The sequence below is a fragment of the Tamandua tetradactyla genome, chromosome X (assembly GCF_023851605.1).
Source record: "Tamandua tetradactyla isolate mTamTet1 chromosome X, mTamTet1.pri, whole genome shotgun sequence".
In the NCBI taxonomy this organism is placed as follows: Eukaryota; Metazoa; Chordata; class Mammalia; order Pilosa; family Myrmecophagidae; genus Tamandua; species Tamandua tetradactyla.
Window position 1 is genome coordinate 142,702,730 of NC_135353.1, and position 72,089 is coordinate 142,774,818.

General features: G+C 40.6%; 2 pseudogenes; both read left to right on the forward strand.

Annotated features, from left to right (window-relative positions):
- The first annotated feature begins 22,584 nt into the window (after window positions 1-22,584).
- LOC143672106 (tripartite motif-containing protein 14-like) lies at window positions 22,585-39,263 on the forward strand (annotated as a pseudogene).
- Window positions 39,264-55,480: 16,217 nt separating this feature from the next.
- LOC143670764 (ferritin heavy chain pseudogene) lies at window positions 55,481-56,352 on the forward strand (annotated as a pseudogene).
- The last annotated feature ends 15,737 nt before the right edge of the window (window positions 56,353-72,089 follow it).

Genomic DNA, 72,089 nt, shown 5'->3' on the forward strand with positions numbered 1-72,089 from the left:
TCTGTTCAAGTCCCTACTTTCAAATTTTTGACTATATACCTTGAAGTGAGAGTGTTTGGTATGCTGGTTTGAAACTGTAATGTACCCCAGAAAAGCCATGTTCTTCTAATCAAATCTTGAGGGTGCAGACCTATTGTGGGTGGGACTTTTGATTAGGCTGTTTCCATGGAGATGTGACCCAACCAATTGTGGGTGGGACCATTTGATTAGGTTGTTTCCATGAAGACCACCAGTCCATTCAAAGTGGGTCTTAATTAGTTTACTGGAGTCCTTAAAAGAGCTGACACAGAGTTCAGAGGCAGAGATGGTTGGAGAGCCGACACAGAAATCAGAGACATGAAACCAGACACAGTCATTTGGAGACGCTAAGCTAAGAAATGAAGTCCAGAGTTTGCCCCAGAGATGCTAAGAAAGGACCCACAGATGCTGAGAGAGACAAAGCCACTAGAATCAGAAACTTACACCAATGAACCAGGAGCAAGGGCAAGCAGATGCCATCCACATGCCTTCCCAGCTCACAGAAGTGATATGGATGCTGGCTGCCTTTCCTCTGAAAAAGTATCCTCTTGTTGGTGCCTTAATCTGGATATTTTCAGGGCCATGGAACTGTAAACTTGTAACTTAATAAATCCCCTTTATAAAATATACCAAATCCATTTTTGGTATATTTGCATTCTGGCAGCTTTAGGAAACCAAAACAGTTGGGTTATATTTTAACTCTAGGTTTTGCTTTTTGAGGACCTGCCAAATTGTTTTCCACAGATGTATGATTTTACATTCCCACCAGCAATGTACAAGGGTTCCTGTTTTCCCACAGCTTCTCCAACACTTGTTCTTTTCTTTTTTTAATAGTAGCCATTCTAGTGGGTGTGAAATACTTTCTCGCTATGGTTTTGATTTGCATTTCCCTAATGGCTAATGATGTGTCTTTTATATCTTCTTTTGAGAAATGTTTATGCCAATCCTTTCCCCATTCCTTAACTGGGTTGTTCACTTTTTTTATTGTTGAGTTATAGGAGTTCTTTATATATTCTGAATATTAAAACTTTATCAGATATGTTTTTTAAATATTTTCTCCCATTCTGTAGGTTGTATTTTCATTTTCTTGATAAAATGTCCTTTGATACAAGTTTTCAATTTGATATAATATAATTTATCTATTTTTTCTTTTGTTGCTCACACTTTTAGTATGAAGTCTAAGAATACATTTTCTAATACAAGTTCCTAAAGATATTTCTGTTTTATTCTGAAAATTTTATAGTTTTAGATCTGCCCTTATGTTTTTACCTAACCTCTTATACTGGTATGACAAGGTTCAGTCCTTGGACATCTTCTCTTTTACATGTACACTTGCTACCTTGGTGATCTTATTCAGTCTTGGGACTATACATTCCTTCTATATGATGAGTCTGGACTTTGTATCCTTAGCCAGGACTTTACCCAGGACTATAGACTTGTAGATTCAGCTGCTTCCTCAGCATCTCTACCTGGAGGTCTAATAGACTTCTCTAAATTATCATTTTTAGACTGGGCTCCTAAACTACTCACTGCCACCATCTCCTCACAACAACCTAAAACGTTCTCTCTCCCAGCTTTCAGTGACTCAGTAGCAACTTCATCCTTCCAGATGTTCAGGCCAATAACTCTGAAGTCACTCTTGACATCTCTTCTTTCACACTAACATCCATTCTGTTAGCAGATTCTACTGGCCTTACTGTTAGAATATATCTAGTTAGCCTTACTGTTAGAATATATCTAGAATCAAAACAACTTTTCCCATGTGTACTTCCACTGCTCTGGCATAAGAGACTATAATTTATCTCTTGAATCATTACAATAGTCTTTAGTCTCCCAACTTGCCTCCTTTCTCCCTTCAGTTTATCCTCAACACAGCAGTCAGGTTGATCATATTAAGGCATATTCATATGTAGACTCAGGTAGGGCTGTCAGGATGAGCACACCCTCACTTATTCTTCAGTGTTCTCATGGACTTTAGAACTTTGGCCTAAAAAGGGTGACTTCAGGTCAGTAGAGGGAGGAATCCCAGTCTCTGATAGATATCAAGGTGATGACTACAAATGAGGACTGATGGAAGTACCCGGTCCCAGCTGTCAGCCTTTGCAGGCCCCAGACAACCGTGGCTGAATGTGGCTCACCCTGAGGTCCCAGGAAGGGGAGTGAATATCTTGATTTGAGGGGATCAGCTGCAGAGCAGTGAGAATTGTTCAGGTGTTAAGAGGAAGACCCTGAATGAGGAATAAGGACTTTGGCTTTTACTCTGAGATGGAGAGCTATTGGTGGGTATGGTAGTTAGATTCAGGTGTCAACTTGGCCAGTACCTAGTTCTACTGCTGTGGACATGAGTCAATGGTACGTGAACCTCATCTGTTGCTAATTACATCTGCAGTTGGCTAGGAGGCGTGCCTGCTGCAAGGAATGAAGTATGATTTAATTGGCTGGTGCTTAAATGAGAGAGCTCAGTATAGCACAGCCCAAGCAGCTCAGCATATCTCATCTCAGCACTTGCAGCTCAGCCCAGGCCTTTGGAGATGCAGAAAGAAATCACCCCGGGGAAAGCTGTTGGAACCCAGAGGCCTGGAGAGAAGGCCAGCAGAGATGACCCTGTGCCTTCCCGCATAAGAAAGAACCTCAGTTGAAAGTTAGCTGCCTTTCCTCTGAAGAACTAAATAAATCCCCTTTTACTGAAAGCCAATCCATTTCTGGTGTGTTGCATTCTGGCAGCTAGCAAACTACAACAGTGGGTTTTAGGTCAGCTTCAACCAAAGTCCTTCTAGAGGCCCACAAGATCCTACACAATTTGACCTGTACCTCTCCGACTTCATCCCTGTTATCCTTCTCTTCCACTGTGCTCTAGCCATCTCACTTTCACCTTACTGTTTCTCAAACATGCCAGCCAACCCTGACCTCAAGGCTTTCATGCTTGTTGTTCTCTGTGCCCAGGGTATTCTTTCTGCCTGCTTTGCTGGCTTCATCACCTCCTTGAAGTCTTTCCTCAAAATTCACCTTCTTAGTAAAACCTACCATAACCAATGTTTAGAATTGCAATCTTCAAATTTTACCTTTTGCCTCCCCTGCTTTGTTTGTCTACATTATTCTCAGCTGACATTCTATGATTCTATACTTATATATATTTTTTATTATCTATGTCTCCCAACTAGAATGTAAACTTTGTAAGGGCAGAGATTTGGGTAAGTTTGGGGTCAATTGAATGCAAATTTGGGTCAGTTTAATATGAAATCCCAGAGCAACTAGAACTCCTAACTCACAGAATGTGCTCAGAGTGAATGAATGAACTACGCGGGGGACAAAGTACAGAGAAAAGTGACACTTAAGTAATTCATATACTAGCTTTTTTGTCCTGGGCCTTAGTCATGTCCTTTTTTATGAGGTGGTGTTCAGAGACTAGAATGAGAGAGACAGCCCAGGGACATTCCAGCAGAGAGTCAGAGAAATGAATGCTTAGGAAATAAAATCCTAAAAGAAATAAATAAGGGAACTGGAATTTCACACAAAAGCAGGGCGGGGGGGAACTCTGAGAAGTGACTTAACATCTTACATTGAAGATGATGACTAGCTGTTCTCTGGCTCTACAAGGAAAGAACCAAAGAAAAGAAGTTTAAATAATAACTTGAACAATTTGAAATGATATACAAGGAAGAATCAATAACAACCACTCTGATTAAACATCGGATACAGTAGACTCACAGTGGCTTCATCTTGTTTGGAAGTTTTTATAGGAGAACAGATTGCCCTTTAAGTCTTGTCCCATTTGATAGCAATATCAGCAGGGTAAAAGGTAAAAGAAGAATCTGAAATGCTTTGTAAAAAGCCTTTCCTTCCCCTGACCCTGTGGCTTATCTTTCACTGCCTTATTTGGCACAAGATTAGTAGTCTTGTCTAAGCCTGGACTTTTTCATAACCCCAAGTTACACAATAATTAGCACCCATGTGGCCCATTCTGACATTTGGCTCTGACACAGGTCAAAGCCTGCACAGTAAAGTGATATTAAATTTTTCCTTGAGTCTATCCTCAACACTCCACCTTCCTGCCATGTTTCTTTTTAAACTCTATGGCATCCTAAAACCTGACCTATTCATATATGTGTAACATATAAATGCCAGTAAAAATTTTTAACTGAGAATTAGGTATTTGCTTCTTTATATTATAATGGCTTTTATAACTCTCAAAATACAACAGTCTAAGTAATAGTGTCAAATACCCATGAAATAAACATCTACTTCAGGTCAGACACTTAGGATATGATGTTTAAAAAGGATCAGTATGTGCTCTCTTGTAACACAGTCTACTAAAGAAAACCAGTGACAAATATTGGTCACAGGTTATGATATAAATTTCACACAATCTAAACTGGAGGGTGTACCCAAGCAAATACAGCAGGATCAGGACAAATTTCATACAGAAGTTTTCTACACTGCATCAAACAATTCCATCTGCAAGCACTGTGTTAATATTTTTTCATGTGTTTTGTTTGGGAAAGGTCTTTTCAGTTAATTTGATCTTCAGAGTAAATTAATGTTCCCTGCAGTGTATGATGGTCATGAAGATTCTATATGGAATTGGCAGCCAGATGTCAAATACAGTAACATGCAGCCCAAGGATTATAATTGCCAATAAAATATTCCACATTTCTGGCCACATTTAGCCAAGATTATTTAACAGACAAGCATTACTACAAGCAGCCTGAATCCATCAACATCCTCATCTGAATACCAACCAAATAGCACTGCTGTACAATGAAACATGTAGAGTAGGTCCTAATTAATCTTTGGTTGGATTTCATTCTTACATAAATGAATCAAGAAATTAACCACCTAATATATTCATGTATTTGACAGATTTGAACAACACACCTCCCCTCATCAAAAAGACAGTATATTTGGAGCTTTCTACAAAACCTAGATTTCCAAACTATAAAAAAAGAAAAGAAATGAAAGTCATATTAATAGCAAGAATTGTTATGCTAATTGTGAGTTATTTGTGCTCTGTATTATTTTTTGCTTTCTACTGAATAGTCATTATCTTACTCTAAGTTTCTCTTTCAAATCATCTGGTAAATACAAAATGAAGTAGCTGAATAGCGATATGCTTCAACATTTGCATTCTGAAGTGTCAAATTAAAGTGACCATGCTGAAGTCCTTCCCAGCTCCAAAACAACTAGTTACAAAAGTTTCTTTAGAAAATGATGCAGTCAGGAACAGCTAAGTTGTACTGCAGTAACAAACAGATCCCAAAATCTCAGTGGTTAACCCCAACAAGGATTTATTTCTAGTCCACATCACAGATCAGGAACCAGGCACCTTCCAGTTTTCAACTCCAGCAGTTCAGAGTCCTTGAGAGTATGTAGAAGCCTCCCCGTAGAAGGGACAGATCATTTCTGTTCATATTCCCATCAGCCAGAATTTTGTCACATTGTCCCAACCTAACTACAAGGAAGGCTGCGATATATAGGCTAGGAAGTATAGTCTTTATGGTTTCCAGGAAAAGGAAACATATTAGTGAACATCTAGCTAGTCTTAGGGGGAAAGAACTTAAAACACCTTTTTATTTTTTTAACCAAAAAAAAAAGTTATGTATGAGGGCAGGCTATGGTGGCTCAGCAGGCAAAATTCTTCTCGCCTGCCATGCCAGAGACATGGGTTCGATTCCCAGTGTCTGCCCATGCAAAAAAAAAAAACCCACGTTATATAATGGTGATTAGTCAATACACCCAAAACGTAGCTGAAGAACAGTGCTAATAGAGTAACACTGCAACGATTTAAGTATCACTTATCTGGCCATCTTGTCTACCAGGAGTAGAGTTTTAAACTCACTAATATTCACAACAGAGGTTCTGCATTCCATCTGGACATTCATCTTTCATTTAGCAAACATTTATTCTATCTGTCTGGCAGGCCCTGGGCTAGGCACTGAAAAACCAAAGATCTAATTTTTGCTCTCAGTGGCAATACTGAGATTGGATCTTGCCAGGCCAAGATAAGAACCAGGGCATTTTCAGGAACTACAGGTAGAACAATGTGTCTAGAATAGAGTGGGCAAGACAGATGCAGGAAGGGCCAAGGTCTGAGAAATAGGAGCAGAGGGGGATCTCAAAAGCTTCTGTTTGCCATGCTAACATTGTGGTCCTTAAACAGAAATGAACTGAGGGGATTTAAGTACAGGAGTAACAACCAGATGGGTGCTTTGGAAAGATAACTTTCAGACTGGCTGCTGCATGGAATATGGACAAACAGGATATGAGGAGAAGGCTGTGGCCACTACACAGCTGCACTGTTTTGCCATCAAGGGTATTTTAATGTAGCCACTTTGACATGGATATTTTGACATGGGGTCATTTTGAGGCGGTATAAAAAGCTAATCATTACACATTCTCCTTCCATTTTCAAAATGAAAATCGCATTGCTGTTTTTTCCTTCTCATTATATGCTCATTGTAAAACATTCAGACAACACAAAGAGGTATAAAAGAAAAGTAAAAATCACCCATACTCCAGTGCCCAGCGAAAACCACTGTTAAGATATTCAGTGTGTAGATTTCTGTAGCTTTCCCCATGTTCACTTTTGCTAACAAAAGTGTGGTAATACCATAAATGCAGGTGTAACTTGCTTTCTTTGTTTAGCAATGCATTCTGAACATTTTTCAAAAGCAATAAGAATATTTACATATCATAATTTTTAGTATCAAAGAGTAATCCAGAGTATGGATGGTCCATGAGGCAGTTTAGAGAGTGGTTGAGAGTGTAAGCTCTACATTCAGATAGTATGGATTCAGATCCTGGCCCTTATACAGAGGTTGGCAAACTTTTTCTATAAAGGGCCAGAAAATACACATTTTAGCCTTAGTGGGCCATTCAATCCCTTTGCAAGCTACTCAACTCATTTGTGGTAGCACCAAAGTAGACATAGACAATATGTAATAGAGTGGACATGGCTGAGTTCCAATCATAGCTTACTTAAAAAAAAAAAAAAAAGATGGTGAGGATCCAAGAGGGCTGATTAGGAAGAGGCTAGGATCACTAATCTCCCAGAAAAAAATAACCAGGGAACAGGTAGAAACTGTCCAGAGCAAAGGTTCTGGAGCTCTAGAGATTGCGGGGAGTGCTGTGCAACACCCAGGAGAGTGCAGGATAAAGAGACAGAGGAGCTACAGTGAGAGATCATGAATGAACCCCTCAGCCCTGGCTCCCAGCGCCCATTTCCCACTCTTGGGGAAGAAAGCTTCAAGACTGCAAATCCTTGGCTGGTAAACTGTAGCAGACTGAAAGGGCAGCAGGGGTCCATTCTCCCCAGAACAAGGTGGGACATAGTCTAGCACTGTTCCAGCCTGTGGGTGGTGAATTTGGACTGCGGAGACTGTCAGTTTCAACTCAGCTGACCCAGTTCAGCTATCCCATTGACTAGAGCCAACACCTAAGAATAGCATGGCTTCTGAGGGCTGAGGGGATTTGGCTACCAAAGAGCACCATCTGCAGGCTGGGTAGGCCAGGAAAGCAGACCCTTGGGAAGAGGAATTAAAGGCTTTTAGGGCATCTATACCTGACCCTCTCCACAGGGACCTGTGGAAATGGTGTGTGCCCCTTTGTGGTCCCTTGCCTATCCGTGGTTGGGCAATGCTCACGAACCAAGTGTCAAAGAAGAGCATTAGCATAAACCCAATCAACAACAAAAGCTTTGATAAGAAGAGAATCCCGCCTTCACAGTCAACTCACTAGGATAATCTGATGCTCAGACATCAGCAAACAATAGAAACATTAAGAAATAGGAAGATATGGCCCAGTCAAAGGAGCAAATCAAAAAGTCAGGGGAGATACAGAATCTTGAACAAATAAAGATGTTCAAACAAATCTAAACAAACTCAACAAAATGGTTAAAGAGATAAAGGATATTGATAAGACACTGGTTGACCATAAGGAAGAATTTGAAAACATACAAAGAAATATAACATGGGAATGAATGGCACAGAAGATGAAATTTAAAATACACTAAAAGCACACAACAGCAGATTTGAAGAGGTAGAAGAAACAATCAGCAAGCACGAAACAAAGCATCTGACTTCAAACAGATAAAAGGACAGACAGAAAAGAATGGAAAAAAATGAGCATGGGCTCTGGAAACTGATTGACAACAGGAAGTGCATGAACATTCGAGTCATGGGTATCCAAGAAAGAGAACAGAAGGGAAAAGAGGTGGGAGAAACATTTTTAAAAATAGTGACTGAGAATTTCCCAACTCTTGAGAAAGGCATTGATAACCATGTCCAAGAAGCACAACATACTCCAAACCAAATAAATCTGAATAGACCTACTCCAAGACATATACTAATCAGAATGTCAAATGCCAAAGATAGAGAATTCTGAAAGCAGTAAGAGAAAAGCAATTCATTACATACAAGAGAGGTGTGATAAGACTAAGTGCCAATTTCTTATTAGAAACCATGGAGGCAAGAAGACAGTGATAAGATATATTTAAGATACATAAATAGAAAAACTTCTAGCCTAGAATTCTATATCCAGTAAAAGTGTACTTCACAAATGAGAGTGAGTTTGAGACATTCATGAATAAGAAGCTGTGAGGTTCATTAACAAGAAACATACCCTACAAGAAATACTAAGGGGATTCTGGCATGCTGAAAGGAAAAGACAGGAGAAAGAGGCTTAGAGGAGAGTGTAGAAATGAAGATTATTAGTAAAGGTAAATAGAAGGGTAAGAAGAGAAACAGACATAAGATACAACAAAAAAAGCCAAAGGGGGTGGGGAACGGTTGAAGTATTTACTGTATTACTGAACTCCCCAAACAATAGAAACAGACTGGCAGAATGGATGAAAAAAAAAAAAAAGAGTCCTGTGTATGCTGTCTACACTCATCTCAGACCCAAGGATACAAATAGGTTGAAAGTGAAAGGCTGGAAAAAAATATTCCACACAACAATAGCCAAAAAGAAAAAAAAAGCAGCTGGGGTAGCTATGCTAATACTGGACAAAATAGACTTTAAATGCAAAGTTGTTATTAAGAGACAAGTATGGACATTACATATTAATAAAAGGGGCAAACCACCAAGAAAAAAATAAGTCATAAATATATATGTACCTAACCAGGGTGTCCCAAAATACATGAGGCAAACACTAGCAAAACTGAAGAGAGAAATAGACATATGTACAATAAAAGTTGGAGACTTCAATACAACACTCACGTCCACAGATGGAACATCTACACAGAGGATCAATAAAAAAAGTGAGTACTCAAATAATATGATAAATGAAGTAGACCTAACACATACAGAACAGTACACCCCAAGTCAGTAGGATATAAATCTTCTCAAGTGTTCACGGATCATTCTCCAGGATAGACCACATGTTGGGTCACAAAACAGATCTTAATAAATGTTAAAAGATCAAAATTATACAAAGCAATCTTCTGATCACAATAGAATAAAGCTGGAAGTCAACAACAGGCAGAGGACTAGAAAACGCAAAAATGTATGGACATTAGCCAACACATTCTTCGTCAAACAGTGAGTCAAAGAAGAAATTGCAAAAGAAGTCAGTAAATATCTCAAGATATTGAGAATATGAGAAGACAACATATCAAAACTTATGGGATGCAATGAAGGTACTGAGAAGGAAATTTGTAGCCATAAATGCCTACATTCAAAAGGAGGAAGGAGCTAAAATCAAAGAACTAATTACACACCTGGAGGAGCTAAAAGAAAAAAGAACCAATCCCAAAGCAAGCAGAAGGAAATAAATAAATAAAATTCAGAATAAAAACAACAGAAAGAATCAAAACCAAAAGTTGATTCTTTGAGAGCAACAAAATTGATAAATCCTTAGATAGACTAACAAAGAAAAAAATGGAAAACATTCAACTAAATAAAATCAGAAATCTGATACCTCAGAAATTTAAAAGAACCTAAGAGGATATTATGAAAAACTATAGACAACTTAGATGGACAATTTTCTAGAAATACACAAACTACTTTGACTCCAGAAGAAACAGAACTCAACAAAACCAATCACTAGTAAAGAGACTGAAACAGACATCAAAACCTCCCAACAGAAAACAGCCCAGGACCAGATGGCTTCAGAAGTGAATTCTACCAATCATTCCAAGAAGAATTAATATCAATCCTCCTGAAAGTCTTCCAAATAATTGAAGAGGAGGGAATGCTACATAATTCATTCCATGAAGCCAACACCACTCTAATACCAAAACCCGAAAAAGATATTGCAAGAAAGGAAAATTACAGACTAATTCTTTAATGAATAAGATGCAAAAATCCTGAACAAAATACTTGCAACAAAATACTTGAATCCAACTAAACACTAAAGGAATTATGCACACTATGATCGGGGGGGGAGGTGTCTGCATCTCAGGTATGAAAGTGTGGTTCAGCACAAGGAAATCAATTAATGCAATATACCACATTAACAAGTTGAAAGGGAAAAGCCACATAATCATCTCAATTGACACAGAAAAGGCACTTAACACATTATACTATCCTTTTTGATAAAAACACTTTGAAAGATAGAAACAGAAAGAAACTTTCTCAACACAATAAAGGGCATATATGAAAAATGCACAACTAACATTGTATTCAGTGGTGAAAAACTGAAAGCTCTCCTGTTGAGATTTTAACAAGACAAGAATGCTATTCAGTATTGTGTTACTTGGCATTGTGCTAAAAGTTCTAGCTGGAGCAATAAGGCAAGAAAAAGAAAGAAAAGGCATCTGTGCTGGTTTAAAACTGTGTATCCCAGAAAAGCCATGTTCTTTAACCCTGTTTTGATATTGCTGGGTGGGATCTTTCTCATTAGGTGGTTTCCATGGAGATGTGTCTCCACCCGTTCAAGATGGGGTTGCTTACTGGAGTCTTTTAAGTAGGAATCATTTTGGAAAGAGCCAAAAGAGTCCACACAGCCAGAGACCTCTGGAGATACAGAAGGAAAACGCCCCCGGGGAAGCCTTATGAAGTGAGAGATATGGAGAGAAAGCTAGCAGACGTCACCATGTGCCTTCCCAGCTGATAGAGGTGTTCTGGACCCATTGGCATTTCTTGAGCCAAGGTATCTCTCTCTGGATACCTTAGTTTGGACCTTTTTATGGCCTTAGAACTGTAAATTTGTAATGTAATAAATTCCCTTTTAAAAACCCATTCCATAAAAAAGTATTTGTAAAGTCCCCTTCGGGGAATGGTGAGAAAGGGGGAAAATTCAGCTTCCCCAAGTTGAATTCTTGATATTCTCACAAGCAGTGCAGACAACCAAAGCTATAGGCAGAGCCCCCAATCTTCTTGGGGTTTGTTCATATGAAACTTAACCCCACAAAGGATAGGGCAAGCCTACTTAAAATTAGGCCTAAGAGTCACCCCCAAGAGAACCTCTTTTGTTGCTCAGATGTGGCCTCTCTCTCCAGCCAACACAACAAGCAAACTCACTGGCCTCCCTCTGTCTACGTGGGACGTGACTCCCAGGGGTGTGGACCTTCCTGGAAATGTGGGACATAAATCCTAGAATGAGCTGGGACTCAGCATAAAGGGATTGAGAAAACCTTCTCAGCCAAAAGGGGGAAGAGTAAAACGAGACAAAATAAAGTGTCAATGGCTGAGTGATTCTAAACAGAGTTGAGAGGTTATCCTGGAGGTTATTCTTACGCATTAAATAGATATCACCTTGTTAGCCAAGACATGATAGAGAGGCTGGAGGGAACTGCCTGAAAATGTAGAGCCGTGTTCCAGTAGCCACATTTCTTGAAGGTGATTGTATAATGATACAGCTTTCACAATGTGACTGTGTGATTGTGAAAACTTTGTGTCTAATGCTCCTTTTATCTATCTTATCAACAGACGAGTAAAACATATAGAATAAAAATAAATAATGGAACAAATGTTAAAATAAATTTAGATTGAAATGCTAGTGATCAATGAAAGGGAGGGGTAAGGGGTACGGTATGTATGAATTTTTTTCTGCTGTCTTTTTATTTCTTTTTCTGAATTGATGCAAATGCTCTAAGAAATGATCATGATGATGAATAAGCAACTATGTGATGATATTGTGAATTACTGATTATATATGTAGAATGGAATGATCATATGTTAAGAATGTTTGTGTTTCTTTGTTGTCATTTTTTTATTTAAAAATTAATAAAAAAATTAAAATAAAAACCATTCCATTTCTTGTATATTGCATTCAAGCATCTTTAGTAAACCAAAAGAACATCCAAATCAGAAAGAGAAAAATAAAGCTTTCATTCTTTGCAGATGATATGATCCTACACCTAGAAAGTTCTGAAAAATCCACAACAAAGCTACTGGAGCTGATAAACAAGTTCAGAAAAAGTGGCATGATACAACAATAACATGCAAAAATCAGTAGTGCTTCTATACACTAGCAATGAGCCATCTAAGGAGGAAGTTAAAAAAAAATTCCATTTACAATAGCAACTAAAAGTATCAAATATCTTAGAATAATTTTAACCAGGGATGTAAACAATCTATATTCAGAAAACTACAAAACGTTGTTAAAAGAAATCAAGAAAGACCTAAATAACTGGAAGGACATTCCATATTCATGGATTAGAAGGTTATATATTGTTCAGATGTCAATTCTACCCAAATTGTCTTACATATTCAGTGAAATCCCAGTCAAAATCCCACCAGCCTACTTTTCAGAATTAGAAAAGCCAATTATCAAATGTATTTGGAATGACAAGGGGCCCTGAACAACCAAAAACTTCTTGAAAAAGAACAAAATTGGAGGACTCTCACTTCCTAACTTTGAAGCATATTACAAAGCTACATGGTAAAAACAGCATGGTATTTGCTTAAAGATTGACACATTGACCAACAGAAGTGAATTGAGAATTCAGAAATAGATCCTCACATCTATGGTCAATTGATTTTTAACAAGGCTGCTAAGTCCACCCAACTGAGTCAGAACAATCTCTTCAACAAATGGTGCTGGGAGAACTGGATATCCATATCCAAAAGAATGAAAGAAGACCCTAGCTCACAACTTACACAAAATTAGCTCAAAATAGATCCAATACCTAAATATGAAAGTAAGAACCATAAAACTACTAGAAGAAATTGTAGGGATATTCTTCAAGATTTTGTGGTAGGAGGTCTTTCTTAGACCTTACACCCAAAGTACAAGCAATGAAAGGAAAAATAGATAAATAGGACCTCCTCAAAACTGAATACTTCTGTGCTTCAAAGGAATTTGTCAAGAGGGTGAAAAGGCAGCCTACTCAATAGGAGAAAATACTTAGAAACCACATATCACATAAGGGTCAACATCCAGGATATATAAAGAAATCCTACAGCTAAAAAGTCATACAAACCAATTTAAAAATGGGCAAGAGACTTGAATTGATGTTTTTTTTTTTCAAAGAGGAAATACAAATCACTGAAAAGCACATGAAAAGATGTTCAACATCACTAGCTTTTAGGGCAATGCAAACGAAAACCACAGTGAGATATAATTTCATACCTATCAGAATGGCCACTATTAAACAAATAAAAATATACACGTGTTAAAGAGGATGTGGAGAAATAGGAACACTTATTCACTATTGGTGAGAATGTAAAATGGTGCAACCGCTGTGGAAGACAGTATGGTTCCTCCTCAGGAAACTAAATATAGAACTGTCATGTGACTTGGCAATCCCGCTACTCTCAGTATATACACAGAAGAATGATTGGCAGGGATAATGCAAACAGACATTTGTATACTGATGTTCATAGCAGCATTAGTCATAATTACCAAAAGATAGAAGCAACCCATCAACCGATCTACAGAATATAGATCACCAGAAGTTAGAATGAGGGCAGAGAATGGGGAGCTGATGTTTAATTTGCAGAATGTGTAACAAGGTTGATTGGAAATGTTTGGAAAAGGATAGAGATGATGGTAGCACACTATAGTGAGTACAGTTAACAGTGATGATATGTGGTTGAGATTGTGGCTGAAAGGGAAAATGTAGGGTCATGAATGTTAACAGAGGGAAAGCCAGAGGATGAGAAATGTGGGGCTGTATAGCATAGTGAACCCTCTTGTGGACAATGAGTGTGATCAACAGTACAAATATAAGAATGTTCTTCCATGAATTAGAACAAGTGTACAATACTATTGCAAGGTGTTAATATTAGGGTGTTTTATGGGTAAAAAATACACCTAAAGCAAACTATGGACTGTAATGAATAGTAATATATGAATATTCTTCCATTAACTGCAAAAATTATGCTAACTGAAAGAAACCAGACACAAAGTAGTAGATACTGTTTGGCTCCATTTATATAAAACATAAATATAAATAAATTTATAGAGATGGTAAAAAGTGTTTTCTCTGACATAAATAGGTTGGTGGCTATAGATTATATAGATTAGGGCTAGAGAAGGATAGAGGGATTGAGAAGTGACCGCTAAGGGGTATAGGCTTTTTCTTTTTGGAGTAATGAAAATGTTCTCAAAATGACTGTGGAGATGAATCTAAAATTCTGTGAATATACACAAAGCCACTAATTGTGCACTTTGAATAGATTTTATGGTATCTGAATATATCTCAATAAAACAGCTTAAAATGATATAGTCATACACATACCATGGATAGATCTTTGCGTTATTTCCTTAGAACAAAATGCCACACGTAGGACTGCTGATTAGTATAGCCTGTCCATTCGATATTGCTATACATATTGATGAATGGCCTTTCAGAAAGGTAGTGATGTGCAATGACTGTTCCTCCCCACTTATTTTCAATTGTTATACTGATAGCATGTCTTGGTGTGCCCAAGGTAATTCTATGTCCTCAACTTTGGGGTGTAAGTTCACATTTGTAGTACTTTGTAGTACTTAGAGATAACTAAATAGCATTTAATGGGCCCTAATTAAGAAACAACACCTTCAGAAGTAGTGACTTAAAATATTAATGAAAAGAGATTTTTTTTTTTATTAAGAGGTGTTGCAGAGAGACAACTGGCTAGGCACATTGTACATGCTCCACCACCCGTGCTCAAACAAGGTCTGAGATTCCAGCCCAGGGGTCTAACTCCACTGAAGCACTCCAGCTCTATACTCCTGTTGATCTTGCCAGCTCAACAGTACCCTGCTACTTGGAATCATCTACAAAACCAGCCAGTCATGATATCAGGAATACAGAAGCATCTACCTCAGATTAAGCCTTTCATACTCTTTGTTGTTGTTGTTTTTAACATGGACAGGCACCGGGAACTGAACCCGGGTCTCCAGTACAGCAGGCGAGAATTCTGCCACTGAGCCACCGAGCCACCATCGCACTGTCCCTTTCATACTCTTTTGTACTTGATTCTTAATAAATGAGTGTTTGAAAAAAAATTGAAGAATTTGGCCTCCCAGCAAGGCTGAGAGGGCAGATATTTATAGCCATAACCTAGTCTTAAATATGCTCACCAAAGGACCTTGCCATTTGCTGAACTGCCAAATTGGCTTAGGTCTGTTTGCAACACCTTTCTTAACCCTGCTAATCTGAAAGGGAGGAAATTATGCCTAATTATTTTAAAGTGTCTTTTATTAATAGTTAGGTTGAGTATTTTCATGTACGGCTGCTGTTCTTTCTTCTTTTGCAAATTACTTCTACGTACTCTCTGACTATTTTTCTACTGTGGAATTAATATTTTTCTTACTGGTTTGTAGGAGATATTGTTATATTATGAATGTTAGTCTTCTGTCATAGGAGTTGTAAATTTTTTTCCCATTTGTCAAGTGTTTACATTGTTGATAGGGTTTTGTTCTGAATTAAAAAAAGGTTACAAATATTTTTCTTTATGATTTCTGCCTTTGGCGTCATACTTAGAAAGATTTCCCTACAAGACTATATAAATAATCACCAAAATTTTCATTTAAGGATAAGAATGTCTGTTTTATATATTCCCGGAAAAAGTGTAATAGCTGAAGGTTTAATGGTTTGTAAAAAGTACTCAAAGGTCTGAAATTGCCTTTCTAATGGGACAATAAAGTAGCAAAAATGTTTTTTTTTGTAATTTCTGAAATTTTGTCTCATTGCTTTATGGCATTTCCTTGTCCTTCTGAATAACAAATACAAAATAGAAGGGAAGGCAAGTTTGGAAGGCAGGGTGGGGCAGAGGGCACAGGCTACAGATATATAATCTTAACCTTCACTGATAAGACACACACCTACACCACCCTTTTTATCAGAAATTGGTGACCCAAAGAAGTAGGCATTGCCACGAATCCACTCTGACCTGGGCAACAACAGATACATCTAGTTTCCAGAAGCATCTGTGGCAGAGTTCCTAGCAGTCGTGTCAATGCCCAGTGTGCTGGTTTGAAATTGTTATATATCCCAGAAAAGCCATGCTTCTTTCCTAATCCAGTCTTGTGGGGGCAAACATATTGTTCAGGGTACAAACTTTGATTGGATTGTTTCCATGGAGATGTGACACACCAAGTTGTAGGTGTGACCTTTGATTGTTTCCGTGGAGATATGACATACCCCAATTGTGGTTGTGACCTTTTGATTAGATGGAGGTGTGACTCTGCCTATTCAAAGTGGGTCTTGATTAAATTACTGGAGTCCTTTAAAAGAAGAAACATATTGGAGGAAGCTCAGATACTTGGAGAAAAGTTGCTTCAGATCTGACATAGACACAGACATTTGGAGATGCCTGGATGCCTACAGAGAGAGTAGATGCCTAGACACAGACGTCTGGAGTAGAAGGAGCTGAGGGAACCATTTGAACCCAGAAGCTAGGAGAGAAGAAATCTCTGGCCCTGGGAGATGCTAAGCTAAGAGATGAAACCCACAGTGTTGTCCCAGAGCAGCTAAGTCAAAGCCCACAGATGCTTAGAGAGGAAACCACTGGAATCAGAAGCTGGAAGCAACATAACTGGGAAAAAGGACCAGCAGATGCCAGCAATGTGCCTTCCCATGGGACAGACATCGACCTTTCTTGAGTCAAGGTATCTTTCTCTGGATGCCTTAGAACTGTAAACTTATAATTTCCATTTCTCATATATTGCATTCTGGCCACATTTAGTAAACCAAAATACCCAGCATTAGTGGTGTGATTGGAGTTTCCACTCCCAAAGAATGGTGGCAGCAATGTTTCCACTGGAATAGTCTGTCTGGGTGACTCTAGCTCTGCTGGTGATCATGTGAACTTCCTAGTACCCTGAAATAACTTTCTTTTCTAGCTTAAACTAGCAAGAGGGGTTCAACTGTTTGCTACCAAGAAACCTGACTGATACAGAAATAGGACCAAGAGTAGCTACAGAAAATTTAACCTCAAAGTCATAGCATTTGGGTTGAGTTTGCTGGCCTGGTTGGGCCTGAAGGTAATGAACATCCACCTGGTATTTAAAGAAAATACTCTAGCAGCCCTGGCACACAATAATTATATTATCATGGACCCCAGCATCACAACTGTTAGGGGCGCTTATATAGTGGTTCTTACTGCCCATTGATGACAAAAAAGCTAGAGGATATCTATCATGCCATACCACCCATCTTCCAAAACCAATCCACTCATAAATGGTCAAATGTTGACCATCTATGAGTTACATCTTAGTGGAAAGGAGAGATGACCATACATCATCTTTGCTGAAGCCTCTGCAACAGTTAGGATAGCAGGAATCAGATTTCCTTGTAATCATCTTTTTATTAAAAATTGACTACTAATAAAAATTATACATTAGGATATTATATTCATTCCTGAAACTGACTCAGTGTTTTCTTTAGCCAGAGATCCTGGAGGTTGTTAAGGCTATTTGTATCCAGTGAGCTTGGATTCTGATCTAAAACTTGCTAAAACATGTGCACATACACATAATTAAGACATCTGGTTACCTTACATTGAAAATGACTGATTCTTTAAGCCTAAAAGTATTCATTTAAATATAGTCTGTACCAAGATATAATCTTTTTTTGCTGTTTTTTAAAAATATTTTTTAAAGGTATAATCTTTTAACACAAAAATCATAAATCATTCTCAAAGGGTAGTAAGTGAAAATTCATACAAAATATGTGAAAAATAATGGTCTTTTCTCAACAAGCAGTCCTTTATATATAATTACTAATAATAATACAAATTAAGTGTTGGAAAAGCTTATGAGAAGATTATTTTCTAATGGAAACTGCAATTAGCCCATCCTACCTGTAGGAAATTGACCTAAGGGTGAGGTAATACTTTAGGTAAACAACTTAGGAAGTCTATCCAAGTTGCTCAAAGTACTTTGCAGACATGAGCTAATTCAACTTTGTAAATATATTTGTATAATTGGATTTATGTCCACTGTTACCTTTGAAAATGTCTCATGGGTGGCTCTTTGTGAAGTGAAAGGTGTCTACATTAAGGCAGGCCCACCCCTAACCTCAGGGCATCTCTGGAGGCCCTTGAGATCATCCTGGACTTTTAAGGCCAGACTTCCTGATTTTATCATAATACCTTCCTGTCTCCCCCTCTTGGGGCTCCAGAATAAGGAAACAGCTGGCGAGGCACATGGAGGGAAATACCCTGGAGGAAAAGGGGGTGGTGGTGACTGTTGTGCTCCTTTTTAAAACATCCCAGGACCACACAAACTTTAGCTATTCAGCTATTGCCTCCTTTAAACTTAGGAAGTCTTGGGTTACACCAGGTTTTAGGTTGAATGGGGGTGGTCAACTTCTGCTCCGTCTTCTTGTAACAAATGACAGTCAAATCCCATAGCCCCCCCACTTTGAGGTAATTCATACCCCCCCGTAGACGCTGTGGTGCCCGCCCAGAGCCCCCATTCAGGACTGAAGCACTCATCCCCCTGACACTGGCAGTGTCAGCCTCTGCCAGCTCACAGCTGAGTCCCTGTCTAGGAATTACTCTCAGTGGAAGGTAGCTTTATCGTGCAATGCTATGTCCCCTTCCTGGGTGCAGCCTGCATCCAACTACTGGCTAGTGTGGATATATAAAAAGTACCGACCCCTTCACCCCAATTTAAGATAACTCTGAAGGACCATACCAGCTCTCAAACTCCCCGTGGGGATAGCAATGATCTAGCTACAACAAGGCCAGAAGGTTTAGAATAGGATGCAAAGGGTTGTTCATGTATTAACTCTTGAGAAGAATTAATGTCAGATGAGACTTGAAGAAAGGAGGGAAAAGAAGTTATATATAGAGAGTAAGTACCTACTATATTCCAGGCCCAGTATAAGCAATGGGGAACCAACGATAAGAAAAAGCACCATGGCACCTCCCTCGCAGAGCACACAGGTCTAGGTGAGGAAACAAACAAATATGTTCTTCAAGAAAGGGTGGTAGGGAGCTCTGGGAATATGGTAGAATAGGAGAGGTCGAGTTCACCCCTGCTCCAAGGAACAGCTAGAGAATGGATGGGAGGGTGACTAAGATGGCGATTCCAGGGTGTAAGTGACCTGGGAGAGTCTTCTGGACCACATAGGTTGGCCCTGGTTGAAAATGCTGAAGAATTGAGACACAGAGAACTGGGGACTGCCCAGAAAGTGCAAACAGCCCAGCATGTCCATTTCCAGATGGAGGCCCAGAGCCCTCAGGAGTGAACAGGCAGGGTGTCAGGGACAAGGAAGTAAGCCAAGCCATGCTCTTTGCATGCTCTACCCTCACGTGCTTGTCCCCACCCTGTGCCCCACGACGCCTCCCCCACACCCCAGGTACCTGAGCCCCATACCCGCCCTCCCCCCACACTTCAGTCCAAGCACCCCTGCCCTGACACCCTCCCTGTGTATCCCCGCCCCCAGCCCATGCAGGTGCAACCCTGTCTTGCTGCCCCTGAGCTCTGCACCCCTGCATACCAGGGTCCCACACTCCAGACCTGCGCACATGCACAGCCACATCCTCCCCACCAGGTGCCCACGCATCTGTACACTGACCTCTTGACCTCTGCACCCCAACCCCCTGCCCTGCACAGGTACACACCCTCACCCCATGTCCTGGCACAAGCACCCTGGTCCCACACCTGGCAGATGCTCTCGTGTACATCTTTTCTACATGGGCCCAACCCTGCACAAATAAGCACCCCTGCCCCAACAACCCCCATACTTATGCAGCTGTGCCAGGGCCACACTCACTTGACACCACCTGCCCTGACCCATGTCCTGCAATCCCCGTGAACTGCCCCATGCCTACACACTTGCGCATCCACATTCCAGTTCCCTAGACCCCTTCACCTGCACAAGGACATTCCCGTGCCATGCTCTCCCTGTGCCTGGCCTTCTGTGCCCCATACTCCACACCCTGATACCCATGACCTCCATGCTCCACATGCCCACCCACATCGTGCCTGTACACCAGCCCCTGTGCATCCGCATAGCCCCCCATCTGCCTCCCACTATACCTTACTTCTGTGCCCCCATACCACACCCTGCTCCTGAACTCCAAGGCATGTCTGAGCTACACCTGTCCCCACAGCCCCTGCACGACTCCTGCACAACCCCATACCCTGTGCTCCACACTCACAGGCACCAGCGTAGCATCCCCTACCCATGCATATACTTGTGGCACAACCCCACTGCACAGTTCCATCCCACATCCTGCTCTACATCCATCCCACATATTCAAAGCTTTAGACTACTGAAGGAAATCAATCCAAAGTAAACTTATCAAGATATTTACATGCCTCAAAGGCAACAGAAGATCACTAAGCATATCACAATGCAGACAGATATAGCCCTGCCTGATAACCAAATTAAAACGTGACAGGAGACACAGACTTTGGAACAACTAATCAAAGATGTTCATATAACTCTATCAAAGAAAATAAATAGGATGGCTAATGGCATAATGGAAATCAAGAAGATACTAGAAGTGCATAAAGAGGAATTTGAAAGAATAAATAGAAAAATAGCAGATATCACAGAGATCAAAGATGCTGTAGATCAAATAAAAAATATACTAAAGACTCGCAACAGCAGATCTGAAGAGGCAGAAGAAAGAATAAGCAAACTAGAGGACAGGACAACTGATTTCTAACACATAAAAGAGGAAATGGCAAAAAAGATGGAAAAATTTGAATTGGGTCTCAGGGAAATGATGGACAAAACAAAGCAAACAAATATAAGAATCATCAGCATCCCAGAAGGAGAAGAGAAGTGTAAAGAGCTAGGAAGATCAGTTGGAGATATAATGGGGGAAACTTCCCAACCATTATAAAAGACATAAATATGCAAATAAAAGACACCCAATGAATTCCAAATACAATAAATTCAAATAGGCCTTCCCCAGGACTCATACTAATCAGTCTGTCAAATGTTAAAGAGAAGCAGAAAGTCCTGAAAGCAGCAAGAGAAAAACAATCTACTTCATACAAGGGAAACCACATAAGACTGGGTTCAGACTACTCTAATGGCACTATGGAGGCCAGAAGGCAGTGGTATGTTACATTTAAGATCCTGAAGGAAAAAGACTTCCAGCCAAGAATTCTGTACCCAGACCAACTGTCCTCCAAATTTGATGGGGAGGGTGCACGGGTGGTTCAGGGGTAGAATGCTCACCTTCCATGCAGGACACCTGAGTTCCATTCCTGGACCATGCACCCCCCAAAAATAAAACCAAAGCCAAAAACTGAGGAAGAGATTAAAATTTCCACGGACAAACAAATGCTGAGAACATCTGCCACAAGAGACCGGCCCTATAAGACATACTATATGGAGTTCTGCTGGCTGGAAAAAAAAAAAAGACAGGATATGGAGATCTGGCAGAGGGCACAGAATTGAAGAATACCAATAAGGGTAACTTAAAGGATAAAAAGAGAAAGAGGGAAAAAATATACAGATCTGACAAATAAAATCCAAAGGATAAGATGGTAGATTCAAGAAATGCCTTTACTATAATAATTTCAGATGTTAACAGATTAAATTTACCAATTAAAAGATACAGATTGGCAGAATGGATTAAGAGATATAATCCAGCTATATGCTGCTTCCAAGAGATTCATCTTAGACACATGAATACAAATAGGTTGAAAGTAAAAGGATGGAAAAAGATGTTCCATGCAAACTGTAACCAAGAGAAGGCAGGAGTAGCTATGCTAATATCAGATAAAACAGACTTTAAAAGTAAAGACATCGACATAAGGTGGCCCTGGTTGCAGAGGCTAAGGCAGAAAGCAGGAGCCTGGCATGGAGCCCGCGGGAGTGCAAGGACTGGGAGATGTGAACTAGGAAGTAAGCCAGGCTGTACTCCTTGGACGCGCTACCCTCACCAGCACAACCCCATGACATGCGACTCACCGCACACCCCACGCACCCGAACCCCATCACCTGTCCCCACTCTCCGCGCTCCAAGCGCCCCCGCCCCACCATCCCCAGTTTGCATACCTGCCCCAAACTCCCATCCCAAGTGCAGCCCAACCCACCTCTCCTGCAACCTTCCCAAGAACTACCTCCCCCTCCCTGTCCGCTGCAGGCTGCCACCAGTGCATAAAGGCTGCGGGCGCTAACCTCCATACTCAGGCTACACTGTCTCCCACCCATGGTGCTGCACAGCATCACCCCCCCCCCCCAAAGCTCTGTGCATGAGTTTAAGGGACTCCTAGACCCGTACATGCACATGGGCCCCAATAACGTCCTTCAGCTCTGCAAGCATCAGTTTAAGACACTCCTAGACCTGTGCATGCACACAGGCCCCCAATCATGTCCTTCAGCTCTGGGAACTTCAGTTTACAGCACTCCTAGACTTGCACATGCACACGCCCTCAGTCATACTTCCCAGCTCTGAGAAACTGCTTACCTCCACAGTCAGGTCATATCTGCCCCCAACCCACGAAGGCATAATGCTGACCTGCTGCAACAGCTCTAAGCATAGGCATAAAGGGCCCCATGCCCTAAACCAGCATACACCATGGTTACACCCCCCAGACCTATGTACCTGCATACCTACATCCTTCCTTGCTGCTGGGCACCCACATTCACAAGCACCAGTGTAACATCCCCAACCTGCACCTATACCTGCCCTGCAATGAATCACCACACTGTTGTGCCCTGCCCATACCCTACACCCTGCTGCACATCCACATTGCAAACACAAGGCTTTAGACTACTGAAAGAAATGAACTCCCAAAGTAAATTAATCAAGATACTTACATGTGACAAAAATAATAGAAGATCACTAAGCATATCACAATGCAGACAGATATAGCCCTGCCTAATGAGCCAAATTAAAACACTAGAGGAGACAGACATTGGAACAACTAATCAAAGGTGTTCATATAATCCTACTTAATAAAATAAGTGGGACAGCAAATGACATAAAGGAGATCAAGAAGACAGTAGAAGACCATAAAGAGGAACTTAAAAGAATAAATAGAAAAATAGCAGATAGCACAGAGGTTAAAGACTGTTGACCAAATAAAAAACATACTAGAGGCACACAACAACATATTTGAAGAGACAGAAGGAAGAAAAGCGATATAGAGGACAGGATGACTACAAACACTCAAAACAGCAAATGGTAAAAAAGATGGAAAAATCTGAATTGGCTCTCAGGGAAATGATACAAAACAAAGTGCACAAATATAAGAATTATTGAAGTCCCAGAAGGAGAAGAGAGGAGTAAAGGGCTAGGAAGAGTAGTTGAAGACATAGTGGGGGGAAAACCTACCCACCCTTATAAAGGACATAAATCTACAAGTCAAAGAAGCCCAACAAACTCCAAACAGAATAAATCCAGATAGGCCTTCCCCAAGACACATATTAATCAGTCTGTCAAATGTTGAAGAAAAGCAGAAAATTCTGAAAGTGGCAAGAGAAAAATAATCTACTATAGACAAAGGAGACCAAATAAGACTGATTCAGACTACTCAACTAGCACCCTGGAGGTGAGAAGATAGTGGTATGATATATTTAAGATCCTGAAAGAGAAAAACTTCCAGCCAAGAATTCTGTACCCAGCCAAATTGTCCTTCAAAATTGATGGAGAGATTAAAATTTTCACAGACAAGACCTGAAAGAATTTGTCAACAAGAGACCAGCCCTACAAGAAATAATAAAGGGAGTTCTGCTGGTTGAAAAAAAAAGACAAGAGAGAGAGGTCTGGACAGGAGAGGAGGGCACAGAATTGAAGAGTACCACTAAGGGTAATTTAAAGGATACAAAGAGAAAGAGGGAAAAGAATATATGGATCTGACAAATAAAACCCAAAAGATAAGATGGTGGATGCAAGAAATGCCTTTTCAGTAATAACTTTGAATGTTAATGGGCTAAAGTTACCAATTAAAAGGTACAAATTGGCAGAATGGATTAAGAAATATAACCCAGCTATATGCTACCACGCAAGTGGTAACCAAAAGAAAGCAGGAGTAGCTATACTAATATTGGAGAAAATAGACTTTAAATGTAAAGACATCATAAGAGACAAAGAAGGACACTATATACTAATTAAAGGGTCAATTCACCAAGAAGACATAACAATCATAAATGTTTATGCTTCCAATCAGGGAGCTCCAAAGTACATGAGACAGACATTGGTAAAACTGAAGGGAGGGATAGAGATTTCAACAATAAGAGTAGGAGATTTTAATACACCACTTTCCTCTATAGATAGAGCCACTAGACAGAAGATCAACAAGGAAACTGTGAAGTTAAAAAACTTGGTAAATGAATTAGACCTAACAGACATAAATAGGTCACTGCACCGCAAAACACAAGGATATACACTCTTCTCTAGTGCTCATGGAACACTCTCCATGATAGATCATATGCTGGGGCACAAAACAGGTCTTTATAAATTTAAAAACAATGAAATTATTCAAAGCACTTTCTCTGATCACAATGGGATGAAGCTGGATCTCAATAACCACCAAAGAACAAAAACATTGACAAATATATGGAGATTAAATAACACACTCTTAAACAACCAGTGGGTCAAAGAAGAAATTGCTAGAGAAATCAGTAGCTATCTGGAGATGAATGAAAATAAGAATACAACATATCAGAACTTATGGGATGCAGGTAAAGCTGTGCTGACATGGAAATTTATTGCCGTAAATGCCTATTTTAAAAAACAAGGAAGAGCAAAAATCGAGGACTTAACAGCACACCTGGAGGAACTTGAGAAAGAACAGCAAACTAACCCCAAAGCAAATAGAAGAAGAAAAATAATAAAGATTAAAGCAGAGATAAATGAATGGGAGAACAAAAGAACAATAGAAAGAATCAATAAAACCAAAAGTTGTTCTTTGACAAAATAAAATTGATGGGCCACTAGCAAGACTGGCAAAGAAAAAAAGAGAGAGGATGCAAATAAACAAAATCAGAAATGACCGGGGTGCATTACCACCGACCCTGAAGAAATAAAAGAAATCATAAGGGGATACTATGAACAACTATACACCAACTAGACAACTTAGATGAAATGGACAAATTCCTGGAGACACACAAACAAGCTATACTGACTTAGGAAGTGATAGAATATCTCAACAAACCAATCACAAGTAAAGAGATTCAATGAGTCATCAAAAATCTTCCTACAGAGAGAAGCCCAGGGCCAGATGGCGTCACAGGCGAATTTTATCAAACCTTTCAGAAAGAACTAACACCAATCCTGCTCAAACTTCTCAAAAAACCTGAGGAAAAAGGAACTCTACCTAACTCATTTTATGAAGCTAATATCATTTTAATACTAAAACCAGGTAAAGATGCTATAAGAAAGGAAAACTACAGGCCAATCTCTGAAATGAGCATAGATGCAAAAATTCTCAACAAAATGTTAGCAAATCAAATCTAATAACTCATTAAAAGAATTATATGCTATGACCAAGTGGGTTTTACCAGGAATTCAAGAACGGTTCAATACTAGAAAATCAGTTAACGTAAAACAGCACCTTAACAAATCAAAAGGGAAAAATCATATGATCATCTCAATTGATGCTGAAAAAGCATTTGACAAAATTCAACATCCTTTTATGATAAAAACACTTCGAAAGGTAGGAATCAAAGGTAATGTCCTCAACATGATAAAAGGCATAAAACAAAAACCTATAGCCAGCATCGTACTCAATAATTAGAGACTGAAAGCTTTACCCCTAAGATCAGGAACTAGACAAGGATGCCCTCTGTCATCACAGTTATTCAACATTGTAATAGTTCTAGATAGAGCAATCAGGCAGGACAAAGAAATAAAAGGCATCCAAATTGGAAAGGAAGAAGTAAAACTATCATTATTTGCAGATGACATGATACTAGGAAAATCCTGAGAAATCTACAACAAAGTTACTTTGAATTCATAAACAAATTCAGCAACATGGAAGGATATAAAATTAATGTGCAAAAATCAGTAATGTTTCTATACACAAACAATGACCTAACTGAGGAGTCAGTTAAGGAAAAATTCCATTCAAAATAGCAACTATGGGCAGACAATGGTGGCTTAGTGGCAGAGTTCCCACCTGCCATATCGGATACTCAGGTTCAATTCCTGGTGCCTGCCCATGTTAAAAAAAAAAAAAAAAAAAAAAAAAAAGCAACTTAAAGAATCAAGTATCTAGGAATGAACTTGAACTAGGGTCATAAAGGACTTGTACACAGAAAACTACATGACATTGCTAAAAGAAAATCTATGTAAGTGGAAAGACATTCTGCTCATGTATAGGAAGGTTAAATGTAGTTAAGATATCAATTCTATTCAAATTGATCTACAGATTCAACACAGTACCAATCAAAATTCCAACAACCCACTTTGAAGACTTGCAAAAGCTAGTTACCCAAATCATCTAGAAGGGAAAGAGACCCTGAATAGCTAAAAGTATTCTAAAAAAAGAAGAACAAAGTGGGAGGATTAACACTTCCTCATTTTAAAAGTTATTATAAACCACAATGATCAAAGCAGCATGGTACTGGCACAAAGAAATATTGACCAATGGAATCGAACTGAGAGTGCAAAAACAGACCACCAAATCTAGGGTCAACTGATTTTTGAAAGGCCCCCAAATCCACTGAACTGGGACAAAATAGTCTGTTTAATAAATAGGCATAGGAGAATAGCCAAAAGAATGAAAGCAGATCCTTACCTTACACCCTATATAAAAATTAACTCAAATTGGATCAAACACCTAAATATAAGAACCAGTACCATAAAGCTCCTAGAAGAAAACATAGGGAAATATCTTCAAGACTTAGTAGCAGGAGATAGCTTTCTAAACTTTACACCCAAAACACAAGCAACAAAATAAAAAATAGATAAATGACAACTCCTCAAAATCAAATGCTACAAAAGACTTTGTAAAAAAGGTGAAGAGGCAGCCAACTCTGTGGGAGAAAATATTTGGAAATCACACATCAGACAAAGGTTTGATATCCTGTATACATAAAGAAATCATACAACTAAAAAACAAAAGAAGAACCCAATTATAAAACAGGCTAAAGCTATGAATAGGCACTTATCTGAACAGCAAATACAGATGTCTCAAAAGCACATGAAGAGATGCTCATTCTCATTAGCTATAAGGGAAATGCAGATTAAGACTACAATGAAGATCTAGTAGTCATAAACTAGTAATACCATCTTACACCTATGAGAATGGCTGCTATTAAACAAACAGGAAACGGTAAATATTGGAAAAGATGTGGAGAAATTGGGACACTTACGCATGCTGGTGGGAATGTATAATGTGCAGCCGCTGTGGAAAACAGTCTGGTGCTTCCTCAGAAAACTAAATATCGAGTTGCCCTATGACCTGGCAATACAACTGTTTGGTTTATACTCAGAAGAGCTGAAAGCAGTGACACAAACAGATATTTGTACACCGATATTCATAGCAGCATTATCCACAATTGCCAAGCGATCGAAGCAATCCAAGTGCCCATCAAAAGACAAGCAGATTAACAAAACATGCTATATACACACAATGGAATATTATGCAGCAGTAAGATGAAATGACGTCCTGAAGCACATGACAAGGTGGATGAGCCTTGAGGACATAATGCTGAGTAAAATAAACCAGACACAAAAGGACAGATACTGTATAACTCCACTTTTATGGCCAGCATAAAGGTATAATCAGAGATTTATAATACAGAATATAGGGGACCTAGAGATATACAGAAGTTAGATATGGGTGAACGGTTAGCTAATGAGGGTGAACTCAACTGTAAGGGAAGAGATAGAAGTGAAGGCGGTTCACTAGTGGGTCTATAAGTAATATTACCATATTGAAGATGAACACGATTGAAAGGGGTTTTATAGACTCATGTGTCCCACTGATTAACACTATAAGTATAAATACATTCTTGCGTAAACTAGTGCAAAGGTATGAATCTTGTACAAAGAGTGTATAATTTCGAGGTATAGTGGGAAAACTGCTACTGCATACTATGGGCTATGTTTAACAGGAAAATATTAACAGTATTACAGCAACACCAGGGGTAAATAATGGGGAAAGGGACAAAAATTAAGGGGAGGTTTGGATTTTCTATTTGATGAGGGTGTGTTTACCGGTTATCTTTCTCTTGGGAACAATGAAATTATCTAAAATTGAGAGTGTTGATGGACTATTGACTTTGAACGTTATTCATGATGCCCAACAGATGGAGGTGGCTGAAGGATGCACTGACTGAGAAGTAGATTAGCGATCAATGGTATATACAAATAAGCAAATGTTGGGCTTCTACAAAAACAAAGTCGTGAAGCATACAACATTTTGAATGAACCTCTGGGACATCTGGTGAGGAAAATAAGACAGAAACAAAAGAGCAAATATTGTATGGTATTATTTGGAAAATACTTCTAAGAAAACGGGGCCCTAGATTGTAAGCTCTTATAGCAGTCAAATAGTCCAGAGCAGTAATGGCTATTTCTGGATTTTGAGAGGCTATTTTATATATGTATAACCTGGTATTTAGGGATAAGAATGAAGTTGATCAAGTTTCGATTAAGGAAATTCAGAATACAGGAGTAAAGAAGACATTGTATTTTGGAACTTCATCTACTCTTTGAGATCAAAGGAAGAAAGGCTAATTTTTTCCAGAATCTAAATGTTCTGTAGCATGTAATCTAATTCAACTTGTCTGGATAGATCATTTAAACAAGCCAAACACAGGGAGCCCAGAATAAGAATGAGGGCCTTTAAATTTTGTATAGCTTAATGTAATGTCTGGATACATCCCAGAGTACATTAAGCAGATAATTAAAAAGTATCGGCAAAGTCCTTGAGGGATGGGAGAAAAAAACATGGAACCACTAAACTTTGCCACCGGGGAAAACCCTGATACTATGTCAAACCTTAGGGACTCCCAAAACAACAGGCCAATCCCTTGGTCCTGAGGCTTGCTCTTGTGAAGCTTATGTTCATAGCGGAGAAGCTTAGTCTACAAGTCACTTCTGGAGGACCTCTTCTGTTGGTCAGATGTGGCCTTACTCTAAGACCAATTCTGCAAGTGAAACCATTGCCCTTCTCCCTACATGGGACATGACATCCAGGGGTAGAAGTCTCCCTGGCAGCATGGGCGATGACTCCCAGGGCTGAGTCTGGCCCTGGCACTATGGGATCAACAATGCCATCCTGACCAAAAGAGGGAAAAAGAAGTGTAACAAATAAGGTATCAGTGGCTGTGTGAATTCAAGTAGAGTGGAGTGGCTACTCTAGAGGTCACTCTTACCTAAGCTTCAGTTAGACATTGCTACCTATCATAGCTTGCCAACCCCTAACAAAAAGCATTCCCGCCAAACCTAAAGAACACCTAGGGCATTATATGAGATCCTATAAATGTTCCATGCACCTACAACTTCCAGATGGGTCCCTGGACCAGAAAAGTCCTGAAATGCAGAGGGGCCAGCCTCTCCAGAACATCAGCTCATTCCATCCCCCTATCCCACATTATTGACAGTCCCTTCTAACATGAAAAAGTCAGAATGGCTACAGCCCAAATACTCCTAAAGAGTGGGAGAAAGAGCAAAGGTGATGGTGGAATTATACAGCGAATGTAGATTTAACAAATGAGTATGATTCCCGAATCATTACATTGATAATTCTTTTAGTCTCCAGTATCTTAGAGCAGCTAGAAGTAAACCCCTAAATTTGCAGAATTATAACCATAACCAACTCTAAAATCTATTCTACAACTAATTGCTGTGGTGTGCTCTGGAATTTATTGCTTTTTTATATATATGCCATTTTTCACAAAAAAGAAAAAAGTTGATTGTGGATTGTGATGGTAAATGTACAGCTACATGATGATATTGTGAATCATTGATTTACACTTTGGATCATTACATGGTATATGAATATATAATATATATCAATAAAAAATAGAAAAAAGATGTCACCCGCAATTGGGTGGTCACATCTCCATGGAAACAACTTAGTGAAAAGGATCCCACCCAAAAATACTGAATGAAGATTAAAGAATTTGGCTTTTCTGGGGTACACAAAGTTTAAAACCAGCACAAATGCCATGACAGCACGTGGGAGAGAGGAACACATAACCCTGTCAAGTATAAGGTTGGGTCAAGAGACAGAAGAAAAAAAGTATGCATATGGAAAAAAATATATAAGTAATGGGCAGAGAAAAAAAAGTTAATCTAAGGAATAATGGCCTATAAAGCAAAGAAGGAATTTGCAGGAAGACATTCATAGTACTGCTAGTTCTAATACTGAAAAATTGGAAACAACCCAAATGCTTAACAATAGGGGAAAGATAATAATAGAATATTATAAAGTAGTTAAAATGGAAATAATTATTACATCCATTTGTGAAAATGTGATGTGCAATAATATTAAATGAGAAAAGCAGAAATGGTGCACATTCTCTGGATTATAACTAGAGGAAAATGTGTGTCTTTATAAACAAAGACTAAGAAAACTCTATGCACCAAAAGAAAAAGAATTTAATGTCTCATAGGTTCCTTCCTTCCCCCATTCCCTTGGTTGATTACATCACATTTCTGGCTTGATTTTATTTTTAACTGTGTCATCTTTTCCCTGTTATGAAGTCTAATATATACATGGGCAGGTCTAAAATGCTTTTTAAGGCTTTCAGATTTACTAAGAAAGTCCTGGTCTTTATTACACTAAGAGAAAATGGCACCACCACCCACGGAAAAGAACAACATCTTAGACTTTGTGAGTTTTCAACTTAGGGAGAATTGAAAGTTTTAAAAGGCCACAAGGGACGTACATATTTTAATAAACAAAGAACTGCAACCTTTTTGGAAAGCTGTTTGACAATACATAGCAATGATTTTCTTAAAGAGCACAGTCTGATTAAATAATTCCAATTTTAGGGTATATTTAGTCATGTGGTGATAAATATTTAGCAATAGGCTTTCTGGGGGTGGGGTGGGGTGGGGTGGGAGCCCTGATTTGTAGTGTTTCCCAATTCTCATGGTGTAAATAGTCCCACCATGGCCAATTCCAAGTTACAAATGTAATGCAAATGAACGTGGATTTGAGAAGAGACACTCGGTAGTACAAGAGAAATGAGAACATATGTCCACCAAAAAGGCTTGTACACAAATGTTCACAGCAGCATTATTCATAATGACCAAAAAGCAGGAACAATCCAAATATCCACCAACTAGTGAATGGATGAACAAATTGTGATACATTATATTCCATTATATGAAATACTACTCAGGAATAAAAAGGAATGACTATTGATACAAGCAACATTATGGATGAATGTCAAAATCATTATGCTGAGAAGAAGCCAGATCGAAAAATAAAATATATGATGTATGATTCCATTTACATACAATTCTAGAAAATGCAAATATAGTGACAAAGTAAGCTGATCACTGGTTGTTTGAGGATGGGGAGAGGCCAGAGGGTAGGATTATAAAGGGGCACAATGAAACTTTTTGGAGGCGATTGCTATGTACATTCATTATTTTTATTGTGGTGAATGGTTTCATGGGTTTATACCTATGTCAAAACTGATCAAATTATACACTGTAAATATGTGCAGTTTATTACATGTCAATTAAATGGCAATAAAACTGCTTTTCTAAAAAAAGGCTAGTGAGGATTTATAAACAGAATGCTCTGCTCACATCCCCTCTAATCTCCTTAAAATCTTCCTGAACCCAGCCTGACTCCCAAGGACCAACATCTACATCTTTGTCAGAAACCCACTTTGCCTGGGTGGAAGTGCCTAGGGGTTAATGTCTCCCATCCCTTCCCCAACCCCTTGGCAGTCTTCAATGATTGACAAGTGTAAGAGCCTAAATGCCCAGCTCCCTTGTCCCTCTGTTGGGATAATTCTGAGGTGAACTCTTAATACTGGTGGGATTAAGTCCCAGTTGTCCTTGGTGGTAGCTGGTTTAACAATGGAGCCCTTGAAAACCATCTTCCCTTCCCTGTCTGCTTCCACGCACTTCCCCAATAAACAATGTGCATTCCAATCCTTATTGCAGGATATGCTTCTGGGGGAGCTCAACTCAAACAGGGCCAAAACTCTGGTGAAAGCTTTCCCATAGAAATAGGGAGAAAGAGATTGATTGGAAGATTTGAATCCCAAGGCATTGACCCTCATGCCCCTTTGAGTTATATACAGTTCTCTAAAACCAACCTCTGGCACAAAAGATTTTTCATGAAGATGGATGGAAAATATTTAAAAAAAAAAAAGCATTAAAGATGGAATGATTTCTAAATGTTTTGTTTGTTATTTTTTTTTAATTAATAAAAAAAGTTAAAAAAAAGCATTAAAGGCAGGTCATCATGATGGCTCTTATTAATGAAAGACAATACTGGAAGAGATGTACAAGCTGCAAGAACAGAAACCACTGGTTGAAAAGTTAATATTTGTATGCACTGGGCTTGGCAAAAAATAACTGGCTTCCCTATTGCTTCTCCCTGTACCAAATATTTGTAGCAAACTATTAGTCTCATCAGGCACATGGTTTCAGCCCAATGCCATTCCATGCACTGGGAACATGTCATTAAAGAAGACACACAATGTTTTCACCCTTAAAGAACACATATTCTAAGAAGGCTTTGGCTTGTTAGAATATGTGTTAAACAAACATAAATAATAAACATAAAAATATCAGTGAGAGTGATAAATTAACTTGCAAGGAATTAAAGTTGGACAAGATGAAGATTAGGAAGGATGGTACGCTACTTTAGATTGGACAGTATGGTAGATTATTGCTCAGCAAATATTCCCCTCCAAGGGAGGAGTACTTTCCTTCCCCATTGATGTTAGGCTTGACCACATGAATTGCTTTAGACAATGGGATGTTGGAGAAGGACCAGTGTGTGAGCTCTGAGTTTAATAGGCCTTAAGAGACCTTGGGTGTTTTCATTTGCTCATTTGGAAGGTAGTCTGGTCCCTAGATGGACTTGTAGCTCAACCCACAGGCCCATGAATATTGAAATGAATGCTTATTGTCTTAGACTGTTGCTTTTTTAACTCTTCACTTTTTATTGTTAGGTATATATATATATATATATATATATATATATATATATATATATATATATATATATATATATATATAACATAAAATTTTCCACCTTAACCATTTTGTTTCATTTTGGGTGCATGGTCCAAGAATTGAACCCGGGTCTCCTGCATGGAAGGCGAGCATTCTACCTCTGAGCCACTCGTGCACCCTAATCTTAACCATTTTTAAGTGTACAGTTCAGTGGCATTAAATATGTTAATTACATTCACCATCATCCTGTACAAAAACTTTTTCAGCACCCCAAACAGAACTCGGTACCTAGTAAGCATTAACTCCCTATTTCCCCCTCTTCCCAGCCCTGGTAACCATTAATCTACTTTCTGTCTCTGTGAATTTGTACATTCTAGTTATTTCAAATAAGTGAAATCATACACTGTCCTTTTGTGTCCCATTTATTCTGCTGAAAATAATATTTTCACGGTTCACCCATATTGCAGCATGCATCAGAGCGTCTTGCTTTTAATGACTAAATAATGTTCTATCGTATGTATATGCCATATTTTTGTTTATCCATTTACTGTTGATGGGCACTTGGGTTGTTTCCATCTTTTGGTTATTGTGAATAATACTGAACACTGTGAATATGAATATTGGTACACAAATGTGATGGTTTGAAAAGGTATGTACCTCCAAAAAAGATCGTGTTCTTTTAATCCATTCCTTTGTGTGCAGACTGATTGTGGGTGGGACCTTTTCATTAGGTTATCTCAGTTGATGCCTGCCCAGGATAGGTCTTAATCCTCTTACTGGAGTCCTTTACAAGAGGATAAAACACATAGAGAGGCTCAAAGAGCAAGAAGAGAAGTCAAAAGAGAGAAATACACAGAAGCTCAGAAAGAAAGTCACAGACAGAGCAGTCAGAAACTGAAAGCAATGAAACCCAGAAGAGAAGAACCAGTAGATGCCAGCACGTGCCTTCCCACATGATAGAGGAGTCCCAGATATCAGTAGCTTCTCTTCAGGAAGAGGGTATTGTCTTGCTGATGCCTTGATTTGGACATTTTCATGGCCTTAGAACTGTAAACTCATAAGCTAATAAATCCCCATTGTTAAAAACCAGGCCATTTCTGGTATACTGCATTTTGTCACCCCAGCACAGTAAAACAACAGGTATCTGTTTGAGTTTCTGTTTTCAATTCCAAGGAGTGGAATTGCTAGGTCATATGGTAATTCTACAGTTAATTCTCTGTGAAACTGCCAAACTGCTTTCCACAGTGGCTGCACCATTTTACATTTCCTCGAACAGTGCATAAGGGTTCTAATTTCTCCATGTCCTTGCCAACACTTATTTTTCAGTTTTCCATTTTTTAAATAACAGCCATTCTTGTGGGTATGAAATAACCTCTCATCATGTTTTTTTTAAATATTTTTATTGAGAAATCATCACATATATACAGTCCATACATGGTGTATGATCAATGGCTTACAATATCATCACATAGTTGTATATTTATCACCATAATTTTTTAGAACATTTGCATCACTCCAGAAAAAGAAATAAAAAGGAAAAGAGAAAAAGCTCATACATCCCATGCCCCTTACCCCTCCCTCTCATTGACCACCAGTATTTTAATCTATCCAGTTTTTTGCCCTTTATCCCCCCCCGTTCTAGTTTGCTAGCTGCCAGAACGCAATATACCAGAAACAGAATGGCTTTTAAAAAGGGAAATTTAATAAGTTGCTAGTTTATAGTTCTAAGGCTGAGAAAATGTCCCAATTAAAACAAGTCTATAGAAATGCCCAATCTAAGGCATCCAAAGAAAGATACCTTGACTCAAGCAAGGCTGATGGGTCTGAAACACCTCTGTCAGCTGGGAAGGCACATGGCTGGCATCTGCTGGTCCTTTGGCTTCTGGTTTCAAACAGCTTCCCTGGGGGCATTTTCTTTCTGCATCTCCAAACGTCTAGCTTTCGTGTTGACTCTGTGGCTTCTGTTCCCTATGCGTCTGCATCTCTGTCTGGGTCGGCTGTCAGCTCTGTCGCTTCTGAGGTCTCTCCAAAATGCTTCCCCTTTTAAAGGACTCCAGCAAACTAATCAAGATTCACCTGGAATGGGTGGAGTCACATCCCCATCCAACCAAAAGGCCACATCCACAATTGGGTATGACACATCTCCATGGAAACAATCCAAAATTTCACACCCTAAACAACAGGTTTGTTCCCGGCAAAACTGGATCATGAGTAAAACATGGCTTTTCTGTGGTACTAATTTTAAAAAAAGCCTTGTTCCAACAATCAAGGCGAAGAAAGTCTGTACTCATAGCATATCAACTCAACTCAAATCCACTCAGAAACTAGTTGATTTTACAAAATCATTTAGTTTCAACTAACTTACAAAGACTTATTTTTAGAACCTAGGGCATCTACAATTTTTGGATGTTTTCCACCCATAGTCATAAATATAAAAAATGTAAATTCTTAACAAGATATGAATGGAGAACAAAGGATGCTGTAACAGAGAAATTAAGAATTAACTAAATAACTAGGATGACTGAATCATTACATAGATGCCTTTTTCCTACTTTCTAGAATATTGTTTAAGAGCCAAAAGGAAATACCCGAAATTACTGAAACCCACCGAACTGGAATCAAGATGCCTTGTTCTTTGATAATGATTGTATTACTATATAACCTTTATCTTGTGATTGTAAAAACCTCATCACTAGCCCTGTTTGTATCCCCTTATCCTGTTTTACAACTTTAGAGTTGCTCACAAGGACAGCGCCCTAATGTTTATTAATGAAGGAAATGGACTCAGCCCATAACCAACCTACCCCAATTCCTAAACCATCTCACTAGACAAAACTAGAGCTAACCAAAATTTGCCCACCTGATATGCACAGTAGCTTAAACTATAATCTATGTGACCTATACCTCATTATAATAATAAAAATCACATCCATCATCATATTAAGGCCATCAATTTCTTACATACATTCTATGACTAAGCATATAATCAATCTGCACATCCTCAATAATGAGATCATCTCTAACTTTGTCATCGTGAGCCATTATACTCATTGTACTAAACATGCCCATCTTTTAACACTATAAAACTTTCAGAGTTGTAGTTTAAAAAGACAGACTTCAGCCTGTTAAGTCATCTGTTCTCCTTGCTTCACACAGCAATCAACTTTCTCCTTTTGAAACCCCAGAGTCATAGATTGGCTGTTACGCACATTGGGCAGAGAACCGGACATCTGATCAGTATCAATATCCATTTTCAAAAAATTAGAAAGCATGAGGGACCAAGAGACAGAGAAAGAAAAAAAAAAAGAGAGCGAGAGAGCGAGAGAGCGAGAGAGCGAGAGCGAGCGAGAGAGAGAGAGAGAGAGAGAGAGAGAGAAGCCATAATCCTTAACATTCCAAGGCTGGATAGCAGACAAGGGTGGGTTTTCTCCTTCTTTGTCATGCAAATTTCACATCCCAGTAAGTGCAGACTAAATACCAACCCAGTGCCACTTCAAGCTTAAAATGTGATCCTTTACAGCATAAGAGAGGCACATATTTATATATCATTCTTCCCTCCCCTCTGTTCTCTTTCTGCACATCTACCTCTGCAGTCACCATGGCTTCACCCATATCTGATGCAGCTCCTTTCAACAGCCAGAACCATGCTGGCACATTGAAGATAAATAGCAGACAGTGCATTCCATTTTCAACACCTGTATGACCAAGGATTGGCTTTAATCTCTCAGGGCATCATGCATTTCTATTGATTCTAAACAGACAAAAAGGGAGCTTTTCTGTAATTGTGCCCTGCTACTATTGTGTCTATGAGCTGTTAACAGGAGACAAACCAAGGTAAGGCTGGCCAACCCATGTGGAGATTCAGACCCCATTATAGCTCTCATATTCTCCCTTGAAGAGAGTAAAGTTTGGCCAGCTAGGATTGACTTCCTCCGAATCAACTGAGAGGAGATATTCCTGAGGAAATAAGTAAGAGCACTTGGGGAAAGTTGTGCGTTAGATCAGAGCTCCTGTAAGTCTGATACTTTGAATTTTTTTGTAGTTTAAATTGAGGTATAATTTGCACACAATAATAGCACAAATTTTAAGTATACAGTTTGGTGAACTCTGATACTCTTGTAATCATCATTCTAATCAAGATATTTCCATTCTCTGGGAAACTTCCTTTGCATCCCTTCCCAGTCAATCCCTCTGCCAGATTTTTATCACCATAGCTTAGCCTGGCCTGTTCTTGAACTTCATATAAATAGAATCATACAGTATATACTTTTATTGTGTCGTCAGCTCTTTTTGCTCAATATAATGTTTTTGAGATTCATCCACATTGTTATGTGGCTCATCACTAATTATTGCAGAGTAGCATTTAACTGTATGAATATACCACAATTTTGTTTATCCATTCACCTGTTGATGGACATCTAGGTAGTTTCCAGTTTGGGATATTATGAATGAAGCTGCTTTGAACATTCTTGTATAGTTCTTTTTGTGTTCACTTAACCAGCCACTGCTCTTGAGTCCCTCATCTATAAAATAAGAAGGCCAAATCTGAGAGGCAGAAGCATTTGATGAGAGATTATTAAATGTGGAAAGAATCTGAACTTCCTTGAAAAAGCTTCCCTACAAAACACAAGATTGTTGCAAAATTTCTTTGTTTCATCATCTCACAACCATGCTTGATGGAATTTACTTTTATAGAAGAGACAAAACAACAGTGATATAAATCAGAGGCAAGAGCCCACTGGGAGGAAGTTTCCAGGCAGCCTGGACAAGCTGGCCGGGCCCAGGGGCTCAGTGTGAGGCCAGGCTTAAGAAAGGAGGGGGCTAGAGTACTAAGGCCGCATTCTGGGGTGGGGCAGAGCAGGCCTCCGGGAGCGTGGCAGTTCCTCAAAGCCGGGAAGGGAACCGTTTCAGAATTGTTTAAAGCAGTTGGCAACCTAGAAGCAGCAGGAAGTTGACAACATAACCCAGATAGAAGAGGCTGCTGAGAAGCTGACACTCGGAGTCGGGTAAAACCTGGCTGACTGGAAAATTCACTGAACTCAGATTACTACTTGAGGAAGAGGAGGCGCTGGCCAAGAAATTCATTGATAAAAACAAGCAGCTTACCTTCCAGGAGTCCAGGTGGCAAACTGAGTCTTGTGGGCAGCAAATCGACATCATAAACAAGCTCTCAACAGGGCTTGGAGCCTCAGCCAGGAACCGGATCCTGTACAGCTGCGGCAGCAATTCTCGGCCACTGAGTAGCACCTGCAGGAGCAGCTGAGCCTGGGGGAAGCTGTGCCATCTTGTGCCTCCATCCTTCGAGCTTGTCAAGGACTCATCTAAGGGCCTCGTGGAGGCTGTGCAGGGCATGCTGCAGACGCCACTGGCCGTACGCCTGAAGGAAAACGTCAAATGCCAGCTCACCGGCTCCTCCAGGTCAACCTTGGCGGCCTGCTGAAAACGAGCCTCTGGCCTCAGTGGTCGCATTTCCTAAAATGTGCGCTAAGCTCACGCTGGGGCCGCACACGGTGCCCGCGCGCCTGCGCCTCTCGGCCGGCCTCCTGGGCTGCCTGGGACCCGCTCCTGCACTCGCGCCTCGACGCCACTACTGGGAGGTGGTCCTGGTGTCTCAAGCGCTACGACCTCCAGTACTGGGCCTTTCACCATGGCCAGCGCAGCCGCCTGCGGCCCCGCGACGACCCAGACCAGCTCGTGACCCTGCCTGGAATTACGAGGCCGGCGTCCTGGGCTTCTACAACGTTGCGGGTGGTATATGGTCCTTGCACACCTGCCGCGCGGCCTTCCAGGAGCCACTGTTCCCCGGGCCCGCGCCTCCGGGAAGGGGCACCAGCATCCCACGGCTGCTCTAGGAGCCAGGCCCGGAGCGTGCCCTCCGCCCGCGGGCCCCAGCCGCCTCTGGTCTCACCTGGCGGGACCTAACCGCCTCCACTCTCTGACACCTGCGCGCTCGCGTCCGCCCCGGGCCTATCGTGGCCAGGACTTCTCCCGGGCTGGTTTTTAACGTGCCCTAACTACACCTGTGCTGCTCGCGCATCGAGCCCCCTGTTCCACTCCCCAGGACACTCCTATGCTACCCTGCTTTTAGTCCAGGTTCCTGTTAGTGACATCCCTAGGGGCACCTGCGTGTCCCCACCCGTCAGAATATATTATCTTCAGCCTGTTTGTTTATTTGGCCGGGGGGTGGGGGGCGGGGGACGGTCACAAACATTTTCTTTTTAACATAATCGCAAACCACTGAGCACACCATTTTGGTTCCTGCTTTTACAAACATGAGCATTATTTCATGTTATTAAATCTAATCATTTTTTATTAATGAGTTTTTAGAGAAGTAGGTTTACAGAAAAAATCATACCTAAAATATACACAATAACAGAGTTCTCGTATACCTGCCAATTGTACTATTAACTATAGTTATTAACTATTAACAATAGGGTTCACTGTGTTGTGTGGTCCTATGTGATTTTCTTTTAATTTTTATTCTAGTAACAGATGACCTGAAATGTCCCCCCACCCTCCCCTTTAACCATATTCACTTACAGGATCCAGTGTCTTTAATTACATTCACCACCATCCATCACCCCAAACAGAAGCTCTGTAGCACAGCTGGTTTCATATCAGTGAGCTCATGCCGTTTGTCCTTTTGTGTCTGGCTTATTTCACTCAATATGATGTCTTCACAGTTTATTAAAAAAAAAAGAAGAAGAAGAAAAAGCCCACTGGGTTTTTTTTTTTTTGTCTTTTCTCTTTATTTTATAAATATTTACTCCTTTTTGACAGCTATCTCTGGAGCCCACAGACAATAACAAATAATACCCATTGACTAACCTTCTTCACTTCCCAAAATTGGTGACACACAGCAACCCTATTTAGGGAAACCTCTCCTTTGCACAACATATCCCAAGGTTTCCTGGAGTTAATTAATAAATAATGGCAAAGAGCGAGCACACGAGAAATTAAGAGGTGGAGACAGAGGAGTTCTTCAGCCCTTTCTTCAGCTGAGATTTGACAAGCTTTGGTAACTGGAGCTGCTGGATACAGCACAGCTTTTAGCATACTGGGAGGAGAGTTTCCCTTGAGGGATATTCTTATTTCGGCACGTAGGATTCCTTCCAGTCCACCTAACAGGCTTCCCTGTGTGCCCATGAGCAGTCATGGTCCACCAGCTACCAATCGCTAGAAACTTCCAGGTTGCAACTTACAAGAGCCATGGGCGCTGTGCTTTGGGCCCAGTGTGCTAGTACCTCTGCTAGAGAACTTAGGAAAGAATGATGAAAATCATTCGTGGTGTCCACCAAATACTGTCAACTCTCTACTTTCTAGGCACAGGGTGAAATGGCATTTCTCTGTCCTCTTTGAAGTCAGGTCTTGTGATTTTCTTTGGCCAAGGAAATGTGAGCAAAAGTGAGACCTGTCACTTCCTGGTGGCAGTTTTAGGTGCCAGTGTTCAGTTTGCCATGTGTCTGTGCCACTGCTGCGATGATCACAGAAGTATGGATCCCTGTGTAGCAAGAAGGAACAGAGCTTATTTTTGACCTACAAAGGACAGGAATGATGCTGAGAGTGGACGCCTCCTTAAATTTTACTCTCTAGGCACCTCACTCACCTCTCCCTCATCCCAGTTCTGAGCATGGATTAAACCCTTTTCTTATTAAGACGCTGAGATTTGGGGGTGGGGAGAGAGTTATTCATTACTGTGGCACACTCTAGACCGTACTAACTGATGACACCCTTCTCCTTTGGAACAAAAACATAGGCAGGCTTCAGCTCTCATGATTCTAAAATGGGCCCGAGCTTTTCATGCCCTGTAGACTCCAGCTTTGAAATTGCTTCTGTTTATTTGTGGGTGAGCCATGACATTTGGGAAAATAGAGTCTTATTAAGTAACTAAATTGAATGAACTTGCAGCTATTCCTGTATGTGTTAGGCATGGGCAGAAGACTAAATAATGAGCAAATTAACACCATAATTAAGGATTGTCCCAGGGTAGAGTGATTGTACATAAATAGAAAGTAAGAGGGTATACAGGCTGCTCAAGATTCAGATCAAATGTCTATGCTGCTCTTTCAGGGCCCATTAAAAGTAGTAAAATTCCACTTATAACATACACACAGATTGACCACAAATTACCTGCTGGGGTCAAATCATGCTTCCCATATACACAGTGATGGGTATAAGCAGCTCTGTCAACTTAACACAGAAAACTTGTAGCACTGTATTACAGAGCTCTAAATGCCTGCCTAAAGGTATTCCATTTGTCTTCAAAATAATCACCTAGTTAAGCAGCATGGGGTACGAAGTTGGATTTAAGAGTGTCACTGGTTCTTTTGGAATCATAAAACCATGATGAGCTTTCAAACCATCTCTAGAAAACCAAAGTAATTTCCCATTGCTGCAAATGTTTAGATGCCTCATCTAATTAGGATGATTGGCATATCATGCAGCCTGATGCTGGGAGATTGCTCAGGTGCTTGGAGAGTGGGCCTAATAAAACCAAGACTGAGTTCAAGCCCAGGTGGGTCAGTTAGCTTCACACAGAGAAAATCTTCCATAGCTACAAATTACTCCCACAATTGTGGTCTCAAGACAGATTCTGCCAAATTAGCCACAAAGGAGGCTGGATAAGTGTGTCTATAGCTCTCCACAATCTATTACTGCTAATGCAAAGATAAGTCCTATTGCTCCTCTTCCTGGTTGCATCATCTCTCCAGGGTCCTGTCTACTAATACAATATCTTTCAGACACACTCTTCCCTAAAATCTTACTCTATAACAGAATAAATACCTACACAGGAGCTTCATTTCTACACACAGTCTGGACGCCTTTCTTTAAATTATCATGTTAGTTGAGCCCTTGCACCTCAACTTTCTGAACCCAAGAGTCAGCTTCTCTCGGAAGAAACCCAAGTCACCACCCTCCTTCCCCAACCTGCTTGTTAACTCTTGCATGGCCAGTCACAGGGAATGGTGACTCAAAGCCTGAAACCTGGGAGCCCTAGATTCCTCTTTTTCCTGCATTGCTCACACCCATATTCATTTTTCACCTCAACAGCATTTGCATCCCATCCTTCCTCTCCTTTCCCTTGCCACTGCCCTAGTCCTTGCTGGATTCTTACAAAAGTCTCCTGGCTGTTCCCATTCTTCTGTAATCTCATGAGTCTCCATTCTACCTCTCACTTAAAGCAGAGTACTCTATCTGAAACAGAAATCTGATCTCAACACTCCTCTACATTAAAAAGTCCAAAGCACTCCACTGAGTAAAGAATGAATCCCAGGGCCAGGCTCCTGGATTTTCAAGTTTCTCTCAAGATACCGATAGCTCCCCCTTTGCTTTCACATGCCATCCATCATAAACTGCTTGCAGTTTTCTATACCTGGTGCTCAGCTTCAGAGCTCTATGCTTTTCTCCATGTGGAGTGAGAGAGTGCTTCCCATCAAGTTCTGCCTACAGAATCTCTATTCATCAGCTCAAATGTCACCTTTCTGAAGGCATTCCTGAGCCACCTTCATCCTTTCATTGTTTTGTGAACCCACTGCACTTGTAAAATTTTCTGACCCTGTGCTTTGGTCATCTTTCGCTGTGTAACAAGCCATCCCCAAACATACTGTTTTAAAGCAACCACCATTTTATTATAGGTCATAGTTCTGTGGGGAGACTGGGTTCAACTTCGTGGCTATTATGCTCTTTGTGATGTCAGCTGGGGCTGTGGCCATCTGGAACATCCAAAATTACTCACTCACATGCCTGGCAGTTAGTGTTGGCCATGGTCTGAGAGCTGAGCCTCAGTTCCTCTCCATGTGACCACATCGTGTGGTTTGGTCTTCTCACAGCAGAGTGGCTAGTTTCAGAGGGAAGTGGAAGGAAGATAAAACGGCCCACCCTCTTGGAAGTCCCAGAATGCCACTTGCACCACATCCAGTCGGTTAAGACAGTCACTGGGCAGACAAAATAAGCATCAAGTTTTGTGTGTTTTTTTTTTTTAACTTTTTTTATTAATTAAAAAATTAACAAACAAAACATTAAGATATCATTCCATACATACAATCAGTAATTCTTAATATCATCACATAGTTGCATATTCATCATTTCTTAGAACATTTGCATCGATTTAGAAAAAGAAATAAAAAGACAACAGAAAAAGAAATAAAACGATAACAGAGGAAAAAAAAAGATTATACATACCATACCCCTTACCCCTCGCTTTCATTTACCACTAGCATTTCAAACTAAATTTAATTTAACATTTGTTCCCCCTATTATTTATTTTTATTCCATATGTTCTACTCTTCTGTTGATACAGTAGCTAAAAGGAGCATCAGACACAAGGTTTTCACATTCACAGAGTCTCATTGTGAAAGCTATATCATTGTTCAATCATCATCAAGAAACATGGCTACTGGAACACAGCTCCACATTTTCAGGCAGTTCCCTCCAGCCTTTCTGCTATGTCTTGAACAACAAGGTGATATCTACTTAATGCATAAGAATAACCTCCAGGATAACCTCTCAACTCTGTTGGGAATCTCTCAGCCATTGACACTTAGTCTCATTTCACTCTTCCCCCTTTGGTCGAGAAGGTTCTCTCAATCCCTTGATGTTAATTCTCAGTTCATTCTAGGGTTTTTCTCAGTCCCTTGATGCTGAGTCTCAGCTCATTCCAGGATCTCTGTCCCACGTTGCCAGGAAGGTCCATGCCCTTGGGTGTCATGTCCCACACAGAGAGGGGGAGGGTGGTGAGACTGGTCATCATGTTGGCTGGAGTGAGAGGCCACATCTGAGCAACAAAAGAGGCTCTCTTGGGGGTGACTCTTAGGCCTAAATTTTAAGTAGGCTTCACCTATCCTTTGTGGGGTTAAGTTTCATGTGAACAAACCCAGAGACTGGGGGCTCAGCCTATAGCTTTGGTTGTCCACACTGCTTGTGAGAATATCAAGAATTCCACTTGGGGAAGTTGAATTTCTCCCCGCTCTCACCATTCCCCGAAGGGGGCTTGCAAATATTTTCCACTCACTGATCGAATCACTCTGGGATTCATCGGGGCATCACTCTGGACAAACCAACAAAATCTCATGTCCTACCTGAGATTCCAAGTACTTATGACATTCAATCAAACTATCTACATGAGTTGTATTAGGAAATGCTCTAGTCAAAATATAAATTTTGTAACAAATAAACATTTTTTGCTTTAGTCTCACACATAAGGTGACATTATAAAGTATTAATTATCATCTATTTTCAGCACCCTGCAATAATGACATTCCTTTGTTCTTCCTCATGCAAAAACATTTTTAAAATTTGTACATTGTACATTTCACTATTATTGTACACTCTAGGCATTCCTAGATTATACCATCTTGATCTTTACCATCTATCTTTCTTTCTGATTTCATTTATGTCCCCAGCCCTCCTCCCTCTATCATTCTCACATGCAGCGTCATTCAGTGTTTTAACATAATTACATCACGGTTAGGTAGTATTGTGCTGTCCATTTCTGAGTTTTTATATTCAGTCCTGTTGTACAATCTGTATCCCTTCAGCTCCAATTACCTAATATCATCACCCCTGCTGATGGTCTCTGTTACCAAGGAAATATTCCAAGTTTATTCACTAATGTCAGTTCATATCAGTGAGACCATACAGTATTTGTCCTTTTGTTTCTGTCTGATCACACTCAGCATAATGTCCTTAAGGTCCATTCATGTTGTTACATACTTCATAACTTTATTCTGTCTTACAGCTTCAGAATATTCCATCTTATGTAAATGTCACAGATTGTTTAGTCAACTGTCTGTTGATGGACATTTTGGCTGCTTCCATCTCTTGGTAATTGTTAATAATGCTGCTATAAACATTGGTGTGCAAATGTCCATTTGTGTCCTTGGCTCGTGTCCTTTGAGTACAGACAGCATATAGATGGTTCCTGTTTTTTAATCCATTCTGCCAGACTATGTCTTTTGATTGGAGAGTTTAATCCATTAACATTCAGTGTTATTACTGCATGGGTAGTACTTTCTTCTACTATTTTGCCTTCTGGATTTTATATGTCATATCTAATTTTCCTTCTTTTTACCTTTACTCATAGTCTTCCTTTCTACACTCTTCTCCACACCTCTCTCTTCTGTCTTCGTATCTGTCTCTTGTGTTCCCTTTGGTATTTCTTGCAGAGCTGGTCTTTTGGTCACAAATTCTCTCAGTGACTTTTTGTCTGAAAATGTTTTAATTTCTCCCTCATTTCTGAAGGACAGTTTTGCTGGATATAGGATTCTTGGTTGGCAGTTTTTCTCTTTTAATAATTTAAATATATTATCCCACTGTCTTCTCGCCTCCATGGTTTCTGCTGAGAGATCTGCGCATAGTCTTATTGGGCTTCCCTTGTATGTGATGGGTTGCTTTTCTCTTGCTGCTTTCAAGAGCCTCTCTTTCTCTTTGACCTCTGACATTCTGATTATTAAATGTCTTGTAGTATGTCTATTTGGATCTATTCTCTTTGGGGTACGCTGCACTTCTTGGATCTGTAATTTTAAGTCTTTCATAAGAGTTGGGAAATTTTCAGTGATAATTTCCTCCATTAGTTTTTCTCCTCCTTTTCCCTTCTCTTCTCCTTCAGGGACACCCACAACACGTATATTCGTGCGCTTCATATTGTCTTTCAATTCTCTGAGTCCCTGCTCATAGTTTTCCGTTTTTTTCCTGTAGTTTCTGTTTCTTGTCGGATTTCAGATGTTCTGTCCTCCAGTTTTGAAATCCTATGTTCTGCCTCTCGAAATCTACCATTGTAGGTTTCCACTGTTTTTTCATCTCTTCTACTGTGTCTTTCATTCCCATAAGTTCTGTGATTTGTTTTTTCAGACTTTCAGTTTCTTCTTTTTGTCCTTTCCTTGCCTTCTTTATATCCTCCCTCAATTCATTGATTTGGTTTTTGATGAGGTTTTCCATGTCTGTTCCTACATTCTGAATTAATTGTTTCAGCTCCTGTATGTCATTTGAATTGTTGGTTTGTTCCTTTGACTGGGCCATATCTTCAATTTTCCTAATGTGATTTGTTATTTTTTGCTGGTGTCTAGGCATTTGATTACCTTAATTAGTTTATTCTGGAGATTGCTTTCACTTCTTTTATCTAGGGTTTTCTTGCTGGATGAATTTGCTGTCTATCTGTTCTTTGACCTTCCGTTCAGCTTTATCTGGACCTTTAGCTTAAGTTTTGTTTAACAGAGGAGAATTTTTCAGTTCTTGTTTTCTTGTTTCTTGCCCTGCTTGTGTGGTGACTTTCCCCCACACACACTTAGGAGGATCTACTTAGGTATTATAGACCCCAGCCAGATTTTCCCAGACCAAACTGGCCTCCTATCAGGAGGAAAGAGTCACCTGCATCGGTTTTCCCTGAGGGTGAGACCCAGCAGGTTGAAAGATTTTGCTGTGAAGTCTCTGGACTCTGTTTTTCTTATCCTGCCCTGTGTGTGGCGCTTGTCTGACTGCAGGTCCCACGAGCATAAGATGATGCGGTACCTTTAACTTTGGCAGACTCTCCTTGCTGGGGGCGTGGTGGAGACAGAGGAGAGGTTGTAGGCTGGTTTTAATGACTTCAAATTATCAAGGCCTGGTGTCTGAATTCCTTGATGGAGGGATTCCACCTGATTTGGGCTTCACCCCTCCCCTGGCGAAGGCACAGGCTCCAGACAAGCCCCCAAAAGAGTTCACTTCTGCCTATGCCTGGGGCAGTTGCAGTCTGAAAAGTCCTGCTGCTGTATCCAGAGGCAGTCAAGCCTTTGTAGATACACAGCCACAAAAACCTCTGTTTCCTTCTTTTTTTTTTCCCCCTTTTTCTGTCAGTCCTGCCCCCTTGGCGCCAGGGCAAAAATGAGCCACCTCCGCTTTGATCAGGTTCACCTAAGCTGGGGGTCTATTTTTAGTAGTCAGAATTTGTTAATTAGTTCCACAATTGGTGTTTGATTGTGCCCAGTCCCTGCTGCTGGTAAAGTCCTTTCCTTTCCCCTCTGGAAAGCAGCCTGTGGGGGAGGGGCGCTGGCCACTGCAGCTTTGGGAACTCACGGTTTGGGGGGGTGCTTGCAGCCAGTTCAGCTGGTCCAGACTGGGGTATGCTGTGTGTCTGGTCACTGACGTGGCCCCAGGAGCTGTTCTGTACTGTTTCTGGTTATTTAGTAGTTGTTCTGGAGGACTAACTAAAATGCACACGTTGTTAAGCCACCATCTTCAGCATCAAGTTTTAAAGTGAGGATCAACATGTTCAAACAGGGAGGGGAGGAATTGTTGGGGACAATTTTTGGAGGCCAACTATCACACCTGTTGGTTTGTACTCATTCTACCCCTAAAATTACAAAAGTCCCTTGAGGATAGATACTATGTTTTAATCATCTCTTTACCCACAATTCTTAGCATGCACCTGAAAGAAGGCGTTTAGATGCTTAATATGTATTTGCTGGCTCTGCCAATCAAATTAAATAAGATCAAATAGATGCATGGTTTTTTCTTTGTTTTAATTTTATTTTTTTTCTCTTAGCGTATCGTTTCTGAGTATCTATCATGTGCTGTATATCTTGTTGGGTGTCATGGAGTTGAAGAAAGGGTGTCTTCCCTTGAAAGCATATGCATCAGGGACCACAGTACACCAAAGGAACAGGACAGAAAAATAAATGACTAATAGTTTAAGGCAATCATAGACAAGCTGTCACTGGGCAGGCCATGTTTGATTGCCATGCTAATTGTGTGGATATTAATCCTTATAGATCTTCAGAGGAGGATGTGTTCATTTCAGCCCAGAGAGGTGTTATGTAGGAGATGGGGTTGGACCTGAGTCTGAATGACAAGTCAGGATCTAGTTTGGGAAAGAAATATGGCAGGGGGGAAAAAGCAGTTACCTGATGATGGGACCACACAAGTTGCATTACTTAGTATGCTTGAACACAAAAAATAACTTGTAATATTTTTTTTCAAAAGAAGCCTTGCTATAAGCATGCTGTATAAGTAAATAAATAAAGTGTGGACAAAATGTGAGTTATAAATAACTGTTGTAAAATTAACTAGGAGAATCTTCAAAGCCAGCAACAGGGATTGAGTCCTTCTCATGTTGCATTCCTCTGACCTTCTTTTCTGCCTTCCTCTTCCACTTTTTTTGTTCATGGAAAAGCAAGCTTTATTCCAGAGCCACCTGGAAAGAGCAGCCAGAGGGACCAAAACTGCAGGCTGGTAGAAGGGAGCAGGCAGTTATGTGTCTCTTTGTGACAGTCAGTAGTCGGGAATCTCCCCAGTTCTTACCGATGCACCCACTCAGATTCCTTCTCAGGTTGAAACTAAAAAGCTAGGACTGAAGGTGCTGTGGTATCTTTGTTACTCAAACACCCTTCCATTTCAGGAAAGAAGACATTACCGAGGAATCTGCTAAATTAGTTAAATAAATATCTGCATTAAGGAAAAAAATTAACTAGGAGAACCCAATTTTTTCACTAAAAGGAAGAAATTATTAGTTTTATTGTTCAACATGGTAGATCTTAATAGTCCTCTTGGCTGACCAGTGATTCTAATTGTTCTGGTTTGAAATAAATGTGCTGTGAGTTTGAGATAAATTACTGACAAATCAGAACAAGTTTTAGTATTAAATGTTCAAGAGGAAGTTGCTGTTGTTGCATTGATTTTAATATGTGTACCTAAACACTGATCTTTTGAGGATTATTTTACATTTGTTGTACTTTAATACCTGGTATACAGTTCCAAAAATAAAAATCTAGAAATCTGAAAGAAAAAATTTAACTAGGAGAAATGGATAAAACGTGAATGGCAGATATTATATTGTTCAATAAATAAAACATGTTTTCCTCTACAATATCCCACCCCCCTTGAAATTGGTTTTGGCTGAAGTGTGAATGACTTCTGGCCCAAGGCAGTTGAGAGCAAGTGGGAGGCCCCTGCGCTTCCTTGTTCCCTTCTGTGCAGTTGGGAATGAAGAAACCTGAGATGGTGGAGTTGCAGGATGGAGTTTAACCTCGGTCTGTGAGTTAACCTTGGTGGAGAGCCACGAAAGAGAGTCACTTTGCCTGCCTCAGATTGTGAGCAAGAAATAAATATTTGTCTTCAATCATTGAGACTTTAGGGTTTACTTGTTATTGCAGCTTATCCCATCCTGACTATTATACTTAGTGTTCTCCATCAAAGAGTTGAATTTCACATTATAGAAATTATTCGTCCTCTGTTTAGAAAAGACAGAGGATGCAAAAACAACAACAACAACAAAAACACTTCTAAAGTCCATTCTGGCCACCCACAATTAAGGATCATACCTTCATGTCTAAGAGGGGTCTAACTAAATAGTCCACATCTATAATCTTTTGTCTACATCGATTGGACTCATTTGTATAGTGTTTTATAGAACACTCTGCAATAGCTCTGATCATGGGCAATAGAAGGTAGGCAGGGAAGGATAAAGGTTCAATTGAAATAAACAGATAATTCTCAAACGTCATTAAGTCAACATCTTCCTCAACCAGACTTTACAACACAGCTACTAACAAGTATAAAATGACTTTCCCTGATTCCTTTATACTGCTCCTCTTTCTGATAGGCCTACTGGTTAGATGAGAAGTAATCAAATTGTCAGTCACTTAAGGAAAGAAGGGTATCATGGGCCAGAAAACTTGGGCCTGAATCTTGGGCAGCAGCTCCATCTAGGCCATTATTTTGTTGCCTGTCTCTGTCCTAAATAAGGCACTTTATTTCTTCTATCAGCTTCATTTATTCTTGGGTCTGAAGAAATGTCTGGTCTCATTCTGGCTTCTGGGGTTCCCTGAATTACTTAGGCTGTGCATTAAACCTGAGCCAAAGAATGCCTGATCTCTGCAGTAACTTCTGAAGTGAGCAAGGTTTGCAGAAGACCCATCCTGTGAATGGTCCTGCTTTACTCAGGAAGCAAAGTCTATAAAAAGGGAATTGAGACATCTCTTAATGATCTGTCCTGAAGAGAGGGAGCCAAGAGAATAAATAGCCCACCCTTACTTTCCTGCCTTCCCATCTCCTGTTTGGGTCTCTCACTGACTGAATCCAACCAGAAACCAGAGGGTACAGAAGCCCATGAATGCAGTTCATACAGCTCAGCCTCCCAGGGCTCAGAGTAAGATGGAGAAGGACAGACAGTAGACCTGGACAGGCAAATGGAGAAATATCCAGCACATGGATAAATCATAAAGGCTACAACTTTATAGAAAATTCATATTTAACTGAATAAAAATCAGCCACCAACTTACACACAACCAGTGCTGGTTTGAAACTGTTGTGTACCCCGGAAAAACCATGGTCTTTAATCCTGTTTCAATATCACTGGGTGGGATCTTTTTGATTAGGTGGTTTTCATGGAAATGTGACCCACCCAATTATGGGTGGGACCTGTTGATTAGTTGGTTTCCATGGAGATGTGTCTCCATGCATTCAAGGTTGGGTCACTTACTGGAGTTCCTTAGAGGGAAACCATTTTGGAAAAAGCTTCAGAGCCCACAAAGCCAGAGACTTCTGGAGATGCAGAAGGAAACTGCCACTAGGAAAGCCTTATGGAATGAGAAGACAAAGCTAGCAGATGTTGCCATTTGCCTTCTCAGCTGACAGAGGTATCTAAAAGCCAAAAACCCCAGCAGACACCAGCCACATGCCTTCCCAGCTGACAGAGGTGTCCCAGATGGCATCAGCCTTTCTTGAATGAAGGTAACCTCTTGTTGGTGCCTTAATTTGTAGTTTTTCGTGGCTTTACAACCGTAACTTGCAACTTAATAAATTCCATTTTTAAAAGCCATTCCACTTCTGGTATATTGCATTCCAGCAGCTTTAGCAAACTTAAACACAACAAATAAATACAAAGGGCAGAGGTCTTTCTTCTGCCCTTCAAGACAGCAATTCTCCATTTCATCCCCAAGTGAGAACAGTGAGGAAGTGAAGACTGGAAAGAGCTTTCTCCTCTTCAGAAAACAATGGGAATGGGTGTTGGGCAAATCCTAATAAGGGCAAGTGCTTGCTATGCAATAAAATAGCCTTGGTGCTAAAAGGCTTCCCTAGCACCTGATAGAACTTCTAATATCAGTAGAGATTAAAATATTGTAATGTTTGTTTATAATTTTATATCTACTTCTACTTTCTTCTTATTTGTGTCAGTGATTGCATTTTAGTTTTAAAAGGAGAGCAAATAAAAATGAAGAAAACATGCATATCTATATCATTAAGTGGGCACTTTACTTACTCACTTGCTCATAATATGTTTTTATTAATATCGTGCCCCATTTCCCAGTAGTGTTTGGTTTATTTGCTTTACTTACCAGGCAACTTTTAGGAGATTGAATCAAAACATGTGTTAATTCAAGGGAGTAGATAATTTATGGGAATGTTTTCTGTCAGGGTGTAATACAACAGAAAAGTGCTGGAGTAGTAAAACAAACCAAAAATCCCTCAGAAATTTTGGTTAAAAATCTGGATTCAAATCCCAACTCTGCTGGGGATTTCATGCTTAATGGGTCAAGAGTTCTATTTGGGGTGATGGAAAAGTTTTGGCGATGAATGGTAGTAATGATAGCATATTTTGATTTTAAATAATACTACTGAATTTTATACTTGAAAATGGTTACAATGGGAAATTTTGTGTATATATGTTACCACAATAAAAAATTTTAATCCTAAAAAAAATTGTTTTGAAACCCTGCCCTCAACTGGAGCCAGCCAGAATGCATTAGAGCTTCTCTACCTCTGATCCTCTGATCACTGGCTAGAAGGAACTTTCTCTGGAAGGTACAATCCATGGCCCAGTCCTGGATACTCCACCCCCTGAGTGTCTGTGGGTTCCAACACTCCTTACCGGGAATCATGGAGCACAAAAGTACTGATAAGGGAATCCTTCGTCTTGGCTTTAAAAGCTCAGATTCCTTCCTTCTTCTTGGGTTTAATTTTACTCAAATCATGCATCGTAGCCTGTCAACTTCCCATGTGGGTCAATTAAATCCCCACCCCTCAAATCTCTGCAGACTACCTTCCCTGCCTGGAAACTCTCATCAGTCCTCTGGTTCTCAGCTGGGTATGGTCCCCTAAGGGTCCTTATTGGTCACCCCTGCCTCTCTGTCCTCCCCAGGGTGCACCTGGCCAGCCCCAGCTCCACAGTGGCTGCAGAGTTCAGCCGCTGAGGTTCCTCCTGTGGCCTTGTCTTTGGTTATCATTGGTCCCCTGCTTCCCCAGAGTCTCCCTGCCTCCTTCTCCTCAGAGATGCTGTTATTCACAGTACATCCCCAAGTTAGCAAATTCTATGCCTTTAGGTACTGTTAAGGGTTGAATTGTGTCCCCCAAAAAGACATGTTCAAGTCCTAACTCCTGCTCCTATAAATCTGACTTTATTTGGAAATAGAATCTTTGAAGATGCTATTAGTTAAGATATGGCCAAACTGGATGAGGGAGGGCCCTAATCCAATATGACTGGTGTCCTTATAAGAAAGGGAAAGCTGGACACAAGTAGATCGACAGGGATAATTTCATGTGACAGATGAGACAGAGAACTCCGTGGATGCCAGCAAGTCACCACCAGAAGCCAGGAGAGAGACATAAGACAGATTTCCCCTGCAGACTTCAGAGGAAATATGGTCCTGCTGAAACCTTGCTTTCCAACTTCCAGCCTCCAGAATTGGGCAACAATACATTTCTGTTGTTTTAAGTCATCCGGTTTGTGGCACTTTGCTATGGCAGGCCTAGGAAACTAAAACATGTATCAAGTAATTTTCTGAAATCATATCTCTGGTGAGCATCCCATTAAAAGGCTTAATTTACTTAGCCTGTGGGATTTAGTTCTGTTCCTGGTACAGTGGGGAGAGGAATGTGGAGTATAAAAGGATAATTAAAGGAATAAAGTGAAATATTGCCTCTCATAGAAATACAAAATGAATATGTGTCAAAGATTTATTTAACTCATTAATATATGAGGAAACCAGTAAGACGTTAATCGATTCAAAGGAGAATTGAAAGAACCACACCCATGGTGAAATGAATGTAATGCTACCAGACTCGATCCATTTGCATTTCTGCAGACAGCACTCAATTGCATCATTATTAGTTTTCTACAATTTACGAAGTTGTAAAATAGCTCAAAGACAATGAAAGGTAGAGATAACCCAGAGGGTGCTTTAGAAAGGACACTCAATGAACTTTTTTTTTCTTGCCAATTTTAAAGTCTTTCACAATTTTTCCTGATAGGAGGAATGCTTCTTCTCTATCCTGTGTGGGAGCTCAATCTAGTGTAGCTAGCTCAAGCACTGTTTGGGGGTGAGAACAGGCATTTCTGATTGTAGTAGGCCAAAATATAATTCAAACCTTAGTATCAGATGGATGGAAAACCATCCCATCTTCACGGTCTGGAATACTTAACATTTTTAAGATGTCAATATATTCCCATATGATCTACAGAGATTCAACACAATCCCTATCAAAATTCTAGCTGGCTTTTTTTCAGAAATTGATAAATTGATCCTAAAATCATACAGAAGAACAATGGACCCCAAATTGCCAAAAGAACCTTGAAAAAGAACAAAGTTGGAGGACTCTCACTTCCCTATTTCAAAACTTACTATAAAGTACGATAATCAAGACAGTGTGTTACTGGCATAATCTAGACATATGGCTCAATGGAATCGAATTGAGGGTCCAAAAATAAACATAAACATTTATGTTCAATCAGTTTGTCAATAAGGGTGCCAAGAGCATTCAATGGAGAAAGAGCAGTCTCTTCAATAAATGGTGCAAGGAAACTGGATAGCCACATGCATAAGAATGAAGTTGGACCCTTACCTCACATATTATACAAAAGTTAACTCAAAATAGATGGGAGTCCTAAGTGTTAGAGCTATAGGCATAAATCTTTATGACCGTGGATTAGGCGATGGTTTCTTAGATATGACACCAACAGCACAAGAAACAAAATCCACAAATCAGACTCCATCAAAGTTAAAAATGTTTTATGCTTCAAAGGATGCTATCAAGAAAGTGAAAAGACAACTCAAAGAATGGGAGTACATTTCCCCAAATCATATATCTGATATAGGAACTTGTATCTACAATATATACAGAACTCTTACAACTTAACAATAAAAAGACAAGCAACTTGAAAAATAGGCAAAGGGCTTGAATGGACATTCATCCAAAGAAGTTATACCAACGGTCAATAAACACATGAAAAGATGCTCAACAACACTAGTCATTAGGGAAATGCAAACTCAAACCACAAGATCCCACTTTACATCCACTAGGATGGCTAAAATGAAAAAGACAGCAACAAATGTTGGAACCCTCATAGATTGTTGGTGGGAATGTAAAATGGTGCAGCCACTTTGGAAAACAGTATGAGAATTCCTCTAAGAGTGAAACACAGAGTTAGCATATGGCCCAGCAATTCCATTCCTAGGTACATGAACATGAGAACTGAAAACAAATGTACACAAAAACATATACATAATGTTGGTAGCAGCATTTTTTATCATAGCCACAAAGTGGAAATAATCCAAATGCCCATCAACTAATGATGGATAACTAAAATGTGGTCTATCCATACGATGGAATATTATTCAGCAATAAAAAGGCTGAACCTTAAAAAATTGCTAAGGGAAAGAAGCTGGACTCAAAGGCTACATATTAAATGATTCCATATATATGAAATGTCAAGAACAGGAAAATGCATAGGAACAGAAAGTAGATTTAGCGGTTGTCAGTGGCTAGGGTAATTTGGGGGGGGAGTGGAGGGGGTGTGAATGGGGAGTGACTGCTAATGGGTACGCGTTTCTTTTGGGTATGATGAAATTAGACCATGGTGATGGCCATTCAACTCCCTGAATATACTATAAACCAGTGCAATGTCTATGTTAAATGGGCGAATTGTACAGTATAAGAATTATAACTCAATGGAGCCGTTTAAAAAAAAAAAGTTTCGAGATGCTCAGCGCAGAGTCGCAGGGTCTCCAGCATAACCAGGCTCTGTTGGAATGCGGCGCTCGCGCCCCCGTGCCGGCTGTTCTGAGCCCGCCCTCCCGGTAACTGCCAGTCTGCAAACACCCTCATCCTCCAGCGCCCCTCCACCTCCCCACCGCAGCTCGTCTTCGGCCAGCCCTCTGCACCTACCACCCTGGACCCGCTCCGAGGCCCCCGCACCCAACGCCGCTGTAACCACGGGCTCTGCCGCAGACCCAACACCGCCGCCGCCGCTGGGTCCCGGGTCATGACGATGGCATCGCCCATGGAGGTGCAGCAGAACTACCACCCCGACTGCGAGGCGGCCATCAACCGCCAGGTCAACATGGAGCGCCACGCCTCCTACGTCCACATGACCGTGGCCTACTACTTCGTCCACGACGACGTGTCCCTGCGCCACTACGCTGAGCACTTCCTGCGCCTGTCCCACGAGGAGATGGGGCATGCCCACAAGCTGATGAGGCTGCAGAAGGAGCGTGGGGGCCACATCCTGCTTCACGACATCGAGGCGCCCGAGCGCGACTGGGAGAGCGGCCTGCAGGCCCTGGAGTACGCCTTCCACCTGGAGCAGAGCGTGAACCAGGCGCTCCTGGAGCTGCACCACCTGGCCACCGACAAGAGCGACGCCCACCTGTGCGACTTCCTGGAGGCTCACCCCCTGAACGAGCAGGTCAAGTCCATCGAGGAGCTGGGCGACTATGGGACCAACTTGCGCAGAATGGGGGCCCCCCAAGATGGCGTGGTGGAGCACCTCTTTGACAAGCTCACCCTGGGCCACAGTGACGAGGAGAACTGAGCCTTAGGACGCCTTCCCACAACTGCGGGCGAATCCTCATGGTCACCAGCACCCCACATGCAAAGTGCCTGGCCTGATCGTACGCTTAAAGTCCTTCTCTTTCCACTGTACCATTTCTTCCAATAAAGTGATTTGGTACCAAAATAAAATAAATAAAGGTCTCCAGGTGATTTCTGTGTGCAAAAGGCTTAGCTTTTAAGAACGGGGCAAATCCCCATGCAGATGAAAACTGGAGTCTCCACCCATATGTGCCACAATCTTATGCATCTCAGTTTCCTCAATGACACAGGAATAATTTATCCCAGGGGACCCCGGGAAACTCACAATTAATCTTTCCTTTATATATGGGTGGGGTGGGGCCTGGGTAAAAGGATAAAAGCATGGCCTGGAATTCGTGGTGGTGGTTACCTCTGGGAAGAAGTGAAGGGAATGGGTCTAGGCACGGATTCAAATAAAGGGGGGGTCCAAATTGTATCTGAAAACTTTCAGTTTATTTACATATGCAAGTGCTAATGTTGATTCTGAGGAGCAAGATGGGGCCCTAGAAAGCAGCACAGCAGAGTGCCTCTGTGATAAGCTCACCCTTGGCGGCAGTGACAAGGAGAACTGAGAGCCATAGGCTGGTTTCCCAACAGCCGCGGGGGATGACAAACTGAAATAACAGTGGTGCTTTGCAAGTCCAACTCCTTTGATTCACATCACTGTGTTTATTTTTACAGGCATCTCAGGTGGCCCAAAGGGCAAGCATTAGGTCCAGGTCTTTAGCAGTGAGCAAAAGGGAGGCCACACCGGTAAGAAGTTGTAGATCCACGGACGTGGATCTTCTGATGCCACATTCCATTCTCTTAGTGTGATCCCACTGGGATAGCAATGCGTTAAGCATGACTATGTGGGCAGACTGGGACCCTAGCCAGATAACGAGCTCCAGAAGGGAGGGAAATCCCCAACACCCTTAAAGACAGCCCAGATCACTGTAGGCTCGGTTCTAATTACAAGTGTGTCTCCCAGCCTATGCAGGGGGTGGCTTCTAATCCTCAGCCCAAATCCTTCCCATTGAGAAGCCTTTGGAATTAGCAACCAACTGTATAAGTGGAAGCAGGGGACCTCACAGGAAGGCAGTCGCCCCCTGTAACACCTGCATCTCTATTTAGGCTCTCCCCCTCTCCCTGCAGCACCTCTTCCCACCCCACACACCCCACCTCCAGGCAGCAATGCCATACTCTGAGTTGGCACTATACACCTAGTTAGATCACAGGGCTGAAAATTCCCAGGGTGCTCCAGAGACTACACCATCCACCAGGTGTCTTCACTGGGACTTCTCTTCAGGTACAATGGGTGAAGCGGGTAGCTGCAGAACACATGCTCTCTGTCTGCAAATCTAGCTCATCCCAAGGCCAGAGAACAGAGAACCCCTGAGTTACAACCATGCACAGCGCACTGTAATGTATCTACTGAAGCATTGCCTGTTGTACTTTCTTCCCTGGGATCTCAAGCTGACTCCAATCCGGTTCTATCTTGGCCGCTGGGTCCCCTCTTAATCCCATCTTCCCTTTTCCTGTGATTCACAGGGATTTCCCAGGATACTGCCAAAAAAGATGTCTACTTACACTGACATCCTTTTATTTTGCCTGGAGAAGGACTTTCCTCACCTGTGAGTCTCTGAGAGCACTTCCTTGTAGTGTCACATTTCACAGCTTTTCTTTAAGAACCCCTGGCAGGCTCTCTCTCTCAGCCAACACAACAAGCAAACTCACTGCCCTCCCCCTGTCTACCTGGGACATGACGCCCAGGGGTGTGGACCTTCCTGGCAACGTGGGACAGAAATCCCAGAATGAGCTGGGACTTAGTGCCAAGGGATTGAGAAAACCTTCTCAACCAAAAGGGAAAAAGAGAAATGAGACAAAATAGAGTGTCAATGGCTGAGAGATTCCAAACAGAGTCGAGAGGTTATCCTGGAGGTTATTCTTACACATTAAATAGATATCACCTTTCTAGTCAAGGTGTAATGGAGAGGATGGAGGGAAGTGCCTGAAAATGTAGAGCTGTGTTCCAGTAGCCATGTTTCTTGAAGATGATTATATAATGATACAGCTTTCGCAATGTGACTGTGTGGTTGTGAAAACCTTGTGTCGGATGCTCCTTTTATCTACCTTATTGACAGACGAGTAGAACATATGGATTAAAAATAAATAAATAATGGGGGAACAAATGTTAAAATAAATTTAGTAGATTGAAATGCTAAGTGATCAATGAAAGGGAGGGTTGAGGGGTATGGTATGCATGAATTTTTTCTGTTTTCTTTTTATTTCTTTTTCTCAATTGATGCAAATGTTCTAAGAAATGATCATGATGATGAATATAGGAAAAAAAAAAAAAGAACCCCTGCCAGGGAAGCCTAGGAACAGTGGCAGCTCTTTTGTTTTCTTCTTTCTTGTTCTTCTACAAGAAAATATTCTAAATCTCCTTCTTTTGATTCATATTAGGGGTTCAAGAACAGGCTTTCCAATTTGGGGGGCAGGGATAGAAGGAGGTAAAACCAAATATTTAGATGGATAAAATTTGCCCCACTTGCACTTTCCAATGTCTTGACTTTGCTCATCATTCCCAGTCTCCTCATTTTCCCACCATTCCCCACCACAAACCCTTCAAAAGGGGTGAGCAGACTTCTTATAGGTGTCCTCACCCTTCGTTTGTGTCCTGCCCTCATCTTCACAGGCTTCCCAACTCCTTGATAACCTGACCTTCGGTACTTGGGAGTGAGCTATGACTTGGTCTTCCAGCACTGGAAAACACCAACCCAAGATGCACGGCTTGATAATTGTCAGCCGTTGACCGTGCTCTGTTGCTTGGGGGAATAACGTCTGACACAGTGGCTGTTGCTATGGGTAACAGAGTCTCAGGCAACGATAATATCAGGACAGTCTAAGAGAATTGGCAAAATTGATAGATAAATTCATCTCAGGCTCAAGCACGGATTCAAATTAACTCTTTTGAATAATTTACCTCTGGGGGAAAAAAAAAGATCCTCACTCTATCACAAAAGGAAATTTCTTAATAGATGGTTGTCACTGACAACTTGTACTTCATTTTCCAGAAAAAGGAATAGTATGGTTTTTTTTCATCAGAAATGTGTGACAAGCAGTGCCAAGCCCCCATTAATTTCTCCTGAATCTTTTCTACTCTTGAAATTTGTTCTACATTTCTGATTTTTAAATTCTCCTTTAAGTGTTTTTCATTCACCAGCAATTCCAGTTTCTTCTCACAAGCCTAAGAGACTAATGAAGTATTTGGTTGAGAAATGCACTATCAGTTGTTGTAGAAGTGATATTAGGATTCAAGTTTTAAGATTAAAAAAAAAAGATTATTACAAACCATTTTTTTCCAGCCCTGATTTTAGTTTCAGAGGGCTATCGATGGAGAATTTGCTTAAGAAAGCTGAAATGTTCAGTGGTAGAATACACGCCTTCCATGTGGTGGATCTGGGTTCAATTCCCAGACCATGCACCCAAAAAATAAAAGAAAGCTGAAGTGAAGGGTGACGTAAGAGTAATTATATTGGAAAAGTATTGGGATGCCTCCAAAGTAAAGAAGAAATTTCCACTTTGATCCACTAGAGACAGAGCCATAGATGTAGAGTAAGTTACGGTGAGAAAGGACTATAATAATGGGTAGGATATTTTTAAGACTTATGCTTCAGTTTGGATTGGGTTTGGTTAAAAGTAGAAAAGACCAAAAAAGCAGTGACTATAAAAAGAGAGGAAGTTTTCTCGCCCTCATGTAACAAAAAGTATGGAGGAGAACAGTTCAAGCTGTTGGGGAAGCGCCTTCTATCACAGTTCACTGATTTTAGGAGGCATGTGTTTTTTTCACGTTTTAATATATCTTACATTTGCTGTTGGCCATAGCTGTCATTGCTTGAGCATGCATATCAAAATTCAGCAGAGGTTTTTGGTTTTTCTCTGTTTGGTTGGTTTTTCTGTTTTTGTTTTTGTCACTGGCTTGGAAATCTGAGAGACAATAGAGGAGTACCCTTAAGAAATGCTGCAATAGCCAGCACTCTGGATGGCACAGAGGACAATATTAAAAGATATCAACTATCCTGAGTTCAAAAGTGATTTAGAAGCGTGGAAATTTGAATCTGAAGGAGTTTTAGCAATACCTTAATTTATTTAATGCATAGTTTCCTTTTTGGGTGCATGCACATGAGTGATTTAATGCCCCCAATTTTTTTTCTATGTCTAATTAAGTGTAAAAGAGATCTTTTGATAAGTATAAAATGAAAAAGTCAAACAAAAACCTAGGGGCTAAGAAAACACTAGATCCAAATTTAATTGATAGCGTTCTTTTCTTTCTTTGCAGTACATAAAATGATGGTGCATCTTAAAATTGACACCTTGATTTGATCAAATATATCATTTTGCTGTTCCATTAAACAGTCCTAAGGTTGTCTCATGATGCAATATGCTGCCAGAATTGCAGCCATCACATTGACTTGCGAGGAAGGACGAAGAGGGAAGAAGAGGAAAAGGCATTGCTTCTCCTTTAAGGGGACTTCTTGGAACTTTAATACAAAACTTCCACCTACTTGTCATTGGCTAGAATTAGTCGCATGGCTCACCTACCTGTAAAGGAGTTTGGGAAACAGTTTTTCTGTAGACAGCAAGTTGCCTAACTGAACTGTCAGGGTTTGTTTCCTGAGAAATAATGGGAGAAAGGATTTGAAGAGCCAACTAGGATAGTTTGACATGTCACAATAAGAGAATAAAGAAGAGAAAACTGCAAAAAAAAAAAAAAAATATATATATATATATATGAGAAATGACCATTCTCTTATAAGATGGCCTGAATCTTTTCATTTTTTTTTCCTAAAAAGCCATCTGTTACAGGAGGAAAAAAAAGTGGAGGGGGGAGAGAAAGAAGGAATCAAAGATATTCATTTAAGAAAGCATTGAGATTATGCATATTGCTAGGCAACAAGAAGGCAAAAAAGCATACGGCCTATAATAATGATAATAATTATGGTAAATATAAATACAACAGTCAGAGTGTCTACAAAGGACGTTGGTTGTATAGGGAAGAATTGGTCAATTTTTGACCGAAGAAGATTTAACGGGGAAGACGAAATGTGAACTGGGCCTTGTAAAAGTAGTGAAAGTTCAAAGGCATGCCAGGTACAGAAAACAGCAAGTAAAAAAGGCACAGACTGTTTGAAAGAACCTCACAGAAAGATATGTGTGAAGAAGTGGTGGGTGTTGAGTCTAAAAAACAAAGATGGAACCGCACTACAAAAAGATTGCCAAACCAAGGAGTTGTAAATGAACCGTGGCATGGATTTTTAAGCCACTGAATGACAAATTCAAATCTGTACCTCCAAACAGTGGTTCAGATTGGCGATCTGGAGAACAGCCTGTACGGAGGAGAAATTGAGGCGGGGGGACCTATTAGGAGGCTACTGCATTAGGAGACAAGGGCCTGAGCCAAGCTTAGCAGTGACAATGGAGAAGAGTTGTTGTTTTGGTTTGTGTTCCCTCAAAAGCAGACTTTGAGGCAAGAATTTGAGTGTAAGTAGTACACAGTGTTGTTGCCAGCTAATGTACTCACCTTCTTCTACCGTTTGTAACACTCCCCCACCAATTTTCCTGAGGTCAACTCACAAATATATTCTTTTCACCCTATGTCATAATGGGAAACTACCTGGATGCTTTTGTAGACTTCAAGTGCATTATCAGGCAAGATATCCTAGAAGTCAACAGAAGGCTCACAGATCACACTAAGATGCTCGAATCACACTGTTTACTGAATGACTGAAAACAGTGTGAAGAAAGGAGAGAGAGAGTGGATGCTAACAGAAAGGAAGGACCATGCAGTCTGAATCCCATATCATGCAATGTTCACTTGTTTATTCCCTCTCTGTTGCTTCAGTGTTCCCCACTGACAGTGGTTATGAGGACCAGAGATTGAGACAATGGAAGCCAACATATGCCTGCCCTATCAGAGAGGCAAGTACCAAAGGCCAGAATTCCTGGGCCCAGCTGTTACCTGCTGATCACCTGCTGAACAGCCGCTGTCTTTAACTTGTGTATGGGGCACAGGGCACGTGGGACCAGAAAGGCTAACACTGATGGATGGCTGATTTAAAGATGCTGTGACTATCATGAATATTAGTTGTGTATTCTTGGTCCTTCTGTCCCTTTCTTTCTATGTTCAGCCCTACTTTGTCCAAGCCTAACATGTTTCACAAACATTATCTATACTTAGTTTCATCTATCCTCTTTCTTTGTTTGTTTTTCTTCTTCTTGATCTCAGAATTGAGTATTCTTAAATAACACAGCAAACAAACATTGCCCTAGTCTTCTAATCTGTTCCTCAGAGATGAATTGGCCCAGAGGGGTGTCATGAATCTCTTGCAGAGTATTTTAGGGTGGTTCCTGGCTTTCTGTTGGCTGGAACTTTTGTTACCCTCCTCGATGATCCCCTGGAAGACCTCTGAGAAGTGTATCCTGTTCATAACGATGGGGGATCGTGACCCTGCTTTATTTAAGGATATTGATTCTGTAACCCCTAGAGTCCCGAGGAAATCACTCACTTCAGGGTGGGGGTAGGGGGGAATGTAGTCTCCCTAAACTGCATCCCTGACTAGTTGCCCCACCCTGCAGTGGACTAGATTCAGGAGGCTCTTGAAGGAAGAAAGATAGGGGCAGGGGGTTGATTCAGTAACAGAAAGGAAATAATAAGTGAAGTTATGTCTACAGGATGCAGAGTGTGTTGAGAAGAATTGTTAAGAAGTGTCAAGGAAGTTCATTGAAGAGCTCTTTGACCGAGATAAAAGGAAGTAGCATGGGAATGGTTAACTGTGGTACTCACTTGGAAATGCAATATTAAGCAGTCATTAAAAATTAAGTTTTCCTGTCTCTTTGAGATCAAAGGAAGAAAGGTTTATTTTGTCCAGAACCTAAATTTTCTGTAGTACATAATCTAACTCAACCTGTCTGGATAGATCATTTAAATAATCCAAACACAGGGAGCTCAGAATAAGAATGAGGGCCTTTAACCTTGTATTGCTTAATGCAATGCCTGGATACACCCCAGAGTATATAAGCAGATAATCAAAAAGTATTGGCAAAGTCCCTTGAGGGATGAGAGAAAAAATATGGAACTATTCAATTTTACCACCAGGGAAACCCTTGATACTATGTCAAACACTATTGGGGACACCCAAATCAATAGGCCAAGCGCTTGATCTTGAGCCTAACTCTTGTGAAGCTTATGTATGTAGTGGAGAAGCTTGGACTCCCTATAGGTATGCCTAAGAGTCCCATCAAGAAGATCTCTTTTGTTGCTCAGATGGGGCCTCAGTCTCTCTAAGCCCAACTCTGCAAGTGAAATCATTGCCCTCCCCCTCCATGGGACAAGATATCCAGGGGTGAAAGTCTCCCTAACGGCATGGGAGGTAACTCCCAGGGATGAGTCTGGCCCTGGCACAATGGGATCAACAATGTCATCCTGACCAGAAGGGGGAAAGGAAGTGTAACAAATAAAGTATCAATGGCTGAGAGAGTTCAGATAGAGCTGAGAGGCTACTCTGGAGGTCACCCTTAGGCAAGCTTCACTTAGACATTGCTACCTGCAATAATTTGTCAAACCCAACCAAAACCATTCCTGCTAATCCTACAGAACACCTAGGGCATTATATAAGATTATACAAAGGTTCCATGCGCTAAGGTAATTTTCCAGAAACCTACAACCTCAAGATGGGTCCCTGTACCAGGCAAGTACTGAAATGCAAAGGGGCCAGCCTCTCTAGAATATCAACTAGTTCCATCTCCTTATCCCATATTATCGACAGCCCTTCCAGCATGAAAAAGTTAGAATGGACGTAGCTCAAATACCCTAAAGAGTGGGAGAAGGATCAAAGGTGATGGTGGCCTTATACAGAGAAGTTAGGGTTTAACAAATGAGTATGATTGCTGAATCATTATATTGATATTTCTTTTAGTCTCCAGTATCTTAGAGCAGCTGAAAGTAAAAACCAAAAATGGTGAAATTGTAACCCATAACCAACTCTGAAATCTGTTCTACAACTAATTGTTGCAGTGTGCTTTGAAATTTATTGCTTTTTTGTATATATGCGATTTTTTCACAGAAAGGAAAAAAAATTATTCTAGTCTCCAGAGTTTTGGAGCAGCTAGAAGGAAAAATCTGAAATAGTGGAATGATAACCTATACCAAACTCTGAAATCTGTTCTGCAACTATTTGTTGAAGTGTACTTTGAAAATCATTGTTTTTCCCTTCATTTCTTTGTATATATGTTATATTTAACATTAAAAATACATTTTTTAAAAAGGAAATTTTCCTTGACAAGTTCAGTCTTACCCATTAGGAGAGTAGATCAAGGAGTGACTCAGGGCTGACACCTCCAGAGAGAAGTGAAGAGTAAAAAAATTGTCTGGTTTAGGCCCAAGAGTCACCCCCAAGAAAACCTCTTCTGCTGCTCAGATGTGGCCTCTCTCTCTCAGCCAACACGACAAGCAAACTCACTGCCCTCCCCCTCTCTATATGAGACAAGACTCCCAGCGGTGTGGACCTTCCTGACGTGGGACAGAAATCCTAGAATGAGCTGGGACTCAACATGAAGGGATTGAGAAAACCTTCTTGACCGAAAGAGGGAAGAGAGAAATGAGACAAAATAAAGTGTCAATGGCTGAGAGATTCCAAACCGAATCGAGAGGTTATCCTGGAGGTTATTCTTATGCATTAGGTAGATATCACCTTGTTATCCAAGATGTAATGGAGAGGGCAGAGGGAACTGCCTGAAAATGTAGAGCTGTGTTCCAGTAGCCATGTTTCTTGATGATGATTGTATAATGATATAGCTTTCGCGATGTAACTGTGTGATTGTGAAAACCTTGTGTCGGATGTTCCTTTTATCTACCTTATCGGCGGATGAGTGAAACGTATGGATTAAAAGTAAATAAATAATAGGGGGAACAAATGTTAAAATAAATTTAGTAGTTTGAAATGCTAATGATCAATGAAAGGGGGGATAAGGGGTATGGTATGTATGAATTTTTTTCTGTTTTCTTTTTCTTTCTTTTTCTCAATTGATGCAAATGTTCTAAGAAATGATCATGAGGATGAGTTTTTAAAAAAAGCTAATGATATGACTCCTAATAAAATAAAATACTTGAGAGACTTATTTTAAACACACAGCTGAAGTATAGAGCATTAATATCTCACAGCCTAACATATTAGCTATCTTTCCTATATTACAACCATATTTCAATAAACTAAGTTTTCTTAGCAAAAAAAAAAAAACCTATCTGGTAAGCATTGAATTATGTACCCTTGAAAAACATGTTCCTATTGTTAATCCATCCATATGGGCATGAATCCATTGTAAAGAAGACCTTTTGAAGGTATTATTTTTAGTTAAGGTGTGGCCAACTGAATCAGTTTGGGCTTTAATCTGGTTTACTAGAGTTTTTTATAAGCAGAATGAATTCAGGCACAGAGAAAGCCATAGGAAGCAAGAAGTTGGAAGTCAATGGGACCTGGAAGGGAAAGGAGAAGATGCTACCATGTGCATTGCCATGTGATGAAAAAGTCAAGGTCCCAAGGATCACCATCAGCCAGCTCCAGAAACCACAGTCTGAGGAAGAAAGTGTTGCCTTGCTGACAACTAGATTTTGGTCTTGTCCTAGTCTCAGAACAGTGAGCCAATAAATCGCTGTTGTTTAAGCTAACCCATTGTATATTATTTGTTTTAGCAGTTGGGAGACTAAAATACCATCCCAGTTCTCAGAAAGAGGACAACCATATGTCTTCCTGGTGAAGATAAGCTGTGAGTTTCACCACTAGGCAACTGAGCTGCCTTCTCTCAGTTTGTTACGGAAAGGTCTTCCCTTCACCAACAGAATTTTCTCTGCTCACAGAGAATCTCCACTTCTCCTTCAGGAAGCTCCTGAGAGGGACTGACTGGAAAAAAAAAGCCTACGGTAAAGAAGGGAAAAAGAGGACTAGAGGCCTGAAGTGTTTAGGGTCTGGGCCTACTCTGGAAAGTCTTTTGACAAGATTCCTTGTTTACAGAGGGGTCCAGGATGCAGCAGAAGAGTTGCTTGCATGAGGAATCCCAAAGATGCCAGAATTGGGAAGGACTCCAACTGACACAGTTACACAGTTACTCCAATGGACACAGTGACCCCTAAAATCCCTGAGTAAGGACTCCCAAGGCATCAAACTAGCTGAAGTCCAGGGAGCCTCTGATATTTGCAGGGACCCCCACACTAGAGATTCACTATTAACTGTCAATGTACATCTCACCAAAATTAAGCTATGGCAAGAAAGGGGTTTGTTGGAAGAGAGGAGGGAAAGTTCACCCCTGAACTAAGAGTGGAGAACCCACTTCATGTATTTAACTTCTTCTTGGCAGCAAAGGGAAAGTGATCTCATTGTAAATTGTCGCTTCATGGAAAGAACTTTCTGAGAAAAGGAAAATGCCAAATTTTTCTAAAATGCTAGAGAAATAAGTGAAGATCTGAAGGTGACAGGGAGATGGAGAACCCAATTTCGCTGGTTTGAATGTGTTATGTTTATACCCCAGAAAAGCCTATGTTCTTTTAATCCATTCCTGTGGGTGCAGACCTATTGTGGGTGGGACCTTTTGATTAGGTTGTTTCCATGGAGATGTGACCCATCCCATTCAAGGTGGATCTTAATCCTTTACTGGGGTCCTTTAAGAGAGCTCATGGAGAGAGAAACCTCAGAAATAAAATACGCTGGGCAAAGCTAAGAGAGAAAGAAATGCCCAGGGACATTTGAAAGACAGCCATTGAAACCACAACCAGGAGAGAAGGGCCAGCAGATGTTGCCATGTGCCAGTAGCCTGGGCTCAGAAAAGGGATCTTACCCTTGATGCCTTAATTTGGACATATTCATGGCCTTAGACCTGTAAATCTGTAACCTGAAGAATCCCCAAGGACAAACTCAACCCATTTCTGGTATACTGCATCCCGGCAGCTTTAGCAAGCTAAAACACTACTCATAATCATGACCATTATGGATCAACCCATAAAGGGATTGAGGTTGGCAGAAATGTACGCTCTGTCCTGTAGAAAGTTACATATGAAAAGTATGACAAGTCCACCATAGAACAAAGAAAATTTAGTGCCACCCCCCCAAAAAAAATGTTGAAAAATGTTTTTCTTTTATTTCCTCTACTCAGGCTTCGAGTCTATAAATGTGCATGGAAAGCAGAGGGCAAAGAAGTAAAGGAAAGAATAGCCTACTGATTGAAAAGCCATGACCTGGATCATCCTCTGGGAGATAGTTAGCTCTAAGCTGAACCTTGTGAGAGGAAAAAGAGATGTGAAAGTGAAAACAGCATGAAATAGACTTCCACATCAGGGCGTGGGAGAACTGAGAACAAAAGCAAGTGAGAGGGTTCATCCTGCAAGAAAGGAAGCAGAAGGAGTGTAACTGAAGGTAAGATGGTAAAAGATGGAGAAGTATGGAGGTATAGAAGACGGTTTAAGTGTAAAGGCAAGAGGCATATTTGGATCTGAGCCTCAGGAGTGGATTGGTAAGTCTTCTCCTGGAGAAATCCTGGAATGATGAGGCTGCCCAGCGACAGAAACCTGAAAGGAATATTAAAATGAATGACAAATGACCCTGTATTCAAAGTGCCAGAGAGAGCATTCTCTCTAATCAGGAGAGCGGCATCAAACAGTTTTATATAAGGTCTTACTGTCCTTTTGCTTTTTAAATCAGAGTTTGACGATTGTTTCAATTTGCTGCTTCAGAAGAATACAAGCCAAGATGTCAGGATGTCAGCAGCACTAGAACAACATCAAAACCACTAGTGGTACTGGCACAACTGTTTTAGAACAACATCAAAGAAATGCAGGGCTAGGCAAGGACGCTTGCCTGCCATGCCAGAGGACCCGGGTTCGATTCCCGGTGCCTGCCCATGTAGAAAAAAAAAAAAAAAAAGAAATGCAGGGCTTGCACCCGTCCTCTCAGAGAAAGAACATCAGACTCAGCTCTGACAGTTCTTATTTCCTTTCAAAAATGGGTCACCATTTTTGTCAGGCACTTGGAAGAACGAAGTTTATTAGCAACCCCTGAAGTTTGAAGGATGCCCATGTACCTCAGCCAGTCAGTCATTCTCAGGGAATGCTTGTGAGTCAGAACAGAATCAAAGACTGATGCCAGCCTGGCATTTACCCACTGGGCTTTTCAACTAACAAAACATGGCCACCCCTTTCCGAGACCTCCAGGTCTCCATAGGTAGATGGAGTGTGTCTCCTGGACAATTCCTGGCCCCCAAACTGACAGCCTCACCATCACTGTCTGCCTTGCAGCCCCAAAGTCTAATCTCAAATGCTCTCTGCTTGTGTTGGTCACTGTGCTCAACTGAATTATGTACCCTAACAGAAGGCGAGCTCTTAACTTACTCTGTGTTCCTATGTGTGTGAACCATTTGTAAATAGGACCTGTTGAAGATGTAGTATCAATTTAGGTGTGGACTCATTTGTGAATAGGTTGTTCTAAGATCTTACTTAGATGTAGCCAAACTAAATCAGTATGGGCCTTAATACATACTCCTGGAAGCCTTATAAAGAGATGGCCACAGGAAGAACTAGGAGGTCCGCAGAGACCAGAAGAGCAGAGAGAAGGAGAAAGAATCACCATGTGATGGGGGGGGGAGAGATGGAAGCTAAGGAACCTCAAGATTATGGAAAATTAGGAACAAAATTCTACAGACTTTGGGAAGAAAGCATGGCCTCTCCAATGCCTTAATCTTCAAAACCATCAAACAATAAATGCTTGTTGTTTAGGTCAAGCCATGTGTGGTATTTGTCATAGCAGGCTGGCAAACTAAGACAGAAACCGCAAGAACTGCTCCCCCCTCCCTCCAGACTCCCAAGGCACCCCTCATCCTCCACACCCTACTTCCCATAAGGCTGTGTACCTCCCCCATTCTGTCCCCTTCTCACACCTTTCTTCACTTTTGAAACCATTCAGCTGTGCTCTTTAGAGCTTATGCACCACCCTCGGCCTCTTTTCTGAACATTACCTTTGCTTTCTCAGTCTAACCACAATCTGGAATTCCCCTAAGGACATTGCTTCCCCTGCAGCCCTCTCAAGTGGTGGATGATTTTCCCCACACACTGGACCTAAAGGTAGGGTAGGTGTTCTTGCTCTTCATTGACACTTCCGGACCATTCTTCCTCCTGTCCCTTAAACTCCCCAATTTAGAATCTAATATTAACCTATTATGCCCTCCCCCACTACACCTTCTTGTTGGAGTTCTCTTGAGACTCCCTCACCCCACACTTCTTGATGATCTTAGTTCCTGGCTGATTATCATCGTCTCCAATATTACCCCTGTCTTAACTCTTAAAATTTCAATAACCACATAAATGATCGTTCTACAACCTTTCCTCTTTGTGCCTTGATCTCTTTTCCTCCCAGGATCTTTTTCTCCAGCCTACTCAGTCACTCACTGCTATAGTCATATCAAAGACCTTGTAATCCATGATAATCCAACTCCTTCAATAATCTCTACTTCGTGCATCTCACTTTCTGACCACCAACTCCTCTCTTTGTAGTTCATTTCCTCTAGAGCCCTGATGCCAATAATCCTTTAAACCTTCTGGGAAATCTAATCAATTGGTCCCACAACATTTTCACTGTCCCTCATTCCCTTGATCTCCTCTATTTTCCCATCTTAAATCCCATGGTAAATCACAATAATCATATTCGTACATACATGTCCACCTTACCTGAGGCCCTCTTATCTTGTACTTGCTTGGCAAAATGCCTAACCAGGTTGAATCCAATTCTCCCCGATTCTGCACCTGCACCCATGCAACTGAACATGGCTGGAGAAAGCAACAACAACAACTATACTGACTAAACACACTTGAAATTAATGACTGTGACTCTTAAATGCTACTTTAGTGCCAACAATGACCATACCATATTTCCATATTTCATTTATTTACTCCCTTTCCTACTCTGTCAGCCCATGATTAATACCATTTCCTCAATATCTGTCAGCCCACATAATAAGCCATCCTAATATGCAGTGGCTTAAAGAAGTCATTGTTTTATCTGCTCCTGATTCAGTGGGTCAGCAATTTGAGTGGGGTTTCTATTGGACTTGCCTGGTGTCACTCATGCAGCTGTGATCTTCTGATGACTCAAATCGGGCTGGTTGGTCTAAGATGGCAGTTGGTGCTGGCTCTTGGCTTGGTCACATGTCTCCAGTACTTGGTTTCTTCACATGGTGGTAGGAAAGATTCCTGAAGCAAGCATTCTTTAAGCCTCTGTTTGCATCATATTTGCCAATGTCTTACTGGCTAAATCAAATCACATGGCCAAGCCCAGAATCAGTGAGGAGGGGAATAGAAAGGGTCTGAATCACTTGTGATTCTTACTGTAACAATAGACTTCTTCCTTTAACCTCTAACCATTTGTACCTCCTCTTGACCCTTACTCTCAGCTAATGATCTTGCTTCCTTTTTCACTGCAAAAAAAAGGAAACAATGAGAACTTCCACTTTCTACCCCACCTAGCCACCCACCAGCACCTGGGCACATTCACTCCACCTCCTCTCTTGTTACTAGATGAATCCTCCATGCCTCTATCTAAGGCCAACCCCTCTATTTTTGCTCTAGAGCCCATCCCTTCTTGTGTACCCAAGGACCTTGCTTCTGTTTTTCACCTGAGTCATACTGCTGAGGTCATCTGGTGGCTTGAATGGGGTTGCATGGGTCTAAGATGGCCACACTTTTTTCTGCATTATAATCTTCTCTCTCTTTATTGGAACACTCTCTTCAGAAAAAAATGTAATATCTTTCATCCTTCTAATTTAAAACTCCTTCTAATAACCACACTTTACCTCTGATTACTGATGTTTCTCTGGTTCTTCTTCCAAGCAGGACTCCTTAAAAGTGTTCTCCCTACTCTAGTCTTCCTAACTTCTCTAAAACCCATGCCTATCAGACTGTCACCCATAACTCCATAAAGACTGAAACTTGTCAAGACCTTGACAATGATCTCCATACTGGTAAATCCAAGCATTAATTCTTACTCCTCATTTTACTTGACCATCTTACTAGAATATCTTCTTGACTGGTCTTTAGGATATTGCACTCTCCTGGTTTTCATCCTACATTTTGATGTTCCTCAATTCCTCCTCATCTCCCTGACCACTTAGTGTTGAAACGTCCTCAGTTCTTGAGGCTTTTCTTTCCACTATCTGTGTATATGCACATCAATTGGTGATCTCATCAATTTCATAGCTTTAAAATGGCCTTATGTGTGATATCGCCAGTCTAATCCTCTTCCCTGAATTCCAGACCCATATATACAACTACCTTCTCAAATGATTAATAGATGTCTTAAACGTGATGTGCCACATAGATTCCTGATATTTCCCCCCCAACCTGCTCTACCGAGTCTTCCTCATCTCAAATTAGTGGAAGTTTCCAATTGGACAGGACAAAAGCCATGAAGTCATCTTTTTTTTTAACCTTTTTTATTAATTAAAAAAATTAACAATCAAAACATTAAGATATCATTCCATTCTGCATATACAATCAGTAATGCTTAATATCATCACATAGTTGCATAGTCATCATTTCTTAGAACATTTGCATCGATTTAGAAAAAGAAATAAAAAGACAACAGAAAAAGAAATAAAACGATAACAGAGGAAAAAAAAAAGATTATACATACCATACCCCTTACCCTTCGCTTTCATTTACCACTAGCATTTCAAACTAAATTTAATTTAACATTTGTTCCCCCTATTATTTATTTTTATTCCATATCTTCTACTCATCTGTTGATACAGTAGTTAAAAGGAGCATCAGATACAAGGTTTTCACA